At 41.5% G+C, this 58,972-nt stretch overlaps 5 protein-coding genes across 14 annotated transcripts; 3 read left to right on the top strand and 2 right to left on the bottom strand.

Moving 5' to 3' along the window:
• The first annotated feature begins 3,180 nt into the window (after positions 1 to 3,180).
• On the top strand, positions 3,181 to 11,725 carry LOC114801913 (vitellogenin-like). The gene is made up of 35 exons (XM_029000421.1): positions 3,181 to 3,220; positions 3,442 to 3,462; positions 3,564 to 3,715; positions 3,990 to 4,241; positions 4,326 to 4,487; positions 4,616 to 4,764; positions 4,851 to 5,001; positions 5,100 to 5,261; positions 5,361 to 5,522; positions 5,609 to 5,734; positions 5,821 to 6,039; positions 6,129 to 6,346; positions 6,425 to 6,522; positions 6,633 to 6,757; positions 6,832 to 6,933; positions 7,008 to 7,127; positions 7,214 to 7,400; positions 7,491 to 7,584; positions 7,669 to 7,854; positions 7,936 to 8,071; positions 8,164 to 8,364; positions 8,430 to 8,695; positions 8,774 to 8,915; positions 9,009 to 9,053; positions 9,137 to 9,199; positions 9,387 to 9,593; positions 9,671 to 9,813; positions 9,892 to 10,030; positions 10,119 to 10,248; positions 10,339 to 10,522; positions 10,618 to 10,712; positions 10,814 to 10,908; positions 10,997 to 11,162; positions 11,250 to 11,405; positions 11,484 to 11,725. Exons 1-35 carry the CDS (start codon positions 3,181 to 3,183, stop codon positions 11,594 to 11,596), a joined length of 5,007 nt encoding a protein of 1,668 aa, XP_028856254.1. The 3' UTR covers positions 11,597 to 11,725.
• Positions 11,726 to 13,502: 1,777 nt separating this feature from the next.
• dcun1d4 (DCN1, defective in cullin neddylation 1, domain containing 4 (S. cerevisiae)) lies at positions 13,503 to 24,071 on the top strand. Of its 3 annotated transcripts, none has more exons than XM_029001650.1 (11): positions 13,503 to 13,595; positions 16,743 to 16,813; positions 17,949 to 17,988; positions 18,203 to 18,290; positions 18,836 to 18,924; positions 19,498 to 19,568; positions 20,002 to 20,093; positions 20,499 to 20,607; positions 21,017 to 21,121; positions 21,212 to 21,314; positions 21,962 to 24,071. In XM_029001650.1, the coding sequence occupies exons 1-11, from the start codon at positions 13,577 to 13,579 to the stop codon at positions 22,015 to 22,017; spliced, it is 843 nt and encodes a 280-aa protein (XP_028857483.1). In that variant the 5' UTR covers positions 13,503 to 13,576; the 3' UTR covers positions 22,018 to 24,071. The 3 variants fall into 3 exon arrangements, with proteins under 3 accessions (XP_028857483.1, XP_028857485.1, XP_028857484.1); XM_029001652.1 differs by having other exon boundaries at positions 13,518 to 13,552; XM_029001651.1 differs by lacking the exons at positions 13,503 to 13,595; positions 16,743 to 16,813; positions 17,949 to 17,988 and having other exon boundaries at positions 18,253 to 18,386.
• A 39-nt stretch (positions 24,072 to 24,110) lies between these two features.
• Positions 24,111 to 31,933, bottom strand: lrrc66 (leucine rich repeat containing 66). 4 transcript variants are annotated; one of them, XM_029000826.1, is made up of 6 exons: positions 31,821 to 31,933; positions 31,175 to 31,601; positions 29,923 to 30,092; positions 29,496 to 29,823; positions 25,085 to 29,370; positions 24,111 to 24,883 (listed from the first exon to the last, which is right to left on the bottom strand). In XM_029000826.1, exons 2-6 carry the CDS (start codon positions 31,599 to 31,601, stop codon positions 24,476 to 24,478), a joined length of 5,619 nt encoding a protein of 1,872 aa, XP_028856659.1. In that variant the 5' UTR covers positions 31,821 to 31,933; the 3' UTR covers positions 24,111 to 24,475. The 4 variants fall into 4 exon arrangements, with proteins under 4 accessions (XP_028856659.1, XP_028856657.1, XP_028856660.1 ...); XM_029000825.1 differs by having other exon boundaries at positions 24,527 to 24,582; positions 24,675 to 29,370; XM_029000824.1 differs by having other exon boundaries at positions 24,111 to 29,370.
• A 307-nt stretch (positions 31,934 to 32,240) lies between these two features.
• Positions 32,241 to 37,236, bottom strand: sgcb (sarcoglycan, beta (dystrophin-associated glycoprotein)). Its single transcript, XM_029001878.1, has 7 exons — positions 37,140 to 37,236; positions 36,658 to 36,949; positions 35,560 to 35,769; positions 35,288 to 35,473; positions 34,048 to 34,239; positions 33,676 to 33,807; positions 32,241 to 33,240 (listed from the first exon to the last, which is right to left on the bottom strand). Exons 2-7 carry the CDS (start codon positions 36,670 to 36,672, stop codon positions 33,034 to 33,036), a joined length of 942 nt encoding a protein of 313 aa, XP_028857711.1. The 5' UTR covers positions 36,673 to 36,949; positions 37,140 to 37,236; the 3' UTR covers positions 32,241 to 33,033.
• Positions 36,939 to 43,463, top strand: spata18 (spermatogenesis associated 18). 5 transcript variants are annotated; one of them, XM_029001873.1, is made up of 12 exons: positions 36,939 to 37,418; positions 38,560 to 38,665; positions 38,747 to 38,862; positions 39,303 to 39,421; positions 39,595 to 39,690; positions 40,070 to 40,204; positions 40,339 to 40,570; positions 40,696 to 40,854; positions 41,367 to 41,542; positions 41,622 to 41,745; positions 41,831 to 41,912; positions 41,943 to 42,465. In XM_029001873.1, the coding sequence occupies exons 1-12, from the start codon at positions 37,332 to 37,334 to the stop codon at positions 42,005 to 42,007; spliced, it is 1,497 nt and encodes a 498-aa protein (XP_028857706.1). In that variant the 5' UTR covers positions 36,939 to 37,331; the 3' UTR covers positions 42,008 to 42,465. The 5 variants fall into 5 exon arrangements, with proteins under 5 accessions (XP_028857706.1, XP_028857708.1, XP_028857707.1 ...); XM_029001875.1 differs by lacking the exon at positions 41,943 to 42,465 and adding an exon at positions 42,517 to 43,463 and having other exon boundaries at positions 36,940 to 37,418; positions 41,831 to 41,896; XM_029001874.1 differs by lacking the exon at positions 41,943 to 42,465 and adding an exon at positions 42,514 to 43,463 and having other exon boundaries at positions 36,940 to 37,418; positions 41,831 to 41,896.
• The last annotated feature ends 15,509 nt before the right edge of the window (positions 43,464 to 58,972 follow it).

Raw genomic sequence — 58,972 nt, 5'->3', positions numbered from 1 at the left:
CTGGTAAACACAGGGCACAGCTGGTGAGCACAGACATTCAGCACACTCCCAGGTATTCCATCAGGTCCAACAGCTTTCCTCTAATTCACTACTCTGACAAAAGAGGCCAGGCTTTGTCAGATGGCATCAGCAATAGCTGTGGTGCCTCTTGGACTTTTATAGATGCGCGAGTTTCAGCGCTGGGTGCTGTCGCACAATTTAAACACGGCGTGGCATCTTTACCAGAGAATAACAATGTTGTGAGTGTGCATGACTGCTCTCTTTCAGTAGCAGAATTCCTGTCTGCTGATACATGGTTCCCCAATAGGCCATGTGCTATTTCAGAAAGTAATATCCAAACAAGCCTCCCTAGTGGGCGGAGTGTGTTGTGTGACCGTGTTGCGACGGAGGGGCGGAGCACTCCCCAGCACTCTCACCACATAACAGCCAGGGAGAGCTACGATCCCTATCGCTGCTGTGCCTCCTGTTCTGTAGGTGAAGGGGAAGGCCACTCCACCTCCATCTTATCAGCCACTTGACAAAACATGGTGATGAAGGATGACTCTTCTTCATCCTGATCTCCATGTGCTTGGCCCAGTCCAGATACCCCTCAGGAGCAGCAGCTCCTTCCTCCTCAGCCTGGAAAGGCCCAGCAGAGTCGGAGAGCAGAGGGTCATCAAACTCCCCCACAGTGTGCCCCAGCAGTAGTCTGTTACTAATAGTAACATTCGTTACTGTGGTCTCAACTCTTTTCTGGTCATTGATCAATCTGGTTCCTGGTGACTTTAGACAGGTCTCTGGCCTTGGCCATGGTGGAGGTTGGAGTCTGGCAGTTTGAAGGTGTGGACAGGTGTCTGTTATACAACTAACCAGTTCAGGTGCCATCAAAACAGAGCTTCATAAAGAAGAAGTAACAGGTCTGTGAGAGCCAGAAATCTTGCTTTATAGGCGTGGAAGTGAACATATGGTGAAAATTACAGACGTCATATTTTTTACTGGGACAACTTGCACATTTGGTGACTTCCATATATATATATTTCATATATATATGCAGTCTGCACAAACCAAATACATCCCTTACAAAAAAATGTAAAAACAATATGATTTGTGTGTGTGTGTGTGTGTACATATATATAAATATATATATATATACACACACACACACACACACACACACACACACAAGCCATATTGTTTTTAAAAAATTTTGTAAGGATGTATTTGGTTTGTGCAGACTGCATTATTTTTGTGAGAGCTATATATTTTTAAAAAGCATTCTGTGTTCATTTGCAGATTGGGTGTCATTTGTGAATGACATTCAGTTTGTTTGCAGGTCACTTGTGAAACATGTCCTGTGTATTTCTGACGTTTTGGCAGGGGTCAAATTCCATATTTCCATCTTTGTGTAACTGAATTTCTAACATATTTTGTCTCCAAAAGTCCAAACTTTGTCTAAAAAGCCATCTGTTATCTGCCCTAATATACATTTTGATTAGGGACACATAGGTAGGAATCAAACATTTGGTATTATAGATCAGTTGGATAGACAAGATTGTGAAACACTACCCTTACTACATTATACTTTTATGAATTGATCAATGAATAATCCTTAAAAGAGATTCAGCAAATAGACTCCGAAACTATGCCAGTCAAGTAGTACTCCAACTCAAAGTCCAAGATGGACAGTGAATGTAGTAATGTAGTAGTAATGTACTGCTTATTAACATATCTGTTCTACGTAGTCATATTTAAATTAGTTAAATTGTACAATACATTTTTAATCGTAGACATATTGTTGTAGGTCCAAAATTATGCAAATTACATTGTCTCAAAACGTTTTCAAAATTGTACTATGACACATTCATCATGGGTGTGACATAATGTTATGGTTGATCAGTTTATAGGTTGAACTGTCTGTGTGTAATGAACAGTTTGTAATGATGGCTGTGGATGAAAGGCATGGGGTCCCTATGTTCTTTGCTTTCATTACTTTTCTAGCTGAATGCAATCATATTTAACTTCACCCAATGAATTTTTCCATTTAGGGAGACTTTTAATAGTCAATTTATCTTTAAAGGTCAAATATCTTAAAATCAAAATCCACTGCAAACCTGCTGTTCATTTTTACCTGTATACAAAGTAACAAAAATAAGAAGTGTCACAACAAAATACAGGAATATGTAAGCAGTTTTGATTGGTATGGGTCTTTTAATTAATGTAAGCATTAGTTCATATTAAAGTTCTAAAGTAAACCATTTGTGTATGGAATAGATATATTTGTAATGTGTTCAATGTTTTTGTTACTTGATCTTGAAGTTAGAAATACATCTGAAATAAACAGAAAGCACACGTGACCTCAAATATTGTAAATTCATAGCCAGTTGCTTTGACCTAATGGAAATTGTTTGTCTTTAGTATTTTTGCTGATGTTCATTTTATCCTGACATCAGAGTCAGGATAATTGATGACCTCAAGATTGGTGTGCCAATAGTGACATTACAGTCTTTTCAGGTTGATTGAGCAAGAGTCCTGTTACAATAATGATGACATTAGATTACAACAGTGATGACACCAATTGGAGATCATATTAAATTATGCCACTTTTTCTTTTTATACTTAATTACGTTTAATTGCAAATACCTTTTTTAAAGGAGAACTTCTGCTTTTACTGGAGTAATATTTTGTCTCTTGGTTTGTCTCTGTTTGTCTCTGCTGTGAGGATTGTTCTGAGGCACCTTCCTGAAGAATATAAATTAACATTCATTCTAGTTCAGTTGGCAATCAGTTGCACAAAATAGTTAATTTAAGCACAATATAGTTTAAGTTAAAGACATCTGTGATCAAATGCAAGAACTAAACATGTATCATAATTTACTCTAATATGAATATACCTTAAAGTGACTATAAATGTCATGTTATCATATTTGTATTTTTAGAGTTGAATTTGTTCATCAAATCACCACCAGACAAAGCCAGAGGTCACAGAGTTGGAACTTGGCATTAACAGACTGTAGCTGTCAGAGACCAGGTTAACCTAACCTTGGCAAGTCAACATCACTTTTCCAATGGGTACAAATGATAAAACACAAAGATCTTAACTGCACTTGTCTAGTTAATAATATATTTGGAGATCCTTGTGCTGTCAGCAGAAATTTTGCTTTAAAAGGCATGCTCGTTGCTGTAGACTTCACATTCTCAGCCATGAGACTGGCTGTATTTTCCCTGGCTCTAGCCCTTGTGGGTAAGTAATTTTTTTTATCATAAATCTAAAAAAAATCTTTTATATGTTGGTTTTCAGAGTATTACTAGAGTCTCTAGTAGATTCCAATATTATTATCCAATATTAATGTGCTTAAAGAATGTATTGCATGTATGTATTGCAAGTGCTTATTTGTTTGAATTGTGCTTCTTTTAAAAATACAATTTTTATACATTTCTCTTTTTTTTTTTTTTTTCTAACAGCCGGTCAGCATGTCAACTTTAGTAAGTAAAGCAGATTAGCTTTATGTACCTTATGTACCTTAAACACACTTTGCAAGCCAGAATATTTTCATTAACATCTTTTATCTCCCACCTCTTAATAGTCCCAGAGTTTGCTGCCAATAAGAACTATGTGTACAACTATGAGGCGCTTCTCTTGGGTGGCCTTCCAGTTGAGGGTCTGGCCAGGGCTGGTGTGAAAGTCAACAGCAAAGTGGTCATCAGTGCCATGGCTGAGAACACCTTTCTGATGAAGGTACCTCTGCATTCATTAGTGCATTTTTAGTGTAAAAACTAAAAAAATCAAACAGTATACACAGTATATAGTTCTATATGGTCAATGCAGTGGTTCTTCACTGATTTCAAATCAAACAACATTTCTAATTAGTATTTATGTTCTGACATTAATAATAGAATATATATATATATATTGATATAATATATATCAATATACATAATAATAATAAAAACATATATTCATTAGGTGTAATAAACTGATTTAGAGACATACAAACCTTTTTGTTTTGTAGCTCATGGATCCAGAGATTTTTGAGTACAGTGGTGCCTGGCCCGGTGATGCTTTTGTTCCAGCTACCAAGCTCACCGCTGCATTGGCTGCTCAGCTCCTAACGCCCATCAAGTTTGAGTATGCTAATGGTGTGGTAGGCAAGGTGTGGGCTCCTGCTGGAGTCTCTGCTACTGTTCTGAACGTCTTCCGTGGTATCCTCAACATCTTTCACATGAACCTCAAGAAGACACAGAATGTTTATGAGATGCAAGAGGTGAGAGAGTGGCCATACATACATTTTCATATTCACAAGTTTTATTACACATGGCGTTGACTCACGTATACCTGCTTTCCAAAGGCTGGAGCTCAGGGTGTGTGCAAGACCCATTATGTCATCAGTGAGCATGCTGAAGGACAACACATTGCTGTCACAAAGTCCAAGGATTTGACCAACTGCCAGGAGAGGATTGTTAAGAACATTGGCTTGGCATATGCTGAGAAATGCTTTGAATGTCAGCAGGTAAAGCTGAAATAGAAAACAACAGAAGATTTACCATTTACATGCTATGAAATGTAAATGGTATGTACGCTTTTAATGCTATGAATATATTAATATCCTGGACCATGAACACTGGTGAACCGTTGCAGAGAGAAAAGGTCCTGGCTGGAGCTGCCACCTACAACTACATCCTAAAGCCAGGCGCCACTGGAGCTTTGGTTGCTGAAGCCACCGTCCGGGAACTTCACCAGTTTGCACTAGCCCGCCACATGGAAGGAGCAGCACATATGGAAGCAAGGTATATCTAACACTCCTTTGTACGTTTTTGAGAGAGGCTTCACATTGGGGACATTGTTTTTACATGTTGTGTCCCTTCAATTCCAGACAAACCATCGCCTTTGCTGAATTTGCCGATGCTGCTGTAGCACCAGCCAAAGCTGATTATGTGGCTCGTGGGTCTCTGCAGTACGAATTTGCAACTGAAATCCTGCAAACGCCAATTCAGCTGCTCAAGATAAACAATGCAAAGGCTCAGGTACCATTATTATACCTGTTTAAACTGAGGAGACAACATTTACACGCAATAGATATTTCGTCATCTCACATACATCTCATGGATGTTACTTGTTACAGATTGTGGAGATTCTTCATCACCTGGCAGCAAACAACATGGTCATGGCTCATGAAGATGCCCCTCTGAAGTTTATACAGATGGTTCAGCTGTTGCGTTTTGCTGGTATGGATGAAATTGAAGCCATCTGGGCTCAGTTCAAAGGCAACCACGCACACAGGCAAGTCATTCCTCTCATTTCTCATGACTTTTGACATTGTTTTATTGAATGGTCAGCAATGAGATGCATAGTGATGAACTGTATAATATACCATTCCAGACAGTGGATTCTGAATGCTGCCCCGGCCATTGGAACACCAGTTGCTTTGAGGTTCATCAAGGAGAAGTTTGTGGCAGGCGAGGTGACTATTCCTGAAGCCACCCAGGCTCTTGTGGCCGCGGTGCATCTGGTGACAGCTGATGCAGAAGCCATCAAGCATGCTGCAGTAAGTATACACCCTGTATATAATTCCTGGTCATGTACCTCTGGCAGACATCAGATTAACTATGTTCCTTATGTCCTAATAAACAGGCATTAGCGTTCCACCCAAAGGTTCAGGAGCATGCGGTTCTGCGTGAAATTGTCATGCTTGGCTATGGTACCTTTGTTTACAAGTTCTGTGCTGCTCATCCCAACTGTGCTGCAGATCATATTAAGGTAATGTAATGTCCTTTATAAAAGAAATGCAATAACTAAAGGTCATCGTTGTATGTCTGACAACAATGCAAATATATTTTCTTTAGCCCATCCATGACCTTGTGGCTACAGCAGTCGCTAATGGTGACTTTAAAGACATCGGCTTGCTTCTCAAAGCTGTGGGCAATGCCGGCCACCCTGCCAGTCTTAAGCCGATCATGAAGCTTCTGCCTGTTTTTGGAGCAGCAGCTGCCAACCTCCCTATCAGACACCAGGTCAATGCAATCTTGGCCATGAGGAACATTGCTAAAAGGGAGCCTAAACTGGTAAGAAGGACTTCCCATTTCTCCAAATGTACAAAGATGTTAGTCGTTTCATTTTAAAATTCCTTTTCATCATTCCTCCTGTGATACAGGTGCAACCAGTGGCCCTGCAGCTTCTCATGGACAGGACTCTTCACCCAGAGATCCGTATGGTTTCTTGCATTGTGCTGTTTGAAACCAGGCCCACAATCGCATTGGTGGCCACCGTAGCCAACATGTTGAAGAGGGAGACCAGCATGCAGGTGGTGAGCTTTGTCTACTCCCACATGAAGTCCCTGACCAGGAGCACCGCCCCTGACTTTGCTCATGTGTAAGTGTCTCTGGCACTATCAGTGTCAACCACGGTCATCATGGAATGGAACTTAAATTACGCTTTTTCTTCCAATAGTGCTGCGGCCGCCAATATTGCCATGAAGATCCTGAACCCCAAACTGGACAGATTGGGCTACCGTTTCAGCAAAGCCATCCACGCCGACTTCTATCATTGTAAGAAAACCTGTTCTTCCTGATTTACTTCATAAGTAGAAATTCATGGGAAATTGTGGCAAGCTGTCATGGCTGCATATTTACGAAACTGGATTGTCTTTTTCTTTAAGATCCTCTTATGGCTGGTGCCGCTGCCAGTGCTTTCTTTGTCAATGATGCTGCAACTGTTATGCCAAGAGCTATTGTTGCCAAGGCCCGAACATACTTTGCTGGAGCTGCAGCTGATTTCTTGGAAGTGGGTGAAAGTTTGATCAGTTTTATTCTGTAATAGTTCATGTGGTCAGTCCTAAATGCATTCATTTGTCTTAGGTTGGTGTGAGAACTGAGGGTCTTCAGGAGGCTCTTCTGAAAACTCCCGGCATGACCGAAAACACTGACAGGTTAACCAAGATGAGGCGTGTTCTCAAGGCTGTAAGTTATGGGTCATACAAAATCTCCCTCTTTCAGATGAGTGGAATTTTGAAAATGTTTTACTTTTTTCACAGTTGACCCAGTGGAGGGCTCTGCCCACCAGCCAGCCCCTGGCATCAGTTTACATCAAATTGTTTGGACAGGAAATTGCCTTTGCCAAGATTGACAAGGACTTTATTGATCAGGCAATCGAGGTATGCAATTTTTTAATTCTAACCATTAAACCGTGTCATGTTCCTGGGCTTGTGTCACATGGCTCTGATGTGTCCTCTCTTGACAGTATGCCACTGGAGCTGCTGCTCATACCACGCTGAGGGACGCTATTCGGGCCCTGCATTCTGGAGTTGCCATCTATCATGCTATGCCAATGCTGACAGCTGAGGTGCGTCACATCTTCCCCACTGCTGTGGGAGTTCCCATGGAGCTGAGTCTGTACAAAGCAGCCGTGGCCACTGCCAACATGAATGGTAGGGTCTGCATCCATTAACAAACATGCATTGCTTTTGTGCCCGGGAGCAGATTGCCTGACTCTTTCCCTACTCTCTCTGAATTCACAGTACAAGCCGGTTTAGCACAAGGCGCTGCTGAAAACTTCCACCTGGGTAACCTGATACAGTCTGAAGTTAGGTTACAGGCCCAGATCACCCCAAGGTTCGTTTTATTATAAGAACATCTCTTGATATACATTATTCACCCCCTCCACCAAAGTAAACATCACTTTTTGCATTCATCTAGTGTTGCCATGCACACGTTTGCTGTTATGGGAGTGAACACCGCTTTTATTCAAGCTGCTGTGATGGCCAGAGCGAAGGTCCACACTGCGCTACCTATGAAGGTGGCTGCTAAATTTGACTTTGCCAAAATGAACTTCAAGGTGGAAGCAATGCCTTTTGCAGTAGCAGACCACATTGCAGCTATCCGGTAAGTACATCTAAAAAATGTAGAAAATCATGTTGTTTATAGTTCATCTTTTAAAATGTCTTTCTCTTTGCTCACCGACAGTGTTCAGACCTTTGCTGTTGCCAGAAATGCTGAGGACTTAGCAGGTGAAAGAATGACACCTTTGGTTCCTGCAGCGGCTGCTGCACAGCTTTCCGATCAGAGGTTCACCTCCAAAGTGGCTGAAATTGGTGGTCTGGTAAGAGCTCTCTTTTTTTTTACATTTAACTTTGGATTACATTATTGAAAAATGCAAAAATGTACATAAAACGTTTAATCTTATTTTTCCAGTCAGGTTCATCTGAAGTTGTTTACTCCGATGTGTCAGCCGAAGCCAAGCCGGCACTAAGGGCCGCTGTACCCGTCCGAAAGGCCATTTGCTTCCCTGCCGCAGTCTTTGGAATTAAGGCCTGCTGTCGGATCACTTCTACCAATGCTGCCTTTATTAGACAGGAACCCCTTATGAACCTGTTTGGCGATCATGCTGTGATTGTTGCTGTGGAAACAGGCAAGGATTAGTGACACCAACATTGTTCTGAAGTTCTTTTCTATTTTAGATGTTAACTGTTAATGCTTCTCTATTCGCAACAGAGGGCCAGGCTGTTGAAAGAGTTGAATTTGAGATGCAGATCGGCCCTGAAGCTGCAGGCAAGCTCGTGAAAGAAATCAAACTGAGTGAGGCGGCAACTCCTGAGCTGAGCCCTGTCCTCCTGAAACTGAAGAGGCTCTTGGAATCAGGAAGGAGGAACAGCTCTTCTTCCAGCTCCAGCAGCTCATCTAAGTCTTCCAGCTCTGTGTCTTCCAGCTCTGCCTCCTCTTCTTCGTCTTCCTCATCATCCCAGGCTGTGGATAAGAAGCTGAACGTGAAAGCCCAAGCTAGTAGGAAAAACAATCGACGCAGCAGCAGCAGCAGCAGTAGCAGCAGCAGTAGCAGCAGTAGCAGCAAGAGCAGCAAGAGCAGCGCCAGTGGCAGCAGCTCCAGCAGTGCATCAAACAGCTGGTCTACATCTTCCAGCTCTTCCAGTTCCTCCAGAGGGTCCAAGGTGGGACTGAGTACTTATTTAAATTTATTAAAAACCTGTTACAGCAGAAACTGTCATTAAACCTCCACTTTCCATTTTATTTTGTCCATGCAGCAAGAACTGTTCAGAACAAAGTTCACCAAGAACCACATGCATCTGGTAATGACTTTTTAACCATTTCTCGTAATAAAAAAAGATAGATGTTTATTGTTTCCTAAAATATTTAAATATATGTCCTACAGCACAAGACCAGTTTACGTGCAAGCCGAAGCAGTGCAAGAAGCTTTGAAGCCATCTACAGCAAGGTAACGGCTTTAAATTGCATGTGTCCCACATGTTTCATCTGTCGTCTATAGCACAACAAATACTTTATAGGTGTCAATTTGCCATAATTCAATCTTTTGTTGGGCAAGTAAGAGTGAAGATTATATTCTTGTATGAGAAGCCTGTTTATGCTTCTCTGTAATGACATAATGTTATACGTTTTATCAGGCTAAATACCTTGGGGAAAACCTAGATCCAGTTGCAGTCGTCATCCTCCGTGCTGTGAAAGCCGACAAAAAAATACACGGATACCAGGCCGCCGCCTATGTGGACCATGCAGCCGACAGGGCACAGATCATCATCAATGCCTTGGCAGAGGACAACAACTGGAAGATGTGTGCTGATGCTGTTCTTCTGAGCAAACACAAAATCATGGTAGGGTTGCATCCAGACCAAATATTAAACGACATGAAAACACAAAACATATTAAATACTACACATATTTAAAATAGGCCAAGCTTGCATGGGGTGTTGAATGCCAAGAGTATGCAGCAATCATCAAGGCTGAGAGCGGTGCCCTCGGCCCACATCCAGCTGCTCGTCTGAAGGTGCAGTGGGTGAAGATCCCAGGCATTTTTGCTCATTATGGAAAGAGGTATGTGTTCATAGGATTCATTTCCACCAAATTTGTCCAAATTGACATTTTAAACACCCCTGTGCTTGTTGATCTTAGAGTTGCAGATTACATCCCTGGTGCCGCCTTCATGGCTGGAATGAGAGTGCATCGTGCTGACAACGATGACAAAGCAATCCAAGTGTTGATGGCTGTACAGGCTCAGAGGGTCCTGAATATCATTGTGAAGACACCAAAGGTAAAAGTCAGCACAATGGCACATGTTAATGAGTTTTGGCATTGTTTGGTGTTCTTCATGAAATGCTCCTGTGCTATGTGCTATGCAGATGACGCTCTCAAATCTGATCGTGCACCTGCCCATCACCCTGGCAATCGGAGGTGAACAAGCTCTCCAAGCCATTCAAACAGAACGTGCAGCTGACAGCATAAGATTGCTTTACTCTGCCGCCACTGCTGGTTAGTGTTACGAATGTGAAATATCTCGCTTTCATGACTCTCAACCCTGACGCTGAACTAAATCTTGCTCATTAATTAATATTTGACCAGCCCAGTGCAGCATGGTCGGACGCACACTGACCACCTTCAACAACAGAAGGTACAACAATGAGCTGCCCTTCGCTTGCTACCAAGTTCTGGCTCAGGACTGCACGCCCGAGCTGAAGTTTATGGTTCTGATGAAGAAAGACGCAGCAACCGAAGAGAACCACATAAATGTTAAGATTGCCAACATGTACGTAATGTACATTTTCAAAGCTGAAATGTCTGTTTGGTTATATGTACCAGTTGTTCATAATTTACTGTTGTTTTTTTCTCCATCACTCCCAGTGACGTTGATATATTTCCAGCGGGCAGTGCTATGATGGTTAGGGTTAATGGAATGGACATTCCTTTCGCCAATTTGCCATATAAACATCCTGCAGGTGCCATCATCCCCCATCTTTAATGCTTCAGCCTATGCAAAAAGAATGAATTCATTTGTAAGGCTGTAAAATATCTTTACCTTCATGTGATTTTCTTGCAGAGAACATTGTCATAAGACCAGAAGGTGATGGTCTGGCCCTAGTTGCTCCTGGCCATGGCCTTGAGAAGGTTTATATTGCCAAGGACATGTGGAAGGTAATTTAAAAGAGAGATTTAAAAGAGAGTAATACGCGCTATTCATACACAGAAAAACTAAATATACATACATATATATTGTCTTCAGATTGAAGTTGCAGACTGGATGAGAGGACACACCTGTGGACTCTGTGGGAAGGCTGATGGAGAGATCAAGCAGGAGTTCTACACACCCAGCAGTTTTGTGACCAAGAATGCGGTCAGCTTTGCCCATTCCTGGGTGCTTCCTAGTCAAACCTGCCGTGATGCCAACCGTAAGAGAGCCACTGCTGTTTAACGACTGAACGAAACATGCCCATGCCTGCTGCGAATAATCAAGATCTCAACTGCTTTTGTTGCAGAATGTCTCATGACACACAAGACTGTGAAGCTGGAGAGGAACATGGATGGACAGGTGTCTACATGCTACTCCATTGAGCCTGTACTGCGCTGTCTGCCTGGCTGTTCTGCAGTGAGAACTGTCCCAGTGACCGTTGCATTCCACTGTCTGGCCAATGGTGAGTATTGATGACTTGACTTGAGGGGTGGGGTGGAGGGTATTTTATCTAAACTGACTTTGATCTTCTCTGTCTCAGACTCACATCGTTCCGGTTCTCGGGATTTGAGCATCATGTACGACAAGCGTGTGGACCTGCGTGACACTTCAGATGCCCATGTTGCCTGTCGTTGCTCTGAGCAATGTGCATAGATCATCAATATAATTCCTGTAAATTCTACTTTTGTCATGTATTTTGATCTATAATTAAAAGAATGTTTATAACCATTTCTTTTGTGTTTTGAAAGAAAAGAAAAATAATAAAATCACATTGTTGCATTATCTTTGCTGCTCTATGATGTCTTCATTTAAAGAAATATTCCACATTAAGATATATGACTTAATCGGCAATGTTTATATCAATTATTACCATATTAACCTGTCACATTTATGAGAACATCAAATATGTAAAATACAATTTATATAAATTTTATAAATAATTATTTATATTTAAATGAATCTTTCAAAAAAGTGAATTCGGATGGCAGTCATGGCAATATTTAAATCCAGAATTAATGTAGTTGTTGCACAAATCAAAAATAGTATACACCCAGTAATGGTTACTATCATATTCCTGGGATTCTAATATCAATATTAAGAAACATATTATTTTAATAGTTAATAATGCATGTATATTGACTTTACTGAGCTGTAAATTGTCATCCCTAAAACAATTATTATATTCATGCATTAAGCTAAATCAACAAACAGTACATTACTGACCATTGCCTCTGGAAAAGAAAACTGCTGCCCAAACTTTAGTGTTTTAATGTGTCTGTGTGGTACTTTTTTCATATGTGGTCCCTTTCTTAGTGTGTATAAAGTAACAAAATAGCATTATTTAAAGTCTTGCCACACTATTTCTACCACCCTAAGTTCCACTCCTGCCTAAAACAGGAATTTACCTAATTGTATCCTGCATTTCCTGATCTGGAGCATATAAGCACAACATATGTGGGAAATTCTTCAACTATGGTGCATTTTGGTAGCGTCGCAACTTCACAGGTCAAATCCTGTTGTGGAGTTTGCATGCTCTCGTAGCATTGGTTTTGGGTCTCCTCTGCTTTCTCTTCTCCGAATTTCTCCCACTGTCCAAAAACATTAGCAAGTTGTTTCGTGACTTGGCCATGGGTGTGAGTGTGTGTGTGGAAATGTGAATAGTGAATTTGGATTTAATAAGGTATTCTGCTCAGCATTTAAAATAATGCTCTTTCATGCTGTGATCATCACATTCAACCTCAATCAACCTCAGTTGCAGGCCACTACAGCATGCTGATTAGATCGCAAGGATCGTGGAACCAGCTTGGGTTCATAACCCTGGAGAACATTCAGACGAGGGTCATTTATTGCTCGTGCATACACACACTCACAGAGCACCGCTGCACCCACTGCAGACCCAGCATTATTGCACTCCACCCCCACCACCCCCAAATTACTGTCTTGTCATATTTGCACTGTCAATGCACAGTAAAAATGTTGCATCAACTTTGTTCCAGAGAAACATTCTGCATTTCTGCATACTTCTAAAGGCTCTGAATCAACCAAATGTGTCTCTGGCAGGACGTTTCCCAACTCATGCCTGATAGTGGAGGTCGGTGGAGTCTTTAGCTGCCTCATGAAAGGTGGTGCACTTAATGTGGATTACAACGAGCAGCTATTCCACTTAAATCGGAGGCCACCTCTAAAAATAAAACTCGCCCGAAAGGAGAGGGTTAAAAGCCGACTGTAAACAAAATGTATTTTCTCAGCCAATCGCATTTTCAGGCTGCGCGGCCCGTTTCTGACACGCACGCAGTCCAATCGAGCTCCATCGTGGGCCGGTTTTTACTTTTGCACGAGGAAGCTGCGGCAATTGATAATGCAAAGCTAAGTTCCCTGGCCAATGAGCATACTTGAAGGGCGGGTCTGTGTGGATCGGTGACCAATCGTCTCATGGCATGGGCGGTACTAAACCTTCGTCGGCATGTTGACAGCACGACGGCTTCCGTGGCCAATGGCGAAGCCAAAGGGGCGCGGCCAAAAAAGCCCAGCCGTCCACTCAACGCCGTTCGAGGGCACGAGCTTCACCAGCGAGCCCCGCCCCCCTGGCCGGTCTGCAGACTCGCAGAGGTACAGTTGTGGTGTTTCCTAAAAATGCACTCAGATGCGGCAAGTAAGTACCACGGCGACGCGTTCCGTGTTGCGCGGCGCCCGCGAACCTCGTTCGGCCACGGCCGGCCGGACGGCCGTCGGCGGCGGCGGGGAGGGGGCGCGGGTGGGTCGGGAGAGACTGGGTGCTACGCTGCTAGCCGTCGTCTCCAGGAACCGGCGGCGAGGATGTGCGCGGCGTCCCCGCTGCACGCCAGACGCCGGGACACGAAGACGCCTTTGTTGTGAAGCTCGCCGCCCGACGTGTAGCGCCGCACCTGCGGCCGCCGAAGCCGCCGCCGCCGCCGCGTAATCTTGGCTGAGAACTTAATTCCTCGGAACGAGGCGCACGCATCCCGGGAGCAAGTTGTCGCGCACCTTTTGTCTCGTCCGGGTAAAGAAAACTGTCCGGTTTTCAAGGAAACTGCGGAAAATTACCGAGGGTGGTGGTGGGTGGGGGGGAGTCGCTGAAAATTGTGACGCAGTTTCGGTAAAATGTTTTTGTTTTTTTCCCCCCCCGCACCATTCGCATTCCCGAGGTGTCGGCGGCCGAGCGTTCTCGACGCGTCGCGTTTACGCCACCGACCGCGTCCATCAGCGGCCCGGGATAGCGTCAGGGAGGGGCTTGTCATTATTATTGTCATTATTTTTTTTATTGTTGTTGTTATTTGAAAGAACGGAACTCTGGGTACTGTGACCGGCGACCGGGGCCTTGGCGGCGAGTGTCCGGAGGCCCGCATCCGGACTACAATCCCCGAGTCTCCCCCGGCGCTCCGCGTACTTTGTAAAGTCGTCGCAAGTTATGCGGGCTGCTCTGCTTTTCCTGCCCGCGGCCTTAACTCTGTAATGCCGGTGTGGGAACAGCGAGGGACCGACAGGCTGGTTCGAGTCGCAGTTATGTCACCATGACCATGTTAAACCAATTGAATGCAAATTTAATGTATCGTTATCATGAAAGATGTGATAAAATTCCACTGAATTGATCCGAACGAGCCAGACACAGAACCAGACCAGGGCTGATGTGGCAATAACTTGAAATATTATCCATAATAAATTAGGCGACTGAAATATACCTAGGGCGATGATTTAGCAATTGCTAAGATAGGTGTCGAATCAGAACTTATTTCTGTCAGATTACAAATTACAGTCGCCATATGTATTTAATTAATGCTTTGTCTAAAGAAATTTTCTAGCTGTACTGTAAATGCTGGAGCCACGTCTCTCTGTATACCTGTACAGCCGGACATTTAAATTTCACTGCTAATGTCACTTCAAGTACATCGGTCTTAGGACTTTAGTGAGATGGTATCGAAGAAAAACTATGCAAATGAGAGCGATGCAAATCATTTTGCTTTTATGGGATTTTTTTTTTTATTGTATATGGTCACTTTAATTTCATTTAAGGGCATATTACAGGGATTTTTTTAGAATTCAACCTGTTTAAAGAAATCAATGGTCAATGAAGTTGTATAACTGCAAACTTGACTATTCAATAACTGAACTGATGCAAATTGGTTGCTTGTGTCCGATTTGACACATTGACCAATCCTGCTTTAAGATTATATGTTAAATGGGTGAGTGGTCGCAGAAAGAAATCGTGAAGTGCATACATGTAGAAAAAAATTTGTATAGATGTGTTTACTGATTCATAAGTGCATTCATTTTTTTACCTACGTACACTGCTCAAATAAATAAAGCGAACACAAAATAAGACATCCAAGGTCTGTATGAATGAGTAATTCTTTGTTCTTTACATAGTTGAATGTACAGACAACATAATCACAAATTATTGATGGAAACCAAATGGAGGTCTGGATTTGGAGTCCCACTCAAAATTAAAGTGGAAAGACATACTACAGGCTGATCCAACTTTGATGTAATGTCCTTAAAATGAGTCAGAATGAGGCTTAATAGTGTGTGTGGTCTCCACGAGCCTCTATGACCTGTGCATGCTCCTGATGTCCTGATGGTCTTCTGAGAGATCTCCTCCCAGATGTGGACAAAGAATCCGCCAAATCACGGACAGTCTGTCGTGCAACGTGGAGTTGGTGGATGGAGCGAGACATGATGTCCCAGATGTGCTCGATTGGATTCAGGTCTGGGGAATGGGCGGGCCAGTTCATAGTGTCAATGCCACTGTCTTGCTGACACACTCCAGTCACATGAGGTCAAGCATTGTCTTGCATTAGGAGGAACCCAGGGCCAACCACACCAGCATATGGTCTCACAAGGGGTCTGAGGATCTAATCTCAGTACCTAATGGCAGTCAGGCTACCTCTGGTGAGCACGTGGAGGGCTGTGTGGCCCCCTAAAGAAATTCCACCTCATACCATTACTGACCCTCTGCCAAACAGGTCATGTTGCAGGCAGCAGAACGTTCTCCATGGCATCTTCAGACTCTGTCACGTCAGTCACATGTGCTCAGTGTGAACCTCCTTTCATCCTTGAAGAGAACAGGGCACCAGTGGCGAATTTGCCAATCTTGGTTTTCTCTGGCAAATGACAAACATGCTGCACGGTGTTGGGCTGTAAGCGCAACCCCCACCTGTGGACATCAGGCCCTCGTACCACCCTCATGGAGTCTGTTTCTGTTTGAGCAGACACATGCACATTTGTTCCTGTTCCTCCTTGTACAAAGACAGAGGTAGCGGTCCTGCTGCTGGGTTGTTGCCATTCTACAGCCTCCTCCATGTCTCCAGATGTAGTGGCCTGTCTTTGATAGTGTCTCCATGCACTGGACACTGCACTGACGGACACCGCAAACCTTTTTGCCACAGCTCGCATTTATGTACCATCCTGGATGAGCTGCACTACCTTGTGTGGGTTGTAGACTCTGTATCATGCTACCATTAGAGTGAAAGCTCCACCAGAATTCAAAAGTGACCAGAACATCAGCTGGAAAGCATAGGAACTGAGAAGTGGTCTGTGGTCATGACCTGCAGAGCCGCGCCTTTTATTGAGGATGTCTTGCTAATTGTCTATAATTTCCACCTGTTCTCTGTTCCATTTGCACAACAGCATGTGACATTTGTCAGTGTTGCTTCCTCAGTGGACAGTTTGGTTTCACAGAAGTGTGATTTGACTTCGAGTTACATTGTGTTGTTAAAGTGTTCCTTTTATTTGTTTTTGAGGTTAAGATGAGGTAACCAATATGTCTTCTCTTCTGTTCCAGATTTTCAGCTGAACTCTCACTTATCTACACTGGCTAGTATTCACAAGATCTACCATACTCTACACAGGCTGGTAAAAATCCAATTCCATCTTATCAGTATTTTTCACTTGTCAAATGGAAAATGGCTGAGCTGATTTGAATACTAAATGTAGGCTCTGAGAATTTGATCAATTAGAGTTACAGACCTAAATGACCTTTTACACCGTAGCACATCTTACTTACCTTGAGTAGACCGTTCAGTAGCTGCAACAAGCAGTTCATTACTAGAGTCATTACCTAAACATTTTTGTCACATGGGAGAATTAGGGCCATTCAAGGATTCCCTCTGAATGATTTGTGATTAAGATCTGTTTTTGCATTATTAATAATTGTTCATGTCAGCATTGAAGGTTAGAACATGTAGTGCAGTATCCACTAACATCAAATACAAGATGTAGCTGCTGCTTTTCTCTTCTCTGTATTTTAGAGACATGGATAAGAATGGTCGAAATAATGATTGTATCTATGACTGAAGTTCTCAGGAGCCTTGTGAATCTTTTCCATCATTGACAATCTCAAACACCCTACTTAACTCATTCTTGCCGATTTCAACCCACTGCTGTGAATATATCACACTTGCAAGCACCATTCAAAGTCTGATTTCTTCCCTTTCTCCTCCGTTTACCTCTTGTGTACAGGGGTGTGAGAGAATGTCACTACTGAAACATGTAGCTTTCAAAACATTCTGATTACCAAACTAGTGAATCTGACATTTGTGAAGACTTTTAGTGTATACAATAGAGCCATGAAAATATTGCTCAGCGTTTAATACATGAAATCACCACTTTAAAGTCGAATTGTTTGAGCAATAACCTCTCACCTATGATCTGTGATTTTTTTGTCATCGAAGTGATTTTATTATGGTTCTGCCACTTAACTGTGATCATTATTTTCCAATAGCCTTGCAAACAAATAGCTGATATTTATTTTGCTCTGAACATGTTCTTACATTATTAATTTAATTATTAATCACAATCATAGCATCTCATTTTTTATATGCTGTCATAGACCACATTTCTTCAATTTAGTTCATATATTTTTTGCAAAGTAAGAAGCCATAAGCTGCTTAGGCCAGCACATGTATGTAAGACCCACATGTAGCTGACTGACCCTGCTGCTAAAGAAAAAAAGTATTATTAGTAAAAAGTATTATCTGTCACCCTTCAGAACCTGACTGAGGACGTTGGGCCGGACTCTCCCACTACAGGTATAGAGTCAACATTAAGGTGCCACTGTGGCCCGGTCTGGATTTTCCAGTTGCGTTGCACCAGCCATTGGGCATTCATCTCTGTGTAACCCAGTCTGTGCCATGCTATTCCTACAAAATTTAAAGAGCATATTTTACTGCGCTCATGTATCCTCAGTTGCTAAATTCTTAAATCTCTCTTTCTTCTGTGTGCCTCGTTTTTGGTCTCCACCAGCCTGCTGCTCTAGACCCATGCCCCCCAGGAAAAAAAGGAGACCCACCACAGGAGATGACTTGTCTGCCAAGAAAAGTAGACAGGACAGGTATCTACAACATTTATTTGCCACTGGTCTGAACAGAGCATAGCCTCTGAGTGAAGTGCAAATGGATCCATTTCACAGAAACTATGCCACATCCAGGTAGGATTTTGAAATCACTATTCCTGACCCCTGAGTGGGTGTCTGTGCATTAAAAACAGACAAAACTGTAGTAAAATACTGTTTATAGGCAATGCAAATTGCTGTGTATTCTGTTGAGTTGTGGTGTTCAAACTTGTACTAGGACACATTCAACTCAGGTCTGAATCTCATCCTTAGAGTCTCAGCTCCAGTGACAAGTGGAATGCAGGATTATTGTGGATTGTAATTAAAAAAATATTGTTTTAGGCACCAGAGGTCGCTATTATACTGCATGTTTTTTCTACCCTCGGCTGACTTTCCTACAGAAGGACGTTGTCTGTGTTCATAACAGCATGGCACCGATCTCATTAAATTAAGTGATTGGCTCAGGAATCTTCTGAATTTGGTTGAAAATGTGGACCTATGCCAGCCCTTCATGTTCTAATGAGATCTGTTTGTTTGACAACAAGTTTTTACAGAAAACACGAAGCTTCACGGATCCAAGAGGAGGAGGCCTTCTCCAGCAAGAGGTGCTTGGAGTGGTTCTATGAGTATGCAGGTGAGAATGTAGTTGAAAGATCTTGCCAGATTTACTTGCAGTCAAGTAAATACCACATAAAGGGCAGAAAATACATTTGTGAAACCACCTTTAAAGGTCCCCTGTCCTGAAAATGTAACTTTGTGAGATTATTCAACATTAATACGAGTTCCCCTAGCCTGTTTGTGGTCCTGCAGTGGCTAGAAATTGTGATAGGTGTAAAGAGTGCTCTGATCATTCTGCTTCAGCTCAGATGGTCGGATCTGGAAAGGTTACCTCCCCTGCTCATTTCTATAGGCCACTCTCTTCATCATCCCGCCTCTCTCCTCCTATTAGCATTTAAAGCCACAGACACCAGAACGGTGCATTCTGGGGAAATCTCATTGTGTGATTGGATGAAGTGGTTGTAATTCTGCACCATGGCTGAATTTCAGAAAGAGACATTAGATCCAATATTAGGGGACTGCTAAGACCTATATAAAAGCAAAAAAACAATAATAATAGGGGACCTTTAAGCGAAATCTGCTTTGATTGCTTAGCCAAAATATGTCACTTTTTGTGAACAACTCTTTTATGATAACAAATCCTTTGTAGGCTGTGATGATGTTGTCGGACCAGACGGGATGGAGAAATTTTGTGAAGATATTGGAGTGGAACCAGAGAATGTAAATATTTTTTAAATATGTTAAAATAAATAAATATATATATATATACACACACACACACACACACACACACACACACACACACACACACACACACACACACACACACACACACACACACACACACACACACACACATTATGATCACTTTTGCCAGGTATACTAAACAAATCAATCACAAGGTTAATCAATAGTTTACTAGTTATCACTAGTAAATTGTGAGGCATTTTTCCATGAATCCAACAAATCAACAAAATGACCACTTGCTAACAAATAAATCCCACCTACTGCCAGATGCCAGGATAATGTAAGATAATCAATGTTGTTCGCTTAACTTGGACGTAGTGTTATGGTTGGTCAATGTATTGAGTATTACAAGTGTGTGAGTGTTTACTATAAATCGCTGTGTTTGACCTGTGTGTCATCTGAACAGGTTGTAATGCTGGTACTGGCGTGGAAGCTAGATGCTCAGAGTATGGGCTACTTCACCCTGCAGGAGTGGTTGAAAGGCATGGGCTCTCTACAGTAAGTTGTGTTTGTCATTTAATATTATACAAACAATCAAAATTTGTGTTTTGGGGGTGTAATAAGTCTCAATTAGCACATACATTTTCTCACCAAACTGAGCGCTGCCGTGCTCATAGCTTACATTGTTTTTCTATCCATTGAACGCAAACACATAACCCCCAACACTAAGCATAACTGTGTAATTTTTAAAAAAGCTTATAAAGTGCACAAGGTACTAAAACAGGGGGCTAGGAGAAGTTCACATGTTTTTTTCCCTATATTCCAATTCTGATCATGTCACTCTGGATGAGAGACTGACTGGCCATTGAATTAAATGATTTGGTCTAATTTTGGATATCAGTATACCCCCTAAAGCATACATACATTCTGAACAAGATTTCTCTCTCTATCCATTCATCTCAGGTGCGACTCAACAGAGAAGCTCAGGAACTCTCTTGACTACTTGAGGTCTGTCCTAAATGATGCCACCAACTTTAAGCTTATTTACCGATACGCCTTTGATTTTGCTCGGGTGAGTTTAAATGTGGCAACAGGCCATACCTATAGCTTTTCTTTTCATTTTTTGGGGATTGCCTTTTAACACCTTGCTGTTTTGTAATGGAGAGTGAAGTCTTTGTTTACAACCTTTACATTTTGTCATAAGTGACAGTACTGGTTTTAGAGAGAAATGACTTTCTGTAGTTTGGCCTAGAGGGCTGTTTTGATGTTGTGAGTGACACTAGAACATGTGTAAACTTTGGATGTCTGTTTTTCACTTTCGCTGCATGAAAATGATAATAACTATTACAATTCAATTTGTAATAAAACAGGAAAGTGCACAGACCTTAATTTGGCCACATTTTTCAAAAGGAGTGATCAAGATTTTCAAACCACAGGTCTGTCTTGAAGCTGAATAATTTTTTATTTACATTCTATTTCAGGAGAAGGACCAGAGAAGTTTAGACCTAAATACAGCCAAATGCATGCTGGGACTTCTTCTAGGAAAGACATGGCCTTTGTTTCCAGTATTTAACCAGTTTCTAGAGGTATCTTTTTACATGTGACTTCTGCATTTGAATTCATTAATTGGTACTATTTTCAAAGTGTTAATAAATATATGTTTCTCTCTTGTGTAGCAATCCAAGTACAAAGTTATAAATAAAGACCAATGGTGCAATGTTTTGGAGTTTAGCAGGACCATTAATCTGGATCTCAGTAACTATGATGAAGATGGAGCATGTGAGTAAATATCTGTTGTTGCTGAAATATTCCTTTAAATGCCATAAAAAGTTGGTCTCTTCCAAAATCATGATAGCCCTAAGTAGATAATGTTATGTAAAAATATTTAGTTTATTTCCATGACTACAATCGGTAACAACATCAGCAATATTTCCAAGAATAATTGTAAAGTGTAAAGTGAAGTGATTGTCACACGTGATACACAGCAGCACAGCACACGGTGCACACAGTGAAATTTGTCCTCTGCATTTAACATATCACCCTGAGTGAGCAGTGGGCAGCCATGACAGGCGCCCGGGGAGCAGTGTGTGGGGACGGTGCTTTGCTCAGTGGCACCTCAGTGGCACCTTGGCAGATTGGGATTCGAACCAGCAACCTTCTGATTGCAGGGCCACTTCCTTAACCGCTAGGCCACCACTGCCCCACAGTGCCTAGCTCTTAACAAATCACACACAAGGGGTGCAGGATGTTAAACAAACATGGCCTGATGTGATGGAAGCTATGCATGCATTCACTTTGCATAACTTTGTACTACTCCGGGTCATCCCAGGACACTGGTGGCAGGGCGGGCCACCAGCCCACCACAGTATTATACAGTAATACTGTAATAATACAGTATTAAACTATTCTGTGCCGTTTTTTTCCAGGGCCAGTGTTGTTAGATGAGTTTGTGGAATGGTACAAAGACAGAGAGATGTCATAGCAACAACTGGAGCCAATAACAAAGCGAACAACAACGATACCAATGACAGTGATGACAATGATGGCTCCAAAATCAAAACATCAACAAGCAACCAGAACCACAGTGAGCAGATGCGGGAAGATGGCATGTGCCCCGTTCTCCACTTGTTCACATGCTGCCCCGCTCAGGGTTAGCGGCCACTGGTTACCCTGGAGCGGTCATCTGAACCTCAGATCTCCTACTAAAATTCCCTTCCCACAGTGCACTGTGGGTGAGCACACAGCCGGCCTCTGGTGGCGCCCTGTCACTGTGACTTGTCATATTGCTGTGAGAGTACTATAGATGTGAACAAAATAGCCTGGAGCAGCCTAAAACAGATTTGCACACCTCCACTCATTGAGGGCCTGTGAGTGTCAGTCGCAAGCGTGGTTGTGTTGTCATGGCAGCCCTGCAACATAATTACTTTAATTAGTCAATTGAGTTGTGAGGGGCTAACAGATAGTTGCGTTTTGGCCCTTTTAGAGTGGAGATGTTTAAAGCTGCACTTCCACAAATGGAAAGAATCCAAATATACTCTCTCTGCACTAGGCAGTCTTCACATCAATTCACTTTGACCAGGCACACAGTCTTTAAAAACTAAATAAATATATATATACTAGGTGTATTTGTGCTTTGGACGTTTTATTCTATATCTAAATGATAGTTTTATTAAATATTCCAGAATACAGCACAGTGTTGTTTATACTGTTAAGCATAGTAACTGTGTTGGGGACTGTGTTTGAACAAGCTATCATGGTCAAAATGAACCTCGTTCCCATAAACTTAACTAACCAATGTTCAAAAAGTGCTTTTTTTCATCTTACTGACAGAAGGTACAACACTGATGATAAAAAGTGGAATATGCCCACTATAAAAGCTACCTATCAAGGGATCTCTGAGATCATTGAACACAGGGAGAAGAAAGAATAATGCAGTTTAATCTGACTGGGCCTGGTTTCAGTCGTACCTGTTACCAGTGGTTATAAGCCCTCATGTTGCCACTCAGCTTCCCTGCAATAATACCCATGATGACTGAACCAGGCATGTGCAAGAGCTTGGTTTTAAGGATTTCTTTGATGGTGGCCAGATGACTAGAATCTCAAGGTAATGTAACACTGTTCTTCACCTCGAATGGATTTGTCCTCCTGTGTTGAAATTCCAACTTCCAGGTGATTGACATGAAGATATACAAGCTTCTTATAATATGGCTGCTGTTACTGGGCACTTTAGCATACATTTCCCAGCATGCATAGTCGTTCATCACAGGCTTAATGGATCAGCAGGTGTCCACTGTAAAGAGTTGATACTTGAGACCTGTTTGTCCCTTAGCCTTGACTGTTGCCTAGCAAATACCTAATGTTCTTGTAATATTTGTTGTAAACATTCTGTTTTGTCTCTGGACATGCCGCATAGCTAACGTGTCATCAGAGTGGAAAATGTGCTTGCATGCTATGTCAGAGCTGTCCGTGAGTGTATGAAATTGATATTTTTTTTTTGTACAGATATTTGTATAAGTGAACGTCTGTGCTTAATATGGTTACACGCGGACATGCTTTCTTAACACATTTTGAGAACCATGATTGTGTTACGGTATATTTAGAGCTGAAATACACATGTAACCTCATCTGCTGAGGAGTGTTGCCCCCTGCATTGCTCAGCTAAGTGCTGGACTACCTGCGTTGTTAGTTGTACATGTTGCAACAGGCAGTGATTAATATTATGGACTTTCAGCTGACCAATAAGAAGAAAAAAAAGTCTGTATTGGACTTAAAAGTGCATGTTAGCTTAAAAAAAGCAGCTTCAATTCAGCATAATAGCATACATGGTGATTCACAGTAATGTGAGCATGGAGTTGTTACACTCATCAGGACGTGTGCACAAATACGAAGGCAGTATCCAACTTTTTTGTGGCATTGGTAATGCAGGGGGTTGGACATCTCATCTGACTGTAAATATGTATGGATGTGTTGCTGTATGTGTTTGATTTCACTGTAACCTATTTACATTCAGTATATAAAGTGGTTTATTAACAAATTCATTTTCTCGACTTCTTGATTTTGCTTTTTGTGACCAGATTTATTGTAAGTTTTACTGTAGAAAGCATTTACATAATACAAAGCATAACTTTACTACAGAGAACAAGTTCCTTAATAAACATTATTGTTACATTATTAATACATGTGCTATGGAGAGATACATATGAAATATAGATATATGTCCTTTTGTTAAAGTTATATATATACAAATATTCACTGCAACAGGCACAGATAGTACAGTAATTGTTTGAAATTATACTCTCATATTAAAACACTCCACTTGCACAGCTAAAATTGTATCAGCATTAAAAAAAAAAAGAAAAAAATAATTTTGCAATTAGCAAAAGTAAGTTGCAGAGTTACCAGAGTTAATCTGCCCTGTGGACTTTAATCTGCACTGCCATCTATTGGTCGTTTTTTGAACTTGCCTTTACAGCAGATGAATATCTGGATGTGGTTGATTGGGATGAAGTGGTGACCTCTCTCTGCTCTTGTTCCCTCCTTGTTTCAACTGCAGAAGGTGTGAAGAGTAGAGATTTTTTAGGCTTCGGTAGTTGATCGAAGGAAACGTGTCTGTTTCCATCTTTCCTGATCATGCCAGACCTTTTTGCCTCTGATTCACTGTACATCCTTGATTCATATGAGGATGAGGTTAAAAGAAGAGATTTGGGGTGCCTGGGGAGATTTCTTTCTTCAGAATCACTGTCGCTTGAGCTTGTAAAATCAGGAGGTAGGATGACTGCTTTAGGCCGACTTGCTTCTGGTTCTTTTTCTTTGACTAGACTGGAAAACTCGTCCTTAATGACCGAGGCCTGTAATGAGAATTTTGAGTCTGATCTCTCTGGTAGAACATTCCGTATCTGCTCAATTTGTGGCTCATTTGCTAATGAAGTAAAAAGTAGAGATTTTGTGGGTTTGGGGAGTTTGCTCAAGTGGACGTTTCCTTTTTCAGAATCACTGTCACTTGAGCTGCTGGTATCAGGAGGAAAGATAACCGGTTTAGTTCCGCTTACCTTGCTTTCTTTTTCTACTGGCATCTCCTTTTCATAGACTGTAGAGTCTTCCTTGGTGGTGAACTGAAGAAATCGTTTAGGCTTTGGTAAGGAAAACGTGTCCCCTTTGCCCATAAAACCACTGATGTCTCCAACAACTGGAGCCTGAGCAGAAAGTCTTGAATCAGACCTCTCTCGTTCTGCATTTACAGTCTGTATTTTCTCAGTGTTTAGCCTTCTCTCATATGAAGACGAGCTAAACAGAAGTGATTTTTTGAGTTTAGGGAGTTGGCTCTTGCTTGGACTTCCTTCTTCAGAGTCACTTGAACTAATGGAATCAGGAGGGGATATTACCAATTTAGTTATACTTTCTTCAGGTTCTTTTTTCATGGATATTACTTTTTCAAGTGTTGAGTCTTCCGTGGTGGTAAACATAAGATATCTTTTAGGCTTTGGTAGTGAAAACTGGTCCCCTTTTCCCGTAAAACCACTGATGTCTCCAACAACTGGAGCCTGAGTTGAAAGTTTTGAATCTGACCTCTCTAGTTCTGGAATGACATTCTTTATTTGTTCACTTTGCAGTAGTTGTTCATTTTTTTCATTTGAAGATGAGGCAAAAAGAAGAGATTTTTGGGGTTTGGGGAGTTGGCCCAAGTTGATTAATCCATTTTCTGAATCACTGTCACTTGAGCTGCTGAAGTCAGAAGGTAAGATAACTGATTTAGTTGGACTTTCATCTAGTTCATTCTTTTTTGACATTTCTTTTTCATAGAGTGTTGGGGGTTCGGTGGTGGTGGTGGTGGTGGTGGTGAACTTCAGGTATCTTTTTGGCTTTGGAAAGGAAACTTTTGCCCCTTCTCCCACATAACCACTGATGTCTCCAATGACTGTAGCTTGAGATGAGATGGTTGAGTCTGACCTCTCCAGATCTGGCATTACTTTTTGAATTGGTTCAGTTGGTGCCCTTGGTTCATTTGAAGATGAGGTCTTTGGGAGTGGGATTAAGCCAACATTTCTTTTTTCTGAATCACTGTCACTTGAACTACTGGAATCTGATTTTGACCAATTTCCTTTTGATTTGTTTTCTTTTGTCCTTTCCTTTTCATAGAGTGTAGAATCTTCCTTGGTGGTGAACATAATGTAGCTTTTTGGCTTTGGTATTGAAAACTGGTCCCCCTTTCCCATAAAACGACTGATGTCTCCAACAACTGGGACTTGAGCTGAAAGACTTGACTCTGACCTTTCTAGCTCTGGCATTACATTCTGCTTTTCTTCAATCTGCACTCTTAACTCATTAGAAGGGGAGATTAAAAGAAGAGATTCTTTTTGGGGTTGGGATTTTGGTAGTTGGATCAAGCAAACATTTCTTTCTTCTGAATCGCTCTCACTTGAGCTACTGGAATCTGGAGGTAAAACAACTGATTTAACCAAATTGTCCTCCTGGTTTTTTTCTTTTGGTATTTCCTTTTTATAGAGTGGAGAGTCTTCCTTGGTGGTGAACATGAGATATCGTTTTGGCTTTGGTATGGAAAACTGGTCCCTTTTTCCTCTAAAACCACTCACGTCTCCAATAACTGTGACTTCAGCTGAGACACTCGAGTCTGACCTTTCTAGCTCTCTAACTGGCATTACATTCTGTATTTCTTTAGTCTGAATCTTTATCTCCTTTGAAGAGGATGTAAAAAGAAGAGGGTCTTTTGGGGGTTGGAGTTTGGAGAGTTGGCTCAAGTGACCATTTTCAGCTTCTGCATCACTGTTACTTGAACTGCTGGAATCAGATGATGAGATGATTGATTTAGACAAACTTTCCTCTGTTTCTTTTACTTTTGACATTTCCTTTTCATAAAGTGTAGAGTCTTCCTTGGTGTTGAACATAAGATATTGTTTTGGCCTTGGTATGGAAAACTGGCCGCTTTTTCCTTTAAAACCACTGATGTCTCCAATTACCGTGATTTGAGATGAGACACTTGAATCTGACCTTTCTAGTTCTGGCATTACTTTCTGTATTTCTTCAGTTTGCACTCTTAGCTCCATTGAAGAGGACGTAAGAAGAAGAGGGGGGTCTTTTGGGGTCTTTTTTTCTTCCTGAGAATCACTGTCACTTGAGCTACTGGAGTCAGAAGATGAGATTATTGATTTAGACAAACTTTCCTCTGGTTCTTTTGCTTCTGACATTTCTTTTATATCGACTGTGGAGTCATCCTTGGTGGTGAACACAAGATATCGCTTTGGCTTTGGTAAAGAAAACTGTTCTCCTTTTCCCATAAAACCACTGATGTCTCCAATGACTGGGGCTTGATGTTGGCCACTTGAATCTGTCTGCTCAAGTTTTTCACTCTGTGTTCTTGAGACTGTTGAAGCAGTAAATTGAAGAGATCTTTTGGTCATTGGTAGCTGTTCAAAGGTCAAGCTCCCTTCTCCTTTTGTCTGACATGAGCCACTTAAATCAAACACATCTGACCAGCCAGTCTCCTCCTTCAAACTCCCAGTTCTTTCGACATCATCTGTACTGCTTGCGGTGTTGTCGAAGGGAATATGAAGGACTCTCTCTGAATTTTTGTTTGACATACCCCTTGTAACACTTGTGTCAGAGATATCTATTACAGTGTCCGCAAGACTGAAGGCAGAGTTGTATAAGGGTGGATCTTCATAGTCAGTGGAACTACTGGTGGTCAGCAAATGCGAATGTGTTAAATTGCCTGTATAAACTGGAACCAGTCTCTGTCTATATACAGGATGAACATTATATTTCTTAGGCTCTTCTTCAGCTTTATTGCTGGGGTGGAGTTTACCAGGGCGTTTGAAAGGAATAGGATTGAATGGTAAATTCAACTTTTTCTTACTTTCAGAAAACACCTCTTGGAATGTCATCTGATCAGTGGCATCATCTTGAATGAAAGTCAACTGAATATCATCTGGCTCTAAGATTATTGTATCTAGTCTTGGTCTCGAAGTGTAAATATCTTGCTCTGAAGAGCCAGACGTGTCATATTTGAGGGATATTTCAGTCTCTGTTTTCATCGTCTCTGTATGTTCTGTTGCATCCTCACTGTCACTGGAGCTCGAAGACCTTGACAAATCAGAAAAATCAGACTTTACATTGCGTTCAATTTTGCAGATTTCAGATTCTGCCTGAACTCCACTCTCGCTTCTTGGCTCCTTGGGCATTTCCACTGGAAGGTTCACACCAGTGCTTGATAGATCATGACTACTCGTCAGTGTTGTTTCATCAGTGAATGAAAAACTCTCTCCACTGTCAGCATCAGAGAGGTTTCTGTTGTCTGCATTCTGTTCTATTATCTGGGCAGCCCAGTCAGCAAATGGCTCTGAAGAAAATATAGGAATGGCCACTGGTTTTAACTCTGAACTTAAGCTAGTGTGTTGAAGCTTCTCAGTGGTAACTTTGTGCTTCACCAAACTCAGACCTGTGATATTTTCTACCTCTGACTTATTCCCATTTATCTGTGTTGGTTTTGCATCCTGACTGGATATCGGTAGCATCTCCTTTTCTGAGTCAGATGATGATGATGATGATGATGATGAACTGCTATCATCTTCCCTTATGGGCTCCTCTGGATCAGGAATGTTTTCAAACTCCATTACTTTGTCAACTGTACGATGCTCATCTGGTCTGACATTCTCAACCTGAATTGAAATATGATTTGTGCTTGTTGAGCTTCTTTTGACATTCTCATATGTAACTTCATCACCACTGTTCTCTTCTATTGCCTCTTGATCCTCCAGAACTGTGACATAGTTGTCATCATTAGTGTGTGTGACCTCAGCAAATGTAACTCTCTGACCATCTCTTGCTTCCAACTCTGCATCCTCTGACACAGAAAATCCTTTATTAAAATATGTGGGTGGGTCCATGTTGGTCATAGATTGACTGCCAAGAGATGGAGTTCTGCTGGAGGGGCTTCTTTTCAAGTGAATCTTGTACCATAAAGCATCCAGTAATGGTCTGAGTACAACACCAAGAATAAATGCAACAATGAAGGTGATGATGACTGACAGACAGACAGCCAGGATGAAGTCAGAATCAGAATAGGCCCGAGATAAACTCCTCTCCCTTTCTCTGACCATGGCATGTTGTTCGGTTTGTACATTTTCAGTGGCGATTTCTCTCCTTAGCCTTTCTGTTCCTCTTTGGTGAACGTGGAGCTCAAAAATGTACACAAGTTTTTCAGGTTTCGATACACATATATATAGCCCAGCATCTTTCTTTGTGATATTGCGGATGAGCAGGGCTTGCTGAGCTCCACTTGCTTGGCCGTGAGGTGTCCACCAAAGTCCCGGAGAATCATCTGAAAAAAATAATACAATGATATTCAACTGTAGGTTATTCAATTGTTTAAACCAGTTAAACCTTTAAACCAGCCAACCACTATTTTTTTCTTTTTTTTGCCTGTGAGGTGATTAGTGAAAGTACCTTGAGTTTGCAGACTGCACAACAGCCATATCTCCATGCCTTCATCCACTGTTTTGTCCAGGTGGTGGATGCTGCCATATTTGGGTTTTGAGCAAACAAAGTCCTCTTCTCTTAGTTGCAGTAGTTCTTTCCCAGCAAATTGTGGCGGAGAATGACAGATCAAGTTTAATGTTGTGCCGGTTTCGTTCAGTCTCTTCCCCAGGTCCCATAACTCAAAATCGCACTGCCACCTGTTACTGCTTACATCCACCCGTGGCATCAGATTCAGCAGAGACAGGTGAACGGTCGGTGGGATCCTGGTTAGCAAATTGAAACTCAGATCCAGAACCTGCAAGGACCATTTTTATGTCACTGTTAGCCACCTAGTCAGATGGTATAAATAAAGCATACATCATCACGTATCTCATGGTTTGTTGAATGATGTTACCTCAAGATCATGAACATCTCTGAAGGCGAGTGGATGAATAGTGCTGATGAGGTTGTGGTGTAGATGCAGTTCCCTGATGTGAATACACCCCTGTAGGTCAGTGGAGCCTAGCGCAGTGATCTTATTATAAGACAGCTGGAGCACCAGCAGGTTTACACTTTTTCTCAAACCTGGAGAAACAGTGCAAAAAAGAGCAATATACAGTTGTATAAGGTGGTTCTGAATTATTAAAAAAAAAAAAACATGACCTCATATAAAATGGGAGGGAATCATGGAGTGACCCTGGTAATGCTAATAATGTTTTTTATAAATCATTAATCACCATATTGTGTTTTTTCCCCATTTTTTTGACAGCATGACAGAAAAGGGGATATCTGGAGCTTTATTTTATTTTTGGCATGGACAATGGTATGGACTTAAATTGCATGCCACTGAAACAACCATATAAGATGAGTATAAGAATATATATGCCAGATTCATTCATTTCTGTGATCATCAGTAGAGAAATTACACCTGTTTTTTATAATATATACATGAATTTGAATCTCACTTTATAAAATATAAGAGGGCAATGCACAGGAAACCTCTCTGCTTTTCTAGCTTGTACTTTGGATGCTGGTGAACTGAAACATTGTGGATTGTGGGTTAATTGGATAGCACCAGGGCAGATTGTGAGCAGAATAACAAATTGCAAAATGTGAAGCTGCCATCTTTACTCAGATCTTGACTCAGATGATCCTACCCGACCATTTTTTTTGACTGTACACAATTTAATAAGGACAGTTTTACATAACACTGAAACCATTCCTGCATTTGGCTATAAGTTTAACGAGCACAGTTAAATAAATCAGCATCAATAAATGTCTACAGCTTTAGTCCTGAGTACAGTTTCTATTCTCATCATTAAAATAAGAGCAGACACCCTGTGACTGGCTGAATGAGTTAAAAGACTATAGTTCAAAGTTCACACCGTGATGAGTGACAGTTCTTTATCTAGCAAATGTGTTTAGGTATGCGGTGCATATAAAGATAAATACTTTACACTTGGAGACAAGCCATGAGGCATGGCAGAGCAGTGTCATTTTGTATTCACAATGTCTTCTGCCTGGATTTGTCATAGGACCTCTTGTTCAGTGTGAGAGATGACAGTGCAGAAAAAATAAGGACATTTTTAGAAGAAGCTAGCAAGAACAGAGAATGAGAAATAAGAGAAATGTAGTGTACAAGATGCATGTTTTAATGGACACCTGACCTTCAGGAATTTGTTGTAGCTGATTCCTTTCCGCAGCCAGCAGTTCTAAGGCAGGGGCCCACGTGAAACCGCACTCGGCAGATTTCAACCTCACTCTCATTCTCCGACACAGTGATAGGTCCTCTAAACTGTTGTGTCCCAGCCAGAGGTACAGCAAACCAACGAGTGCTCCGTCACCAGGCCATAGGGGCGGCAAGGACCGCAAAGAATTGTAGGATAAATTCAGGGCCTGGATGGTTGCTGGGATACGTAAAGGGGCTTCATGCAGATTTAGGGCAGAGCAGTTTAACAGCGACCCCGTCTCCCACAGACAGGGCACCGGGGAGGCTGAAGCATATGGAGAAAAGCGCTTTCCATGCAGGCAGATCAGCGTTGCAGAGCAGATCAGCACTTTAAATGGGTACATTACTGTCTGCCCTGAATACATCTGATCAAAAAACAAAAAAAGAATACAACGTAAATTGGTATGACAGTTATAGAATTTTAATATAAAGAATATCTTTAATATAAAGGGATGACAAACCACCGCATAAGAATGCACCAAAAGGCATTTTATGATTGTAAATATCTTAAGCGTCACAAATCACACGATTTGTCACTGAGTAGCTTTCTTAACTGAGTGTTAACTAATCTAAAAACCACTTACCTATTTGTAGATACAAGTTAGTTGTTTGTAAAGACCATGTAATCTTTCCCCAAACACACTGGCCACAGAGTACTTTAAAAGACTTTGAGACAGGAAGCTGCTTTGACTTTGACTTCTGAATGTCTGAGGTCAAAGTCTGGCGAAAGCATAGCAATATTTGAGTCACGCACATATTTATGCCTAACTATACGCCATGCCCAAGTTAATGTCTTACAGGATTTTCACAGTAACCCACGAAATGTTCAGAACCGGGCAGAACCCTCCCCTCCCATCCCCTCAATGACACATACCTTTGGTCAATGACAGTGAAACAGCTCAATCGGAGAACGGTCTTCTAGTTATAATAGTTGATATTATGTATTAATGTTTAAACTGTGTTTGTGAAAACCATGTAGTATAAATAACTGAGTGCTAGAAACATTTTTCCTTTTTAATATTTTTTTTTATTCAAAACAACTCAAAATAAATAGCACACATGTTCAATGTAAACAAAGATTAGCACTATGCTTTCCCATACATTAATCTTATCAAAATATTAAAATAAGCAAGTGATGTTTTAACATATCTCAACAAGAGATTATAATGGGCTGCTGCCCAGTAAAATAAAACTTATTTGGCACCACTGCAAAAAAATTTTGTAAAAGTGGAAACAATGCTCAACCAAATGAGAAAACAAAGCTTTGTGAAATACAGTCACAGGGGGGGCGTGTTAGGAGTGGTGATGATGAGTGGTGATTAAAACGAACCTGATAAGGACTGAAGGCAGATCAGACACTCAGAAACACACACGCACATGTAATAGTCTCTACATATAAAGACTATAACCCTTCAGTGTTATGGGTGGGACCTAATCAACTACATAATATCTAAGGTGGATATTATGCTGCCAGCAGTTATATGCATATTCACCCCACAAATACTGTTTACAAAAATAATTTGCTTATATTTTACTATTTGTTATCAGTAAAGTAGCAGAAATGTTACTCATAGATTCCCCTGCATTTGTCTCTTAAATGCTTAATATATGATGACAGTATTTATTTACTAACATGAACAGCACCTGCTATTCATTCATAGTAAAATCACTTATAATTACTTTTTACCTTTTATGTACAGTGAAGATCATTTTCATGGCAAAACAGATGCATGTGTGAGCGAGATGCTTCCACTAGAGCTATACGTGAGCAGGACAAAGGCAAGGTCTGAGTTTGTGTTAGTGAGCCACACCACACGGGTTTTCGGAGGTCTGGCAGCCCATGTTGGCGTATTTCACCTGTACTCGGAACAGGGTCCCATCCTCACACATGCAGAGCTTGTACCTCTTCATGCCTTCATCAAAATACAGGTCTCCACCAGCTGAGGAGTTTGGGATGCGAGAGGAGTTGAACATCACAGAGCCATTGAGGACAATGCTGTTCTCCTGCATAGGAGCGATCAACACAATATTAATTATTCGAGTCATTTCAAAACACTGGCAACACAAAGTGATCAATGCAACTTAACAGGAGTAAACTATTTTATAAAACAAATTTAAAATCCAAACTAGGAGGTGCATCTGTACAGTTACACATGCACTTTTCCTGTCTGTCTTGTTGGTTTATAAAGAAGCAGTTTATTATAGGGTGGTAGTAGCCTAGTGGGTAACACAGAAGCCAGAAGACCCGGGTTCGAATCCCACTTACTGCCATTGTGTCCCTGAGCAAGACACTTAACCCTAAGTTGCTCCAGGGGGACTGTCCCTGTAACTACTGATTGTAAGTCGCTCTGGATAAGGGCGTCTGAAAGTTGCCAGAGAGCTGCAAGACTTTTAGAGTTCAATGATTCAGTGATTCAAAATTATGGATTTATCACTCACAGCTCTTAGCTCAATGTCTCCACCCATTCGAAACTCCACGCTTTTCCCCATAATGAACACTCCTTCATTGCCACGGATGATGGCCTTACTGTCTCCCTTGATGGTCAGGTCGGAGGACGCATTGCTGGTGATCTAAAACAGGAAAAACCCAGCCATTGGGGATACACGTGAGTGTGTTTTTTCCAAGCCCGGGTAAATGGGGAGTGTTGCATCAGAAAGGGCAGCCCACATAAAACTTAACAAAATAAAATGTAATAAAAAAGTTAAAAAGAGAATCAATTATGCAGACAGTCAGACTGGTTGATCTGCTGTGGTGAACCCTTATGGGATCAGTGCTAAGAAACATTTTTTGAAAAATTGCGATGCACAAACCCTTTCTGTGGATGCTTTCCTGACGTTGAGCACCTTGACACCTTTTGGCAAGTTAAACTCGTGGTTTTCAAAATCTGTGCTGAAAAAGGTTGTCTGAGTGCGGGGGTCAGTGAATGACACTCCAAGGTCACTGGTGATGGACGTCTTCTCCTTCTCCACGCTCAGCTTGGTGGAGCCCTGCTGAAACACCACCTACAACAAATCACAACACACAGGCCTCTAACCATGAAGCAAAATTTTTACAGTTCGCTCTGGACAACAGCGTCTGCCAAATGCCTTTACTAGCTCTCCACATGACATCACAGCTTTACAGCAATAAATATGAGTGTATGACAGATAAATGATATTATTCATGTTTTATTGCAGAGATTATCTTGATTTATTGCCTTAATTAAAGTCCACCTAATGCCATGAGAATGTGCCATGAATAAGCTCTGTTATCTAAAGCTCTTTTATTTGCTCTCTCAGTTGATCAATACATTAGTATTTGCTCATAGTAGCAGCTTAAGGGGTTTGGTTAGTGGTGTGTATTGGCAAGGATCTCATGATGCCAAACGTATCACAAGATGGGTCAAGATACGATTATATCACAATATATTGTGAAACTGTACATATTGGAATATCCTACAGTTCACTGAAAATGTAAAAACAGAGATGAAATACAAGATGCTGTTAACGCTGCGTCATGTTTTGTGATTTCACTCTGCCAGGCAGTAAGGTACCCAGCCATACAGCACCATCTACAGGAGTGGAGGTTGTAGAAGCACACTGATTCTCTGAATGTATACACACACACACACACACACAGGGTGGGCCATCTAATGGATACACCTTAATAAAATGGGAATGGTTGGTGACATTGAACACTTTAAATTCATATAAATGAACATTTTATATTTGAACATTTTAAATTTGAACATTTTATAAGTGGTCAGAAATGTGTAAATAACTCATGAAAGAATAGTTACGTTAAAAGCACACCATTGTTTTTCTTGTGAAATTACCAATAAATTTGATGTGTCACAAGAGCCTCTTTCTATTGAAAAAACTAAAGTTGGACCCAAGATGTCCAACTTCAAAATGGCCACTATGGTCACCACCCATCTTGAAAAGTTTGCCCCCTCACATATACTAATGTATATATATATATATATATAGTTTTTTATGTCCTTGTATCGATATCAATACAATATCACAATGTACAATAATTTACAATAATAATGATTTATGGAAAACTGACCGGGTTATTGTTGCCAGTGATTACCAGATCTTGGTCCTTTCTTCCTCCTACTGTGCTCTTGTGCAGTGGATGGACCACGCCCATATCAGCTTTCTGTTTAAACCTCAGCAAACCGCTATCATGAAACTCCATACTGTCACAGCCATTGGGGCCAATCCGAATGACTGTCCAGATGACAAGAGTAATCTGCGAAAAAGGGAAGGAGTGAGATTGTGCACTTTTTATACACATGACAAAGAGCCGGATATGTTAATACCTAAACTGACACTCACTATGAGGTTGATGAGCGCCAGGAGGAAGAGTAGGATGATGAGAAACACAGCCATGTTCCCCTTTCTACCCCTCAGTCCAGTCTTGTGCAGCCTCTCCTCTTCAATCGGGACATAGCCTGCCTTAAAGTTGCTGTTGTGCTCCTTGTTGGTGGTTCGACGCTCGATGGCCTTTTCCCTCATGGACCTCTTAACTGGCCCATTGGAGCTCTCCTTAAGGATACAGCATAGGATAAACTTCATGTAAACTTCATGTAAACATCTCTCCATAAGAGAGCAATTGGTTGGTTGCTACAGGTTAGAGGCTGGTTGAGTTGGTGAATAACTCATAAGCAACAACTCCTCAAACTGGTGGCATTCTTTTTATACTAGTATACACTGCCTGTTCCCTGCAAAGCATGCTGCAGTGTGTAAAGGTTCACATGATGACTGTAATATATGTAATGTAACATTCAAACATTTAGAGCCATTTTGGGAAGAAAAAAAAAATACACAAAACGAATAGAAAATGAACAGTCATTGGCAAACTTGGAACTAATGATGTATTAAAAACCTCATATCAACTAGTGTGAATCTGGCCAGTTTTATTGCTTCTTTAATTCAGTGCAACTGTTTTACTTTACTAGATTTCAATAAATGGCATTTCGCTAAACGGCTACAGCCGTATTTGTACGAGAGATATTTTGAGAACATGTGTCAGGAGAACCAGAGTCTATTTAAGCGCCTGTCGCTGCATTTCTCCCGTGAAGGAGCCCGTCCGTCAACTAAAACATGACTACAATTAAATTACACGCGCAGCTCTTTTCGAATACAAAACATACATTGAATAAATTAATTTTTCTAGTAATAATAATAATAAAAGCATGCAGCGGGCGTCTTCAGCATGTTTGGCGGGCGAGAGCAAGCGAGGCAGACGCGCTATAAATAAGCGGACCCGTTTTTTCCATATAGGCGCTGCGCGCCACGGCCGCGTTCCTGCGCACGGAGCCCGGGCGTAAAAACCCCCACGAGGTTCGGCGAGCAAGGCCGCGCTGGACGGTGAATAAAATCATTAGGGCCTGCGTAAGAGTGATAAATAATCGTTCGGCTTTCAAAACAGACCTGCTCGGACGCCATGTTCACCCTCCCTCTCTCCTCAGCGTCTGACAGCGACCGCTGGAGCGGACCATTCTGTAAACCCCCCACACGGGCAGAAAAACAGGCTGCGAGTCGGAAACGACGTATTTATACAGATGGAAACGATACTATCATCCTTACATTGCTTTACGAAAAAGAAAAGTTAATGCGCACGTCTCAGGGGAATGGACATAAAAAGAATCGTCTCACGTAGCGGGAATGGTCCATTCCGGGACAAAATGGGCGGGGCCGGGCAGCGCCGGCGTCGGGAATAGTGCTGGAAGAGACATTGATATTCCATTCACATAATCCCACATCGACACGAGTCTCATCCATCCAATGCAAAACACGCAATTAAATACACAGATTATTTTTACTTGTTAGATCGTCGAGAGTGGGATTATGCTAAAGTCATTATGCACGAATAAATACATTAAAACGAATGATGTGTTATCCTCATCTGATACCTTTCTCACGTGTCGTTTGCATCTCCCGATCCAGATCGCTGCGTAAAGACTCGTAAACGGACGACAGTGGAGGGGGGTGCGTCGTTGCCACAACTGAACCGGGCCTTGGCGACGCCCGGGCGGGTATAAAAGCGCGCAGATTAACGCCCCGGAGCCTTTCGCTGCGGGATTAGGGTCTGCGCCCCGGTGGACATGGCGGACACGCTGAGAAGGCTGGTGAATACGTCCTCGTTCGGACTTCTGCAGCAGAAATTAGAGGCCTGGCACAAGGACTACCATGTAAGTTGAGTGATGAATGATTCAGGAGATGTTAGACCTCAACGAAAGCCGTGCAGATAATGAATCTTCACTAGTTCGTAAAAACGCCCCATGAAATTTTTACTTCACTACGGGTTCACAAGATCGCAGACTTTCTACAATTAAAGAAAAATAATTAATAATTTCGGATGCATTGACTTGGGATGAACCAGTGTCAGACCTTTAAAATAGTATTCAATCGCCTGAATGAAGTACTTGTTTTTCAGATCTCAGCATTACTCTGGCATTTGCTGGTTTTTATAGTATTGCTCTTTTTTTGGACCGCAAAGTTTGGTTACTACAGACGCCCGTCGTCAAGGTGACGACGCTGCTGTGAACATTTCCGGTCGTGCAGTGGGCGTATTCCAAGCCATCCGATTATTGCACAGAAGATATAATCCAGCCGTCCACAGTGCAAAGATGCACTGACAATTTTGTTGAAAAGCAACGATTTAGTCAATCTTGCTAGGTCTGTTTATTTTAGGTTGCATGTCACATTGTCACCATAAAATGTAGCCCAATTAACAAATAGTTACAAAAATAATTAAAGAATTACAACAAATATAACATTTTATCCAAACTTTATGCAGAGCTGAGAAAACCCGCCTGAAATGTGTGTGCCATTTGCATGATCAGTTCAAGCAACATGAGTCCAGAATAGAAGAACGTATTAATTAATTAATTAATTAATTAAGAAAACAGCACCTGCTTAAGCATCCCATTTAGTGAAATGGATTTATTCAATAATTTAACTCACTGTGTGGTGGGTGTGGTGTGAAAAAAGAAAAAGTGTGTAACATTTATGCAGCTAAAGAGTGGAGAATGGAGGTGGGCTAAGTAACTTATAATCATCTCATGCATTTACATTTACATTTACAGCATTTATCAGATGCCCTTATCCAGAGCGACTTACAATCAGTAGTTACAGGGACAGTCCCCCCTGGAGCAACTTAGGGTTAAGCGTCTTGCTCAATGGTAGTGGGATTTGAACCTGGGTCTTCTGGCTCATAGGCTACTACCACCCTCCTATAATATTGCTCATGGGTCGTGAGCAATATTTCACAAAAAATGTTCCACCCATGGAACAAAAACTCTGACTTCTCTCTCTCTTTCTCTGTCAAAGGTTTCCTCATGTGATCAGAATTTGAATCGATGTTGTGAACTGGTAGAATTAACTTCAAAAATACAGGGCCAGTTGTTTGCCATCCTCAACATCACTGCTAAAGAAGGTAACATCTGCTAGAACGTGTTTATTCCCATGCTTCCTACGGAAGAATGTAGAAATTAAAATGTTGCCCTGTTTCTACAAGGTGGCCATTATGCTGGTGTTGAAACGCTCAAAACAAGGCTGCTGCCATGGCTCTGCACCAGCTTCACCATGACATCGTCCTCCGTCTCCACAGACACCAGCTTAAATCTCATTCAGGTGATGCTGCTGCATTCTAATCCGTGTATGCCAATGTCTCACATATCTTGGCATTCCGTCTCCCTGGCTGGACTGCTTTATCTTGATCATTCTCACATGTTATTATGAGTATAAATGCATCTTTGCCCTGTCCCGTCCTCATTCAGGTGTTTTCAACCTGTTTGGTGTGTGGGCCCGTGTGCCCCATTTATTTAATTAATGCCCCATATTTGTGATCCTGCCAAACATTCCTGACATAATGTTTCCTATTCAGGAAATTCCAAGTTCAGTTCCCATTAATATTTTGTTGCAGAGAGAGATTTGTGATTTAAGAAACCACCTTTGTAAGACATTGCATTGGCTCAGTTTTTGAGCATGTCCATCTCTTTGTATGAGTGAACTGAAACTACATGGGGGGGCATGTGCATAATGCCAGTGGTGTGCATTGTGTGTTTTATCAGGACTCTATGGAGAAGGACAGGAGGATCCGAGAGCTTTCTGCCTCTCATGAGACTGACATGCAGAAGATGGAGAGTGAGCTCTGCTCAACACGTCTACAGCTGAACTCAGTCAAACAGGAGTCAGTTTTCCATCACATTACATCTCATCACAGCATGTCAACAATGGTTCTGTCAGAGTTTGCTTAGTGTTGACAAGAACACCGTATTGGCTTCAGTTTTTTTTTTCTGTATAAATTTAGGACTGTTTAAACTGCTGTTGACACATTTAACCTGTATGTATTGCTTGTTTCAGGTTGGCTGATGCTCAGCTAGAGCTAGGAGACACGAAAAACAAATCAGCAACAACGCTCCTGGCCACCGAGGATGAAATCTTACAGCTAAAAGCAGAGTGAGTTGGATTCCAGCTGCAGAATGCCTTCCTTACATCCCAATCAAACAATATCTCTAGAGCAATTTGTGCCCAAATGTTAACATGGATAGATCTGACTAAAGGTCAAAGGTTATGGTTGTGCCTTGGTTATTCCTATCTGGCTTACTCAGTATGAAATTGTGCTATAATTGAGTTTTGTCAAGGACAGGGTCACTTGTGGTTGTCTACTGGCTGGACAGTTATCTGAAACAGCTATTCATACTGCTGTGTGTGTACACAGTTCTTGTGTATGAAAATGTCTACAGTGAAAGAACATAAGCCAGTTATCATGCTGTCAGTGGAGAGCATCGGTAACGTAGTTCAGCGCAGTAATTCAGCATGTTTGCATGTGTGTAAGGCTGCGTGCTGCGTATGACAAGGTGGACATGTACAAACAAAAGCTGGATGTGCTGGATGACTACGAGCGGCAGCTACGGCTTTTAAGAGATGAGGTTTCCTTTCTCACTGCCGAGAAGACAATGCTGCGGGAGAGGTGGGTATTTGTGCAATACACACACACACACACAAACAGCAGAAAAAGATTTTCAGATTACAATTACGAAGGTGAAAATTAAAACCACCCGTGTACAATCCAACTAATTATCCATCACTTGTCCCTTCATACAGGCTGGCGAGGAGTCGCTCCCCAAGCCCTATTCCTCGACGCAGTCGCTCCAGCAGTCCAGTGAGGACTGATTCTCCCACTCGTGCTCAGCTCACCAGCTCCTCCCGCCACGCCCGCTTGGTGTCGTGCTTTAGCGACCTGTACGCCACGGAGCGCCTGGAGGCCCAGAGCCTGCTACGCCGCTATATAGACGATCTGGAGACCGTTCAGAGAATCATCTTCATTGCAGTAGTGGTACGCTTCAATTATCATCCCATGTTAATACCTAGGTAACGCAAGGATTCAATAACAGGACATTAGACCTTAGTTTTTTTATTTCTTACTAATTGACTGTCATGTGTAATGGACATATTCAACAGGAATCATTCCAGGCTGCTAAAATGGCATACCGGCAGTTTAAGTTACGTGTGAGGAAGACACTGTCCTCCACCCACATTGGTCCAGAAAGTCTGGAGGATGCTGTGGTGGACTATGCTGTCAGAAACTTGGACTTGTATGATGTACAGACTAGCATTAATGTATGTATCCCAAGCCAGTACCTGTGTTGGATTAAATTGTCACTTAAATGTTTATCATAAATGTAAAAAAAAAAAATGCAGACTATGTCTAAAAACATAGTTGTAGACATAGTAGAACTTAATAGTGTTTATTAAATAGTTTCAGGTCAGTCTTATATCTGCAAACCTTTCTGATTATATGTGTCACATGTGTTTCTCAGTAAATCTATGATGTAGTATCATTCATTAAACAGTTTACATTTAGGGTAGACTATCTATTTAGCACAAAGCTACTTAGGAAATATGTATTACGTACGATGACAAAGTAATAATCCCATTACTGACCATTTGAAATAATAACATTGGATTCTTCGTATATACTTCACAGCCTGAATTATGTCATATGACTTGGTAGCACTTGGTAGATGAATTGCATGTTAGTCAAGATAAAAACACTCATTTACCACTCATAGATTTCTCCTTCGCAATGTCTCATGTTTCAGATGCATAACTTGTGCCTTCTGGTCCTGCAGGATGTGATCAATGCCATGAATGTGAATCCACGCATTTCCTTCCCTCCAGAGGTGGACTTTATGCTCATCAGTGGCTTCATCAAGGAAACTTGCAAAGTGGCCTTTGCCATGCAGACACTAGACCCAGCGCTTGACCTGGCCTTCAGCACTGATGGAGAGCTTTACAGTGAAACCAAGTTAGTAGATAAAACAAACGAGTGTCGCAGAGAGTTCATTTTCAGACAAGCGCAACTTCTCAACTCCCACCCCTCCCAGGTACCGCCGGAGCTATGACTCAGAGTTCACCGCCCCTCTGGTGGCGTACCACGTGTGGCCGGCCCTGGTGGAGGACGATGCCATCATTATGAAGGGCGAGGCTGTGACCAGGAGGGGTGCTCTGGTAATTTCTGCAGCTTGTCAGAGGGATTTAATAGGGGTATAGTTTACATGACCCGCTTGTTTACGCCTTTGATCTCTTGTTGCAGTGGAGGAGTCAGAGCCGCAGCTCCAGTCCTGTTCGATCCCGCTCTGGAAGCCCGTCACGGACTCTTGTGAGTTTTTATAATGACTGAGTCCCTCAGCAGGGGCAGCCTTGGAACTGCGTAATAACTCATATACACAGAAGTCTCACTCCCCAAAACATAACATTTTTAAATGCATAGAAATGGAAATAATTCTGCAATATTAATTTAGACTCCCAAAACAATAGTTAATACTCCCAACATACATTTCTTATGGGAGTACTCTGTTCTGTCAGTTGAATGACAAATGCTTTATCTTGATTGCTTTTGTAGATAATATACCTCTACCCACACCTGTTGCTTCACCTACTTTATGCTCATAGTTTACAGTTGTATAGCTGGAGTGTATCTAACTCAGTCCAGGCTGTAGCTCACTTGTGTTGTGCATAATTCAATCACTGCCCCATTCATCTGTGATCAGTTTCTGACCATTTTTTCACCGTGCTGGGATGAATGGTCCAGGAACAGTTGCACTGGTTGAGTTTTTACATACCCAATGACCAACACGAGCAAGAGTAGGAGAGTTCTGCACAAATCAGCTGTACCTATTTGTTACCAGTGCTGTTAGATTCTATAGAAATTATACATTTAATATTTATGACACCACAGAAAAAGCAGATTTGAGTGAAATCTCTCTCTGTCTTCAGCAGGTGTCCAGCCGTAGCCATAGCTCTTCACCTGCACGCCGCTCCGTCAGTCGCCTGTGATTAATGAGCTTTGGCCTCTCTCCCTTCCCTTCTGCCTTACCTCTGTATGTTTATCAGAATTATTATTGTGATCACTGTTTGCTGAAATCAAGTCTTCAGGAGCCTCATCAACAAAGTGCAAAATGTAACAAAACGTTCAGGGTGCTAAGGTAATTTTTTGTGGTTTATTATGTTTTTGGACATTTATGAATTAAATATTGTTTTTTGTGGTGGGGCCACCATTTAGCTTCTTAAAACCTGCACAGTATCACTTTCTGAAGTAGTTCAAGTACATTTTATTCTTGACATTCCTTTATTAGAATCCCAGCTAACCAGCTACTGAATTAAATTTTTGTTTACGTACATACATTAATCGGCCACAACATTTAAACCACCATATGATTCAATGAGATTTGTGGGACAATTGCCCTGCTTTTGTAAATGCTTGCACCCAGTTGTCTAGTATCACAATTTGGTGCATTTTTACATTTGCAATTCTTTTCCTGTTTCAAGAACTGTGACAGGTGCCATTGAAATGAGATAATCAGTCTTATTCACATCACATGATGGTTTTAATGTCGTAGCTGATATTTGTTACATTCCTATTTTTATTGGCAGATCAGATTCGTTTTCTTATTCAAAGTGGTGCTAAAGCTTGGAATATGGTTTACACTATTATGTAAAATCAGCTGTAATAAATATATATTATTACTGTTTTATAGAGCTAACACATGACTTTTTAAAAAGAACTTTGAATAGACATTTTTAATCTATTTTTTATGGATCCAACTCCAATGAGTTACAAAATATTGAAAAAGCTGAAAAGCAGTCAGTATGGCTGGTGGGAAGACTTTCAAACAACTGTAAAAACTTCAAGTGTTGTAACACCAAATAAAAGATGAAATTATTAACTGTTCTCATTTTTTCTCTCAAAAATGTAAAATGCTGCTATGTTTTCAGAAACGCAATAGATATTCTGTCACTGTGCCATTAATTAAATGACAATTTTCAGACTGTCTACTAACATGTATTTTTTAGATGTAATATCAACGTCTGGCCTTTAGAGGTCACCATCATCACACAACATTAAGTAGAAAGCATCAACAGAAAGCTTGTTCTGGCCCTGTGTTTTCTTGATAGGTAAAGTGTATTATTAGTTAACATAAAATATATATTTTTAACAAGGTTCTAATTTCAGAAATATGTTGCTTCTACAGATTCATGTACTTACAACTAAGCAATATAGGGAAATAAATCTGGTGTGAATTAACTGCAGAATACACAATTTATTAAATAATAAATAGCATACAGAACTGGAATAACATTTATTTAAAAATGTCTATAGGAGTCTGTTAAGAGGTTTCACGTGTGACATGTCATTGCTCCAGTTTTAACAGTAAGCCATCCATCTATCAACCAGTCTCTGCAGTTGATGGAAACTCTAGCTAAAACAAGGAGATTTATCAAAAATGCAATTACTGGAATCAGAGATAAAGTCATGTGAATGAGTTCAAGTGGCAAAAGGACATATCTTTTTAATATTGTAAAATGATAGAGGTTAGAGAGAGGTTGAAGCAAGAGTGTGTACACACCATTCGAGGGGGTGAATTTTTTTTTTTTTTAAGTGTGTGCAAGCATGCGATTCCTTAGACTGATGATGTGTGAGTGAACATGTACAAATGAGGAAGGATTCATTAAGAAGACCCAATGGCAAAGGCAGCTTAGTGTCAAAACTGAGTTCAAATACAGACTGCCTAATTAGCATAGTCTGATTAATCCCACATAATTATCCCAAGGGTTGGCCATGAGGTACCCCTTTACTGGTCAGATGCTTCATTAAGAAGCATCTGAATATAATATATATAATAAAAGTCTAAACCAAGATGCTTCCTTAAAGTTGCTAAAGTGTACTACAGAGTCAACAGAAGAACAATCCAGCTAAATATCTGCTCCAGGTAGAAAACACACGATGCTTTCCTTTGTTCTTGTGGATTTATAGCATGAATAACCAGGCAGAGAGAATGACCTCAGTAGAGTGCTGTTACTCTGTTAAGATCCCAGTTACTCTTGGAAAAAAAACCCACTGATTTGTGTTTTTGTTCGGCCTTCTGCAGGGTTCTGTATAGTCCTTCCAAATTTTGTTCAGTAAAATGGTTCTCAAGGAGACTCCTGAGGGTCATTACTTACCAAACTGGCCTTTGATCCATTCTTAACGTGATCTATAAAGCTAGGACTGACCTGTTCCCATTCATATGTCATTATCTACATAACCATTCCCATGCAGGGGAACAGAGTGAAGCCATCAGCTTCAGAGCATTTCAACCATTTTTAAAACATTGAAACCACCTTGGAACTGAACACAGGGACATGAACTAGTCGAATTTTGCTGCAATTTTTGTACTTTGTAATTTGAGACTTGGCAATGCAATGGTGCTAACTGAGGTGGAGGGAGCGTCTTTCTCATCACCATGAATAGAAGTTTGTTGCATGTAGACCGTTGCTGGCAGTTTTTCAATTTTTTGCTTGTCTTCCTGTCAATTCCCTTTCGTCCTGTGGTAAAATACCTCAGGGAGGTCAACTGCAGCGTGTGTGAGGTCATACAGAGCAACGGCCAACAGCAAGGCTCCCGTTAGAGTGATTAATGGCAAGCTTTACCCCCGTCAGGGAAAATGCAATTAGACATGACAGTAGATTCCTGATCCAGTGAGGTCAGGGTTACATATTCTTCCAGCCACTAGACTGCAAGCGCTTCGTCCCTCTCTCCAAAGTCACTGGACCTCATAAAGTCCTTAATCTTTGGCCACAGCAAGTCCCTTGATGGGGTTTTGCAAATGAGCTTCTTCTGTCATTGAACATCTGGAATTTTGCACGAACTCTGAGCTAATTTGGAACATGGCTCTGGTCTCTGGATTATGTTTATCTGGTCACCAGATAACTTTTCAAAAAGCATATCCTTGTTGAATACATCATGTCTTCATTCTTAAGCCTGAACCAGATGACTTTGCACTTTAAGTATCAACAATAGGCCTTCACTTTACAAAAAGGAGCAGCTGCTGTGATCTGTAAAAATAGATTTTCTAAAAGTAACAACAAGAACAATAAAATTCATTTACCTGTATTGTAAGACCCCAAACACATTGCTTTTCCTAATGGTCTGCACTTTTAATAACTCTGTCCTCACTGGACAGAATGGAAAGGAATTATGCCATTTCTCTTTACATCTAGCGCTTTGGAAAACCGCAGTACAACTGAGAATAAAAAGAAATGCTTGAAAGCTTTTTCATTCTAGTTCAGCACTTTTTACTGATATGCCCAAATTTCTGGACTCGCAGAGACCGGCACACCCAGCCTTCATTAAATGGCCATATCCTTCCATTTGCTCAAAGACCTTATAAAAACATATGTGCGCTTGGTTTAATGGAAAACGCAGCCAGCCATTACGGCGCTTTGTTGCACCAGGGGTGCAGTTTGTGCAGGTGTGACATTCGTGGTTACAGGCCTCTCAGGGATTGTTACCAAGCTGCAGCAATGGTCTGAGAAAATGGTGACTAAACTCCCAGTCATGTCCTAAGACTGAGGCGAAGAGCTTCTTTTGAAAATCTTTTGTATGCGCCCCATGACAGCAGCACAGCATCGGAAGCCTTGATGGAACGAGGAGAACTTATTACACGGACTGCAGGGGTGCAATATGGATGTGTGGAGGAGTCACGCTGGGATCTGTCCTAACGGGCCGTGTAATGTTAAATAAATGTAAGTTCCTTCATAGCTGCGGTTTGCCCTCCCAGGGATCAGTATCCTGGGTTCAACCAAAGCCGGTTTTATTTAGCATCTGTGAAAGCAGTCACCTTGTCCTCCCTCTCCCACACTGACCGACTTCTAATCTCAGTTCTCTTCATGAACACCGCCATCATAACCATCATTTACTTCTTATTGTGCCCAGAAATTCACACACACACACAAAAATCCATCACAATGAATCCATCATACAGATCAACCCCTTCATGTTTTCAGCATGAGCGCGTGTCCATTCATCATCTTTTTGTCTGAAAGTGACTGGAAAGACACGTCAGTCAAACCCCTTCCACAATGGACTGCCGACAGTCCACAGATTGATTTGAGAGAAGAAACAATTCATATAACTTTTAATAGAATAATTATAGTCTTAATTATAACATGATGTTTTGGGGTGTTTCATTATATACATCAGGGACAAAGAAAACACAAACAGGCCTCAAAATGTCCCCACAAGTTGTCTGAAACACTCGTTTGTTACATGCTGTTATTTTAGGTTCCGTGGTGTTTTGTGGTTTTCCTTTGACTTTTCCAGTATTTGCTGTAAAGCACAATATAGGGAACTTCCCACTGGTTAACCTCACATCGGTTGCATTTGTGGACATGATATGACTTTAAAACCGAACATTTAAAAGGCCTCCAACAAATACAGAGGAAGAAGCAATTAACAAAACAGAGTTTATGGTGCTAATTGCATGTCTGTGGTCTGTGAAAAGCCAGTTATGTCTGGGGTAAAGATCTGTGTCAACTGTGAGAAAGGAAAAGAGGGAGAATGAGAAAGAGTAAAGGCATTCAAACTGAATGAAATTTTATTCTCAGCCAATAGAAACACACTAATGCAACAACTCGTTTCTACAGACATTATCAACTCTACTTTTTTCTATTGTACAGTACACTTTTCAAGAAGTGTTACAGCCACTAGATGGCAATCTGTCTCCATGAAAGAAGGCAGGGCACTTAAAAATAGTCGAACATGTAACATGAATAATATTATCTGCTGTCTTTATTGACCCCTAATGTGTGAATCTGGATAAAGATGTTAAAAAGTCAAGTGTTTTTCAGAAGATGTTTGGCCCTGTGGAATGTAAGCTTTCATGTGGGGAGTCAGATCCGTGGGGAATAAATGGCTGGATGGTCATGACCTTTAGGGGTTGATGGGTTTACAGGAGTTTTCATAAGAGTTGTTGGGGTCGATGTTGACAGGAAAGGTAGGGTTAAAGTTATGGATGATGCTACAATAACGGCAACTTTGATGAGCAAAGAGGGCTGCATTCTTGCGTTTTTTTTGTACCATATACTCTTCCCCTCACACACACGCACACGCACACATAGCATGTCTACATCTGCAGCCCAGGGTTTAGAACGAGGCCATAAATCCCTGCCATGTGCACATACTGTGTAGGTCCCACTGGGACCCAGGGTTTGATACTGTTCAGTTCCACCCTGCCTGTAAAAGCCATTCCATAGACCTGAGTCCAAAAAGGGCCGCACATACAGCCTCCATTAAACTCCAACATTATTAATGTCCGAGCCCCTGCCACTCGCATCACAGAACGCCACTCAAAGCTGTAAACCTGCCTGTTTGATCCTGCTGTACTGTTCAGAACTCCTCCCTCCTGAGAAAGAGGCCAAGCAGACAGGTCTGGACTATATTTTTCAGTACATACTTAAATATATATAACGTTATATGGCCGCTGTTGAGCTACTCCCCCTTTTTATGCCACTCTGCCATGAGGTGACATTTTAATGAGTGTTCTGTGCTTAATTCTGTGCTGTTTTCTCTTGACATGCAAGGAATCAAACACATTAAACTACATTCATCACCATCTCCATAAACCATACATTTTTATTTGCTGTGTATGGTATAATATCAGCAATTAAAATACAATATGTGTCTTTACTTACTTTACTTAATATGGCATTAAATTGTAGTGGTTAATATTGTTGTTGCCCCGTTATTGTATGGTCATTTTTCAGCTATATCTGCAAAATTTGGGAAAGCACATCTGTGGTTTAAAGGGGCCTCAAATTCTTCCACTTACCGTCTATTCATCGTGCCCATGAGAAGACTAGAAGAATAATATTTCTCTTCAGACTGGTGGCTGTGAGAGGGTGGGGTGGGTTTGTGGCCCGCAGGAGGCCTGCTAGGGCTTCCTCTGGCCTGGAGCAGCTTCACGGTCTGTAGCCACACTGCTGGGTGGCATTAGTGGCCCCTTTGAATGAGTGAGCAGCCAGGTACTGAAGTCAGAGGTCAAGTTTGAGGTCAGACTGTGTGAGAGTGTGCATGCCTGACCTGCAACTTGCATTTAGTTGCCTCATAAATGGCAAAACTAAAAAAAGTACACAGCAAAACTCAGCTTCTATTTTTGCTTGAACCTATGAGTTATTCCAACCTTCTAGTCTAGTTTCTAAGAAGGCCTGATGCCACCACGTTGCCTGTATTTTCATAGCTGTAAAAGTCTAGGTCTCCCTAAGATAAACGTCCCCTCTAGGGAACCTGTATGTTCAGCTGTAAGGCTTGTCTCCATGTCTGTGTTTGTGTACATGTCTGCATGTGTGCTGAATGCACATTTAAGCGCATGTGCTTATATGCTTTAGAACATGGAGGCATGTAGACATGGCGTGTCTGCACAGGCCTGTATGCATTTGCAGATGTCCATTTTTTGTGCTCCTTTAATTAGTTACTGATTGACCCTTGGACGTTAGTGTATTTTTATCCCATCTTGAATCTTCAAAAATAATAAAACTTTAGTTTTAGAGCATTTAAACTTGAGTGTCATTTATTATTATAAATGCATTAGGTTGTTTTGGGAAAACTAAAAATATATTGCTATTATTTCTTGACATCAGCATCTATGCTGTTTTGTCATTGTGAACAACATTGGCCAATCAAAAACACCCTTACTGATCAGCCACTGTTTTAAAGGCACAATCTCAGCCACAGGGCAATCAATCCAGACAGTTCATTTCTGAACCTGTTCAGTCCAGGTTCATCAAAGATGTGTCTTCAACCAGTTTATCCTTTAGAGAGCCCCTAATCAAAGATGTGTCTTCAACCAGTTTATCCTTTAGAGAGCCCCTAATTTATTTTACTATACAAGATGTTTCTTGGTGCAACGACTGACGGACTGGTTTAAGGTCAATGATCTGTTTCTGAATGAGGACAAAAGGAAAGAGATGATTGTTGACTTCAGAAGAGAATGGAAGGACCACTCCCCACCGAACATCGACGGATCTTGTGTGGAGCTCGTCAATCGATCGTGTTCATCTGGAGGAGGACCTCTCCTGGAATCACAACACCAGCTCAACAGCCAAGAAAGCCCAGTAGCATCTCTACTTCCTGCGCATCTCCCACAACCCATCCTCACAGCCTTCTATAAAGGGACCATTGAGAGCATTCTGACCAGCTGCATCACTGTCTGGTTTGGGAACTGCACCATATCGGACCACAAGACCCTACAACGGATAGTGAGGAGAGCTGAGAAGATCATTGAAGTCTCTCTTCCCTCCATAATGGACATCCACACACGCTGCATCTTGAAAGCCACCAGCATTGTGAAGGACTCTACACATCCCTCACCTGCACTCTTCACCCACTACCATCTGGAAAAAGGTATCGAAGCAGGCCAGACTGTGCAAGAGCTTCATCCCACAGGCCATCATACACCTGAACACACCTGAACTGACAAACACACACTCAGAACACACACAGAACATTTCTATTACATTCCTATAACAGCATTATTTGCACTTTATGTAGCCGGTTTGTCTGTCACATATGTGCACTTTAATTCAGTATGCAAATCTGTTACATATTGCACCAGATTCCGGAGAAATGTTGATTCATTTCTCTATGTACTGTCTTACACGTATGTAGCAGAAATTACAATAAAGCTCAACTTGACCTTAACTTCATGAAATTCGTAAAGATTCATCACCAAATCATCTGACAATCCTGGCATGCAATCAAACTATGCCTCAAATAGTAAATCTTGTGAAAGGGGCCTACTTTATAGCACATTGCATGCCTGCCAAAAGTAACATAATTCAGCTTGTGCTAAATGGCTGCTGTGTACACTGCGTTCACTGAGCATAAATGAGCGGTCAGGTAATGCATTTTGATTAGAGTGAGAAAGATGTGAAAATGGATGCTGAGGTGGTGAAATGGAGGCTACCCTCTTGCGATTTATGTTTTCACTGGCCATGCAAAGCAAAGTATGAGGCATGAAAAGTTTTGACCAGGAAAAGTCAAATTCAAATTCATACTTGTATATCTCACCATATACAAGTACACACAGAGACGAGATAGCGAAGCTTTGGGGATTCACAGTGTGCAAAAAGACATAACACACAACACAAAACATGACAAAGGACTCATGCACCAACCCATAATATAGTACAGGTCGAGACAAACTACACAAACCAGGTGGACAAGTAGTGGCAATATGACAATATTTAAGTGTATAGATATATTTAGTATATAGTGTACATGGTATATGTAATAATAATAATAACAAAGATGTTAACAACAGCCAGGGAGGCAAATGTTTCAAAGGTTTTTTTTAACAATTTTCATAAACAAAAAGAAATACATTTAAGTCCTGACCCAAAGACAAAACAAAGCAGTCAGGCCACTAAGATCGGTCTGCCTCACGTATCTCCTCATTCTCCTTCTCCTCTAATTAGTCATGTAATTACAGGATCCATGAGGAGGTTGGGTGGGGGTCCCACTTGGGGGGTCATGGTTTGAGCAACATGAACACTGCTGGGAGATGTTTCACTGCAAGTCTGCGAGTTTTATATGGCCGCCTTGGCTTGTCACCCCATCTGGGAAGGACACAGCGATGAGCCTCCATCTGTTTCTTCTGCAACTCGAACGTCCGCAAAAATGGCATTGAGTGACCACAGAACCCCAAATAAACCTACTGACAAAACCGCCAGGACCTCCTTGAGCAGAGGCTCGTCAGACCGAGGCAGCATGTGGCAAGACGCGGACGAAGCCGCCATCTCGCACATCTCCATGTGCTTGGCCCCGTCCAGATGCCCTTCCGGAGCAGTAGCTCGTTCCTCCTCAGCCTGGAAAGCCCGTCTGAGCTGGCAACAGAACTCGCACAACTCCGGCCAGGACAGCGCCATTCTAAAGTGGACAATTCCAAGGCAGACCAGGCATGCCTCATGGCGATTCCTATCATGGATGGAGAAGCCACAGCCCTGAGGACAACGACAAACAGTAGACTTCCTTTTCACCATACTTTCACCATACAGACTGAATCAACTGAAAGGGAACATTATGATTTAAATAAGTGTAATTAGTTAAATTAAGAAGAGCTATTTATTTGCTTCTTCTGCTTTTAATAATTAAATCTAATTAATTTCCTGCACTGCACATGTGACCTTTGTTAATTTTTTTCTACACACTGCTATGCATGATTATATTAATAATAAGTGTGATTCCCTATTCAATAACTCAAACCTTTTTATTGCTTCCTCCTTGTTCTTCAGGGCAGCTGAGAGACCAAATATATTTCCTGTCTTGGAAGGGAGGGGATGAAGCAACCAAAGCACTCCCTGGTCCATAGTCCAGTCTCTCCGAGAGACTATAATGTTTCAAGTGTGTTCGCCTCCAGTGTGTTCTCACCCTTCACACACCGTAGCGCTCTGGAAACACTCATGCGACAGGCCAGAGTGTCTGAGAGAGTGTACTGCTCTGTGCACTGCTTAAGAAACCTAAATCCCACCGTATCAAACCCAAATCTCAAATCCGAGAGTTGACGAAAGAATTGTGTTTTTGTTGGATTCGTAACGTTTTGCATTGTAATAAGACATATACTAAAATAATGCCAAATTTGCACATGAAAAAGAAATTGAGTTGGAGGTGAAAATGCATTAAATGTCATCCAGAGAGAGTAAAGAACAGCCACTGCAGTGATTTCCTCTACGCTGCAGATAGAAGACCATGCGCAGAGGCAGTAGTACAGGATATTCTCGATACAACACCGGTAGAAGGACACCAGCAGTTTTTGAGAGATGTTATTTTTCCTAACAACTCTCAGGAAACAATGTCTCTGCTGAGCCTGTGTAGAACTGTGTCTTCATCTCGGAGTAGAATAGAGTAGAATAAAATAGAATAGAATAGAATGCCTTTTATTTTCACTATACACATGTACAATGAGATTAAAAGCAGCTCCTTCAGTGCAGACATATATGTAGAAAATAGTGCAGGAACTTCAAATATACAAAAAAAACAACACAATACAATAAGGGGCAATAATTACAATCAGCATTGTATACATAAGGGAATTACATACATATTTTCATACACCCACTGACTCCCATTCAACACTGACTTGTTGCTAGATAATCTAACATCTAAGAAAACTCACCTCAGCCCAAGCTCTCTATGGTCCACCTCCATTCAGCTGCTCCAGCCTTGCAATAAATATGATATTCTGAATTCCTTTTCCTTAATTGTATAGTCAGGAATTTTCTTTGAGTACAAATATGTGTCCTGTTGTGCCCTGTTCATCAGGGAAATGTAATTACCTCAATTGGTGAACAGGGGGCGGTATAAGACAAAAAGAGCCGTTCCATACCGTCATCCAGCACTGCTAGGAACCATGGCAATATAAAATGGGGTCATGTGTTAAAAAAAGCTTTTAAATTTACATTTATGTACAGCATACAATCAAAGAGTTGTTGACACAAAATAAATACAGGGAGAGGGTTCACAGCAGATTTTAAAAGCTGTTCACTAAAAAGCTGCATAATTGAAAATATGGAAAAAGGATAAAGAATCAGGGCATGAAGCTGATGCAGAAGCATGTAGGATTAAATGCTTTACAGGCAAGTAAGTGTAGTGCAGATATTAATAATGGAAAAGCAGTGTATCTTATAATATACTTAATAATTAAAGAATATAAAATATGATGTACAGGGAGTGCAGATTTATTAGGCAAGTTGTATTTTTGAGGAATAATTTTATTATTGAACAACAACCATGTTCTCAATGAACCCAAAAAACTCATCAATATCAAAGCTGAATGTTTTTGGAAGTAGTTTTTAGTTTGTTTTTATTTTTAGCTATTTTAGGGGGATGTTAGGGTGTGTGAAGGTGACTATTACTGTGCATAATTATTAGGCAACTTAACAAAAAAACAAATATATACCCATTTCAATTATTTATTTTTACCAGTGAAACCAATATAACATCTCCACATTCATAAATATACATTTCTGACATTCAAAAACAAAACAAAAACAAATCAGCGACCAATATAGCCACCTTTCTTTGCAAGGACACCTAAAAATCCTGCCATCCATGGATTCTGTCAGTGTTTTGATCTGTTCACCAGCAACATTGCGTGCAGCAGCAACCACAGCCTCCCAGACACTGTTCAGAGAGGTGTACTGTTTTCCCTCCTTGTAAATCTCACATTTGATGATGGACCACAGGTTCTCAATGGGGTTCAGATCAGGTGAACAAGGAGGCCATGTCATTAGTTTTTCTTCTTTTATACCCTTTCTTGCCAGCCACGCTATGGAGTACTTGGACGCGTGTGATGGAGCATTGTCCTGCATGAAAATCATGTTTTTCTTGAAGGATGCAGACTTCTTCCTGTACCACTGCTTGAAGAAGGTGTCTTCCAGAAACTGGCAGTAGGACTGGGAGTTGAGCTTGACTCCATCCTCAACCCGAAAAGGCCCCACAAGCTCGTCTTTGATGATACCAGCCCAAACCAGTACTCCACCTCCACCTTGCTGGCGTCTGAGTCGGACTGGAGCTCTCTGCCCTTTACCAATCCAGCCACGGGCCCATTCATCTGGCCCATCAAGACTCACTCTCATTTCATCAGTCCATAAAACCTTAGAAAAATCAGTCTTGAGATATTTCTTGGCCCAGTCTTGATGTTTCAGCTTGTGTGTCTTGTTCAGTGGTGGTCGTCTTTCAGCCTTTCTTACCTTGGCCATGTCTCTGAGTATTGCACACCTTGTGCTTTTGGGCACTCCAGTGATGTTGCAGCTCTGAAATATGACCAAACTGGTGGCAAGTGGCATCTTGGCAGCTGCACGCTTGACTTTTCTCAGTTCATGGGCAGTTATTTTGCGCCTTGGTTTTTCCACATGCTTCTTGCGACCCTGTTGACTATTTCGAATGAAACGCTTGATTGTTCGATGATCACGCTTCAAAAGTTTTGCAATTTTAAGAGTGCTGCATCCCTCTGCAAGATATCTCACTATTTTTGAGTGAGCCTGTCAAGTCCTTCTTTTGACCCATTTTGCCAAAGGAAAGGAAGTTGCCTAATAATTATGCACACCTGATATAGGGTGTTGATGTCATTAAACCACACCCCTTCTCATTACAGAGATGCACATCACCTAATATGCTTAATTGGTAGTAGGCTTTCAGCTTGGAGTAAGACAACATGCATGAAGAGGATGATGTGGACAAAATACTCATTTGCCTAATAATTCTGCACTCCCTGTATGTATTATCCTGGGGACCAGACAACCACAATATATTCAGAATATATTCTGCATTCTAGGAGAATATCTTTCAATAATTCTGACTGGATCATGGGAGGAGAACCACAGTAGTAGTTCTACAGAGGTTGACATACCTGTACTTTAAAGCAGCCCATTTTTAAAGATTGATTGCTTGAGATGTTGACAGAACAAATGGGGACAAATTCTGTCATATTTTACAGAACTATTAGCATATAGTATTAACATAACTAACCATGGTTGCAGATGGAAGAGGTATTTGTGTGGTCAACAAGGTGTGGCCATTGTGATGACACGGTGCATCGGGCACAGCAGGTGGCACCAACTCACGACCAGGTCCTAATCATTCACAGGTTCTCCTGGTTTGGAAGCAGCGTGATAAGAACCCATTATGTGTTGGGGTTTGTCCTCACTTCCCTGTTGTTGGTTGAACTGGGAAAATGGTCGTATGTGGCTGCTAACATGAAACTGTGCACATGCAGTCCTCTAAGAAGACGCATATCACATTTAATCACAGATTTTGCAAATGCAAACACTCTTGGCCAAATCTGGACTTAATAACGTAAGTGCTTTTTACTTCTTGAGAAGCTGGTGATTAGTGTCGATGTGACTTTGATCTCTCAGACTGAGCAAACAAGCATATTCTTTTCTCTTATTACTGTTAATCAGCAGCAGTCCCTCTTTTCACCGAAGGGTCTAATTGGAAGTGCTGTCCAGAAGGACCCTCCCCTGAGCTCTGAGGACCTTCTCTAGGGCCTTGCCTCCCTAGCTGAGTCAATGGGTTATTTTTAAACTACGACGCTGCTATTGGAACAGGGCTTGTTTGTGTTGCGTTCTGATATGAGTGGAGCAAAAATAGGCATGACTCAGGATGTCTGGCAAGATGCAACGACCAAGAGACATGTAAGCAGTAAAGTTGATAATATACAGTTGGTCCTGTGGGAGCTGCAAAATTGGAACAGACCAGATTAAAATAGCATTCCAGAGTAGCCTGGCTTTATTTGAGCTTGAGTACATTATATAAACTGCCAGGGCCTAAAATAATCAATAGATAGCAATGTCTCAACTGTGCAGAGCGTGCTTTAAATAGAAGATGTTTTGACATAAGTTTATTAATGAATGATGTTATGTGGGTGGCAAAATCTGTTTTTGAAGTTTATATTTGTACAGAGTGACACTTCCAGCTTATGCCTGCGTGGTTTTATATGCACCGCTTAGTGTTGGAAGGTTTTGATACCGAACTAATGTATGTACTTGAGAGGAAAATGTCAATCTGTTATTAAAAATATGAGATTTTTCTCCTCTCTCGCACGCTGAAAAAGGTAAAAAAAAAAAAAAGTTTAGCCAGTGTTTTTTTTCAGTGCAGTGATCTCTCAGGGAAATGGGGTTAAACATAGGATAAATCAGTCTGTGTATTAAGAAGGTCAGTGGACAACACACTAGAAGCGCAAAATATTTAATCTCACTGAAAGGCCAAAACACACACTATTGTGCCAACACATTTGCTGCCTAATATATGCATTATTTTAATACTACAACATAAGTAGGGCTCAACATATGGAGGGCTTGGAACTTTGGCGCTTGGGCTGGGACCATGCAGTAGCTTGAGAGGGTGAGTAGGCGTGGCTGTGCTCCAGAGCGTGGTAGGAGCTTCTGGATTTCTCCATGATAAAAGGAGGTTGTGGGGTGTGTGGAGTCGAGGGGGCACCAACCTCAGAGTATCGGAACCGGAAGGCTGCCAGCTGTAATCGGGGTCGACGAGCGTGGGTGGTCTCGGGAGCGGATGTAGTATCAGAGAGGGGCTGAAATTGTAGTCGCGAATGGAAGAGGCGGTTGGCAAACATCGAGGGCAATCAAGAGGCAGAAGGGTAATCCAGAAGCGTTGATGGGGCAAAGGAAGTCAGCATGAGCTATAGTCAATCCATAAATGGCTTACAGCAAACGTGAGAGAATGAGTGCTCTCTGTTGAGTGCTCTGCTGTTACCCTGGGCATGCAGTCCTTCCGGGTCGGTGAAATCGAGGTTGCCCTGGCGCCCTCACCTGTGACAACACTGAAAAGTGAGCACAGGATAAACTTGAAAACATTTAAGTAATCTGTCACACCGAAAAAAAAACAGGTTATAGCAGGCTTGCTTGGTTTATTAACATTATGTCAATGCTAAAATATTAGGTGTGACAGATTACTTCAATTTCTTAGTTAAGACAATATTCACTTTTTTAGTGTATAATGTGCACACGCACGACTCAGGGACGGGACCAAGAACAGAGCAGAAACACATACCAGGTGACTTGAACAATGCTGGCAGCAGACTAGAAACACTCAGGCACACAGCAGACTCAGAACATAGGGAAAACCAGGCCTGGAGTGCCAGGTGCAGGTCGGGCCATGACATGAACGCAGAGTTGCAACAACTGCCTTTTCCACTGCCCGAATTTTCTGGGCATCTATACATATTATATCTAATCGCTACCATAAAAGGGCTATTGCTACTTGGATTATTGCTATTGTCCTTTGAACCTTCATTTTGGATTAAACCTCTAATTTTGTGTATTGACTCTGAACTCTTTGAGACAACTGAATGTTGTCCTTGTGTTTAACCAATTGAAACTAAGATTTTTAGCAATCCAGAACAGAATTGGACGTTCTTATGGCATTTGGGTTAAAATCCCTTGTTCTGTGAACTCAACATAAGCACAAGCGAAAAACACAATCCAACCATCAAACAGGTCTGTCTAAAGTGGCGCCGACGTTTGACAGCATGCATTTAACTGCTTTAGTAGAAGTGACTGCAGTCTCAATAATTAGGAGTAGTTTAGACATTCTTCTGTGTCTCTGGCATCGCTCACCAGTCTGACATTTCACAGCAGCAGAGCAGACCCATCATAGACCAATTCTTCTACATGTTTGCATTGAGCAGAGTATTCTGATACCAAACTAAGAACAAGAACTTCAAAGATGGTGGACTAAAATCCTTCTGATCACCACATCGCCTTTTTGCCAGATCTTATCAAATAATAGAGGTGTGAAACTTCACTGGTCTCATGATTTGATTCAATAACGATTATCAGTACCTTGATGCATCCCATGAGTTTTCTACATTACTTCACATGATGTTTTCAAATACAAGAGTTAAGGTCTAGTTCACCCGTATCAACTGTCGCCGTTCAGTCTGTGCTCAGCTGACGTCACAAACGGTAGAAAAACACATGGTTCAGACATCTGTGGCGTCAAGTGAGTGCGGACTGAAAGGTGTCTGTTCATTGTACATTTATGGTATCTATCAGACACCCTTATCCAGAGCGACTTAGAATCAGTAGTTACAGGGACAGTCCCCCTGGAGCAACTTAGGGTTAAGTGTCTTGCTCAGAGACACAATGATAGTAAGCGGGATTTGAACCTGGGTCTTCTGGTTCATTACCCACTAGGCTACCACCACCCATGTATTGTAGCAAATCTAAAGTCACTTTGAGACTGAACATGTGCATGCGCTGTGCTCACCGCGAGGTTCACATTGTGCTTGTTGCTGGGCTCAGTGCAAATAATTTTGTTCCCACATTTACCTAGAACAGACAACACTAGACAGTGCCAACGGTAGCGCTAGAAGATGACGTTTTATGGTTGCATCTTCATTCCTGCACTGGAAGTATCTGAGGCAGGAAAGAGAAGGCTTGTTTTTTTTTTTTGTCTCAATTGACCTAGATCTTGGAAAAAGCCAAGAACAGCCTTTTTTCTGATTAACAAGGAATTAGGGGTATTTACATAGAATTCCATGACCATTACTGAGAAGGATGCACTCTGTTTATATTCAGTGTATTTTGTCATCATGTGCGCCTCCAGCTTTGTTTTTGGACTTTCAGTACATGAGCAGTTTGTGCATAGATTTGTTTTTACTGTCCTGCACTCAAAATGTGAGCGAACGTTTCTGTCGTCAGCATCTGTGAGCGTGGGAGAAGAGTTGATTCAGTTCTACCAAGGAGCGATTGAAGGGCAAATACATCACAGATTACATATACAGATACTACAGGACAACAAGTATCTGTCCTTGTGTAAGATCTCAGCAGTGAAAGGGCTGGTGCTTCACCTCTGCATCCCCGCACTCCCTTCCCTCGCCCTTCTTCCAGTCCT

The sequence above is a fragment of the Denticeps clupeoides genome, chromosome 13 (genome assembly GCF_900700375.1).
Source record: "Denticeps clupeoides chromosome 13, fDenClu1.1, whole genome shotgun sequence".
Classification (NCBI taxonomy): Eukaryota; Metazoa; Chordata; class Actinopteri; order Clupeiformes; family Denticipitidae; genus Denticeps; species Denticeps clupeoides.
Note: the sequence above shows the minus strand (reverse complement) of the source record. Positions and strands in the feature narration are given on the sequence as shown.

Coding starts and splice junctions, on each gene's coding strand:
- sgcb (XM_029001878.1), bottom strand. Junction 35,474..35,559: donor TGGCGCTCATCAACCTCATA/GTGAGTGTCAGT, acceptor CCTTTTTCGCAG/ATTACTCTTGTCATCTGGAC. Junction 33,808..34,047: donor GGAAAGCATCCACAGAAAGG/GTTTGTGCATCG, acceptor TTCCTGTTTTAG/ATCACCAGCAATGCGTCCTC.
- dcun1d4 (XM_029001650.1), top strand. Junction 20,608..21,016: donor ACGCCTTTGATTTTGCTCGG/GTGAGTTTAAAT, acceptor ATTCTATTTCAG/GAGAAGGACCAGAGAAGTTT. Junction 21,315..21,961: donor CTATGATGAAGATGGAGCAT/GTGAGTAAATAT, acceptor GTTTTTTTCCAG/GGCCAGTGTTGTTAGATGAG.
- spata18 (XM_029001873.1), top strand. CDS start 37,332: ATGGCGGACACGCTGAGAAGGCTGGTGAATACGTCCTCGTTCGGACTT. Junction 37,419..38,559: donor CCTGGCACAAGGACTACCAT/GTAAGTTGAGTG, acceptor TCTCTGTCAAAG/GTTTCCTCATGTGATCAGAA. Junction 40,205..40,338: donor AAGACAATGCTGCGGGAGAG/GTGGGTATTTGT, acceptor CCCTTCATACAG/GCTGGCGAGGAGTCGCTCCC.
- lrrc66 (XM_029000824.1), bottom strand. CDS start 31,601: ATGTATTCAGGGCAGACAGTAATGTACCCATTTAAAGTGCTGATCTGC. Junction 29,824..29,922: donor GAGATGTTCATGATCTTGAG/GTAACATCATTC, acceptor TGGTCCTTGCAG/GTTCTGGATCTGAGTTTCAA. Junction 29,371..29,495: donor GTGCAGTCTGCAAACTCAAG/GTACTTTCACTA, acceptor TATTTTTTTCAG/ATGATTCTCCGGGACTTTGG.
- LOC114801913 (XM_029000421.1), top strand. CDS start 3,181: ATGAGACTGGCTGTATTTTCCCTGGCTCTAGCCCTTGTGG. Junction 6,347..6,424: donor GCCCCTGACTTTGCTCATGT/GTAAGTGTCTCT, acceptor TTCTTCCAATAG/TGCTGCGGCCGCCAATATTG. Junction 8,916..9,008: donor GTTCCTCCAGAGGGTCCAAG/GTGGGACTGAGT, acceptor TTGTCCATGCAG/CAAGAACTGTTCAGAACAAA.